At 38.0% G+C, this 72,089-nt stretch overlaps 4 protein-coding genes and 1 long non-coding RNA gene across 5 annotated transcripts in view; 3 read left to right on the forward strand and 2 right to left on the reverse strand.

Moving 5' to 3' along the window:
• LOC113320813 (proline iminopeptidase-like) overlaps positions 1–826 on the reverse strand; it is a 3,537-nt gene extending 2,711 nt beyond the window's left edge. The window contains exons 1-2 of the mRNA XM_026568705.1: positions 511–826; positions 7–143 (exon numbers count right to left, since the gene is read on the reverse strand). Coding sequence (XP_026424490.1) covers positions 7–143; positions 511–826 — 453 coding nt within the window. The remainder of the gene's footprint in view (positions 1–6; positions 144–510) is intronic.
• A 22,200-nt stretch (positions 827–23,026) lies between these two features.
• LOC113325354 (F-box protein CPR1-like) lies at positions 23,027–24,127 on the reverse strand. The gene has a single exon (XM_026573550.1). It carries the CDS (start codon positions 24,125–24,127, stop codon positions 23,027–23,029), a length of 1,101 nt encoding a protein of 366 aa, XP_026429335.1.
• Positions 24,128–38,439: 14,312 nt separating this feature from the next.
• Positions 38,440–40,678, forward strand: LOC113323372 (pentatricopeptide repeat-containing protein At3g61520, mitochondrial-like). The gene has a single exon (XM_026571661.1). The coding sequence runs from the start codon at positions 38,613–38,615 to the stop codon at positions 40,593–40,595; it is 1,983 nt and encodes a 660-aa protein (XP_026427446.1). The 5' UTR covers positions 38,440–38,612; the 3' UTR covers positions 40,596–40,678.
• An 8,753-nt stretch (positions 40,679–49,431) lies between these two features.
• On the forward strand, positions 49,432–53,088 carry LOC113323826. Its single transcript, XR_003347862.1, has 3 exons — positions 49,432–49,817; positions 52,140–52,201; positions 52,403–53,088. It is a non-coding gene; the product is annotated as an uncharacterized LOC113323826 (long non-coding RNA).
• Positions 53,089–56,039: 2,951 nt separating this feature from the next.
• On the forward strand, positions 56,040–57,464 carry LOC113325355 (aspartic proteinase CDR1-like). Its single transcript, XM_026573551.1, has one exon. The coding sequence runs from the start codon at positions 56,040–56,042 to the stop codon at positions 57,462–57,464; it is 1,425 nt and encodes a 474-aa protein (XP_026429336.1).
• The last annotated feature ends 14,625 nt before the right edge of the window (positions 57,465–72,089 follow it).

Consider the following 72,089-nt stretch of genomic DNA (forward strand, 5'->3'; position numbering starts at 1 on the left):
ACACACCTGATCTAACAAAATAACTCGATATTCCTCGCACGCTTTCTTAATCCACCCACTAGCCTCATTCGGCCGTGGACTCTCAAAACCAGGACCACCTTGTAGGTATAATAAGTATGGCAATTGTTGTTCTTCCTTACCAGCTACATTATCAAAAAAAATTCATTTACCAACTTATTATACTCAATAACACCTCATACCAAGAATAATCAGATAGAACTCCGACAGAGTTGCCCGACATATGACTCGGGGTTGACCCTCCCGAGTCAGCTGACAGACTGTTTTTAGACTCTGAAAATTACAACTTACAAGTTACAACACACATGACTAGGTTTTAACTCTCCCGATTCAGTGAAGCTGCTTGGTTTTTCATTGAGTTGGGTACGAAATCACTAATTAAACTAAGCTAAATTCACTGAATCAGAAACCGAATCGGTGAAATTAGCCGATTTAAACATACCAAATTTTCAAAATCAGATCTCAAAAACACACAATCAGTTCAGAAATTACCAGACACAACTTCACGAGCAAAAACTGAAATCACTGAAGAAGATTGCTGATGCTGGTGATGATTGGACGTATAATCAAGAGGAACAATAAAACGATGGTCACGCAATCGAAGTTCAGGTACCGAAAACCAGTTCCCGGCAATGTGAGATTTATCGTCTGGTTTATTCGAGTTGCCGCCGGAGTTCATAGTGACAACAGAAGAAGAGTAGCAATAGAAGGTGAGTCGATTTGTAGGGTTGTTGAATCGGGGAGGAGGATGATGACGCGGGAAACGAAAAGATGAAGATGATGAGATTATTATCTGAATTCCTCTCATTGGGAGTGACGATGGTGATTATAATGATGATACAATGATAAACGGCGTAGAAAAGAAGGAGGACTGGACAGGTGGATTAATTATGACGGTTGGATTATGGGAACATTGAGATTTGGTGGGTGGATTTTGTTAAAATAATATTTTGTGATTACGTAATGTCTTTGTGCGCTAAGATTGTTTATTGAGTTTTAAGTATGGGTAAGCTTAAAGGTTGTCTCAAAGCATGATACGATAAAGTGAACCAGAAGTGATCATATGAATATTTATTTAATTCCTTTTCGAAAAAGAGTCGAGCCTCGATGATTGCATTGACATGAAGATTTTCAACAATTATAAAGTTCAACTATCGATTTATTTTGGCCCAAAAAGAAAACAACCCCTTAGCGTTTTCTCACGAAAAATCAGTTCTTTTTCGAGTTTTTCTCTGAAATTTTCTCGTCATATTGAGCGGCTAATCAGCCAACTCTTGGGCTCTGATTGTAATCATCATAGAGTTCTGCATACTTTTGAGATCATGAATTTTCAATAGATAGACAATTAGCGGGTGATACAAACGAAGATGAAGAAAAAAAAATAAAAATCAGATTAAAAGATTCAGAAAACGAGGAATTTCTTTTTAGAGATTTCATGGATCCAAGCCACTTTATCAAGGTTGCTTCTCATTTCGTTTCCATATAGTCGGACAATGATTTGATTTTGTTTCAAGGTGTTTCGATTGAAAAGTTAGAACCTCAACTTGTTTAGAGATCTGCTAATTTAAAAGTGTAAAATTAACAATATCAGTGGGTGATGTTAACAAAGTTGAAGAACAAAATATGAAAAGAAGAGAAATCAGATTAAAAGTAATAGAAAGGATAATGTTTGAATAGATTTTTTTCTCTGATCCAACCTAATTTCACACGACTCCTTCTGATTTTCGTCGTATGCGGTCAGGTAATGGTTTGGTTTTGTTTTTCTCAAGTTGCATAGATTGGAAACTACAAGTTTTTAATACCGGGTCTCTGAAGAACTGAATTTACTTGGTAATGGAGTGATTTGATTATTAACTATAATGACATATGTAAGAAACCCATCCATAATTTATACATCTAGTGAAATTCTTCCCATTCTTTCTAATTATGCTCTGATTATCCTTCTGCAACACGCTGGTAGTGGATCTTAAAACAATTTTTTATTGAATCTTAAAATTATTTATTCTCATGATTGATCATTCTGGTGATATATATACTCTTGAAGATGAAGATGAATCACCTAGCAACACAATGCCTCACATATATGTTAAGAAATCTTCTCAACCTTCTTATTTCACTTTCTAGCCAATTTCTAATTGAACACCCTGTAGCTTTTGCTGTGTTTCTTTGTATCACCATGTTTGTAGTCTGGCATGGTGATGTATCTCAATTTACCAACCAACTTCAACAGTCCCTGAATCTGAGTAATGGGAGGCAATTTAACCTTAATAAGATCATTCCATCCAGATACCACAAAACACATCTATTATGGACTAATTGCCTAATAGGTACCTTTGCTGAACCAGTAGAAAGAAATTGCTGGGATGTAAAAAATGCACTGTTATTTGAATGGGAGATTCATGGAGGACTTTCATTCAGAAAAGATAGTGAGTCGATTTGTATCATAAGATTTCAACATGACTATGAGATGCAGAGGGTCTTAAATTGTGCAACAAGAACAATATTTGGTGACTCGTTGTGTATCAAAAAATGGGAAGCATCTGATGATTTAGAAGATTGGTATCCAACAGTGGAGATGTTCTTCATAACTATAAGCAATTTATCACCAGCTCAGGTCAGAAGTGATAATCCAAGGAGATACTTAGCCTACATGGGAGAGATTTTATCTTTTTATTATCCAGTAAGAAAAAGCAATTGGAGCTTCTCAATCACTGTCAGAGCAAACATTAGGTTTAGGCAGAGATTAAGGTTTACAGTACATACAGAAAATGAATTAGGTTTTGTGAATCTAGTGTATTTTGAGTTTCATAACTTCCCATGCAACTTCTGTGAATATTCTGATTTAATTGGTCATAAGATGAGAAACTGCATACAAGTTGATCTTGCTCAACATCAAGCTGAAGTTAATCAAGCATATGTAGATGCAGCTTTGATTGCAATGCAACAAGAAGTGGTTCTTCAACAGGAACCAATGCAACCAATGATGGTACAAGACAATATGAAATTATCTGAGGACTCTCTTTCCAGCTCTTTTGTGGAGCAAGATGCAACTGAGGTAACTTGTCATGACTATCTTTCTCAATTAGATGATGATAAGGAAAACCAAAGTGGATCAACGAATACACAGGTTAACAGTGCTGATGAAGTGGATATTTACCCATCTTCTCAAAATGTTGCTCCTACTAGAAACAATATGGAGTCTTATATGTGGAAAGTTATTCAGAAGAGAGACATGCATGGAAATCCATTCAAGTTTGCAACTGGCATTTGGAATGAAGGCTCTTCTTCTCAGCAGCAGAAAAATACTGATAGCACTGCTTATCTCGGAAATTGGACTCTAATGCATAGTTATTTCCATTGGGACAATCCTCTCCCTGTCCCAAAAAGGCCAAGACTAGATGGCCTAGAACTGACTTTGGCTCCTCCAAATCCAAGTCAAGTAGAAATCAGGGTAATGGAGGAACCTGAAGCTGAGAGTCCTTTGAATTATCCTCATCAATGGTTTCAAGGGGATCTTCAAATGGTAACACCAAGGCAAAGCTCAATGAAGAATAGTCTATCTATAAAATGATCTCAATACACCATCAGGGACCAAAAATTACTTTTTTTGCTATTATTTTTATTTTGCTTGCTTTCACTTTCAGTTTTTGTACTTGCTTTCTCTCTTAGTAGCTAGTCTGTCGTGTTTTTATCTACTTTATTTTTGTTGATGTCTTAGTTATATGTTTCCTTCTTGTGATGATCTGTTAGCATGTACTCTGTAGCCTGTTACTTTTGTATTGCTCTCCCTTTAAATTTTTGTTTCACCTTGAGTCAGTGTTCTACTGGCAGTTTCATTTTCACTTCTCTGAGTTGTTTAGGAAATTGAAGCCTCTCTGCATTCTTCCATATTCATTATTGACAGAATTACTCAAACTCTATTACTCTGTCCTATACAAGCAACTGAAATTTATAGTCTTATTACCTGAAATCTTGATCTGCAGCCTGAAAATTTGATTTTTCTGGTTGAAAGGGACTAAGGTTTGTGCTTTCTGCATTTGTAATATTTAGTGGCTTGATTTTTTCCTCCCTGATTTTTTTTCATAATCATTTAGTACCCAGTTTTTTCCTGTGCTGGTATCATTTTTTAGAGTGTGCTTCCCCTTGTGCTTGTAGTTTAATTTTTTTGGTAACCCACTGGTTTCTCCCTCTAAGGCATTCTGATTACTTAGTTCTTATTGGATGATTATTAGTGTACCTTGCCTCTTAATCCTATTTTCTTTCCCTTTAGTTTTCTACTCTCCTTTTTCTTTCAAAGTTTCTGTAATTCTCTGTTTTTATTATGCCATGAGGATGCTCTCATGGAATGTTCACGGTATTGGAACCTCAATAACTAGAGACCATCTTGATCATTTGTACAATAATTTTAAACTAGACATAGTTTTTTCTCTCGGAAACAAAATCTCCTTTCGATAAAATGGATCTAATCTTAAAAAAAAAAAATCAAAAAGCTTTGATTGGTTCATTGTTCCATCTGTGGGAATAGCTAAGGGGTTAGAAATTTCCTGGTATAACAATGTAGAACTAAAATTAGTTTCGACACATCTTAATGTATGTCATTTTGAGGGTTCTTACGATGATTTTTTTTCTTCGAATTGACCTGTATTTATGGTGCAGTTGAGGCTGAGGAAGAGATAATTCGATGGACTCATATTCAGAATCTAGCGAGTCAAATCCAAAAACCATGGACCCTAATTGGCGATTTGAACATAATACTGGATCCAGCAGAAAAGAAGGGTGGAAATAATACAAGCTCAAGCAGTAAATCTTTTGTTAGACAGATAGTGGACTCCCTGGGTCTCCAAGACGCGGGTTACGAAGGCGCCCCTTTCACATGGTCAAACAACAAAAGCGGAGACGCTAATATCTGCGAAAGTATATATAGAGCTCTAACATCCTATCAATGGATTCAAATTTTCCCAAATACTAAGGTAAGTCACCTAACTAAAGTGGGATCAGACCACACTCCTATCCTTTTAGATACCAATCCGGAAACAAAAAGATTTCACAAACATTTTAGATGCCCTAGGTCTTGGCTCTCTCACCCAACTCTTAAGTCGGTGGTTGAAGCATCTTGGAATACTCACTCATTCAACTCTTTCCCCAAAAAATTTGCCTCAAGCTTGAAATCTCTCTCTTCTGATCTGGCCCAGTGGAATTCTGATGTTTTCGGTAATATCCATAAAAATATTTAAACCCTTGAAAATATATAACATTCATAATTCCGGAAACATTTCCTCCAAGATAGATATCCCCAAAGACCTTCAAGCTGAGCTACGAAAGGGGTATAAAGTAAAAAATGATTATTATCACCAACTTTTTAGGGATATATTTTTTAAGGAATACGATCAAAATAATGAATATTTCCATGCATCCGCTTCAAATAGGAAAAAAATAAATGTTATTCATTCTCTCAGAGAACCTTCGGGTCTCTGGATTTCAGACCGAGATCAAATCTATTCGCTCCTCATCAATCATTTCTCCCAAATTGGCGCTTCTCAAATTAATAACTACACTGTAGATCTAGAAGGAATTATACAACCTTGCGTATCGGATTCGTAAAACTCAATTTTAACCCAAATCCCCACCAAAGAAGAAATCTGGTCAACCCTCGCCAACATGAACACTTGGAGAGCTCCAGGTCCAGATGGATTCCAACCGGGCTTCTTCAAAGAAAACTGGGACATACTGGGCCTGGACATAATTAACTCTACGCAAGATTTTTTCCGGACTGGGCTTATGGAAAAAATCACTACCCCTCAAACCCCATCAGATTTTCGTCTAATCATCCTCAACAACACTATTTATAAACTCATATAAAAAATTCTAGCAAACAGATTAAAACCCATCTTGTATAGGCTAATCTCTCCAAATCAATCTGCTTTTCTCCCAGGAAGACAAATAGCAGACAATATCATCATAGCTCATGAGCTGATTCACTCAAGGAAAACGTCTAAGAAGAAAAAGGGATATCTAGCGCTCAAGATTGACCTATCAAAAGCTAACGTTTGATAGAGTGGAGTGATCTTTTATCAAAAAAGCCTTATCTTCCTTTGGTTTTAATGACTGCTGGGTTAACCTCATTTCCCAATGCATCTCTACAACATCCTACTATATCCTGCTAAACGGTTCTCCGGGCCTAATTTTTTCCACCTCTAGAGTCCTAAGACAAGAAGACCCTCTATCTCCTTACCTATTTTTAATCTGCATGGAAGTTCTGTCAAGGATCCTTGAAAAAGCCACAGATGAAAATAAAATTTTCGGAATTAAAATAAACAAACATTCCCCTACTATTCCCATCTTTTTTTCGCAGACGACTTCTTTCTTTTCACCAGAGCATATTTAGGGGAAGCCAAAAATCTGTTAGACATTTTATCTCCATTTGGGGAAATTTCGGGTCAAATGGTGAATCTTCAGAAATCGGGAATTTATTTCAGCCCAAAAATTCACCCAAAACATGCAAAGATAATACCAAAAATCCTTAAGGTCCCGTTGCTGAAAAAATAACAGGTACCTTGGTACTCCTCTATTCTTCGACAAAAATGGAAAAGAGAACTCTGAACCTGTTCTAAAACGGTACTACAATACGCTACAAGGGTGGAAATAAAAATTTCTTTCGCAAGCGGGTAGGAATGTTTTAATTCAATCAATCCTCCAGTCTTACCTAACATATCAAACGTAGATGCTTGATTTTCCAAAAGATACTCTAGATAAACTTGACAAAATCCAAAGAGATTTTTGGTGGAATAAAGATAAGTGAAAAGTGAAAGGTGGATATATAAAAGCGTGGAAAGGCATGTGCAAAACAAAATCGCAAAGCGGGTTAGGAATTAACAATCCCCATAATTTCAATATTGCCCTCTTAACGAAGTTAGCAAGTAGAGTGATGACAGAAAAGGATCAATTATGGGTTAAATTGCTATAAGGTAAGATTGGCTTAAGTCCCATTCAACCGATAATAAATTATGAACTCTCGTAGATATGGACAAGCATTCAAAAGGGTCTCAATATCCTAAAAGGAAAATACATATGGAAAGTGAAAGATTGGGAAAATACAAGGATCCAGGAAGACAAATGGATACCTATTACAAATTCTTTAACCCAACCAAGTGATAGGGCGGACCCGATTCCTCAAAAGGTCCATGAGCTTCTAAATTATGATGGTGACTGGGGTATTGAAAAATTAGATGAATACTTTTTACCAGAAATAAAAGAATTTTTTTTTAGCAATTACTCCGAACAAAGAAAACAAGGACAACATCAGATGGGCACATCATAGCTCGGGAGCGTTTTCGGCAAAAAATATTTACTACTATCTTATCAGTCAAAATAATAATGAGGAAGAAGATATCATATTTCCTTGGAAAAATCTTTGGAACTTGAAGTCAATACATCGGATTCGACTCTTTATCTGGAAACTGCTCCAAAAGGCACTCCCAGCAAATAGCAGATTGACAGCCCACAAAAATCTCCTCGGAGTGTCCCCTATGTAAAAATCAAGAGGCGGAAACAGAATACCATCTTCTCAGAAAATTCCCTTTCGCTAGAGCAATCTGGTCTGGTTGCAATTTGAATATAGTCAACTCGCAAATCAATACAGACTCAATTGTTACGTGGGTTGATATCTGGGTTTCCGACAATAAATTCTCAAAAATTTGTGAACAAATTACAACAGTCACTTGGTTCCCGTGGAAGTATAGATGTGAGGTAATTTTTAGGAAAACTAACCCAGACCCATACACTCTGATCCAACAAATTTAGAGTTTCATACAAGCCCAACCGATCAATAAGGAGAAGTTACAAAAAGTTAGTCTAAATAAGAAAGTTCCTACATATAGGTGGAACAACTTCACCTCAGATTGGATAATTTTTACAGATGCCTCCTTTAACAAGGAGAACTTATCTATGGGTTATGCTTTCATTCTTTACTCGGTAGAACAAGAAGATTTTATGCATATTGCTGCAGGCTCAGACTAGGCGTCCTCGGCGTTGCACGCAGAAGAAAAATCAGTTTTGAAGGATTTAAAATGGCTAGAAGATAATATTCTTTCTACCGTCGTTATTGCTGCAGATTGTAAAGTTCTATCAGATTGAATTAACAAAAAAGATGCAGCATTTTCCTGGACGACAGAGAATACTATAGAAGAAACTATATCCTTTCTTGACAAACTTCAACAAGCCAGGATAAAATTTATCAACATAGATCACAATGAAGCAGCGGATTCAATAGCAAAGGAAGCAAGAATAAGAAGACTACACCACATTTCGAATCATATGCAACAACAAATTCAGAATGAAAATATCCTTTCTAATGTATTCAGAAAAAATGAAATTGTATATCTTATGTATTTTTATATTTCTTAATTAATATATTCGACCTTCTTATAAAAAAAAAAGAGTTTAACTAGATAACATGAATATTCAAATAGATAACGTGAGTTTTCAAGACCAATTTGTGACAAGATTTCCTACCATTCCTAGGTAAACAACTATTTTGAGTGGCCTTGGATGGATCAAAAGTAACACATCCAACTCCAATAATGAATCAATAATCAATGGAATAATTAGGATTCGTAAATCCAACCACTTCTCAAGGGTTTTATCAAAATCATAGTGATGGCATGGGTACAGTAGGATCCATAAATCCATCCCATTGTCAATGATTTTATAGTAACAATAACAAAGGTAACCGGTATAACTTAACTCGGTTTTCATGTGACGGAATTGTCATGGACCGGTTTGGATATTCATTTGACTCGGTCATTTAGAACTGCTTGTTGCTGGTGTCTTCTATATCTTTCTATTAACCTCTGTATGTGTCTCTGAATATCCTGTTACTTCTGTCTTTGTTGTTGCTGTTGTGGAGGAAATCATAATCGGATTCATAGAGCGTGAAGGTGCTTTTGGGGAAGCTTTAATGTTGTTTCTAGATGAGAGTTTGTTGAATAATCCTTTAAACACAAGATCCTGAACTATTAGATTGAAAAATTATCAGCAAGAACATGTAAAGAACTTGATGAAACTTTCAAAACCCAGGTCTAAATCACCCTTTTGATTAGAAAACTCTTATGAAAAATCAAACATAAAAATTCCCACAAAAAACCAAGATTAAAAATATAGAAAAGAAGCTAAACTAAAGACCTAGAAAAATTACAGGAAACAAAGGAAAAATAATGAAAAAAATTACCCCAACTGAAGACTACTAAACCGAGATCAAATGAATGATAGGAAAAACTAGGTAAAATTGGACCTACCGATGAAAATAATCCAAAAAAAAAGAAAACATAAAAGAAGATCTTCCTTGAGTTGTCGGAGATGATAACATTTTCTATGACTTTGATGGAAATGTTAATGAAGAACACAACCAATAGTTCCAGTACCTTGAAATACAGTATCACAAACCGGAAAAAAAAAATGAAGATTATAAATAAAACCGAAGTCAGATAACTAAAATATTATAGAAACAAGGTATGGGAGGAGATTTTCCTGCTCAGATCGACTCCTTTGGCGCTGGTCTGAGCAGGAAATTCTTCCTTTGGCGCTGATCTGAACGGTGTCTAAAAAGTTAAGGTTTTTATCCGAAAAGAGTTGCAGAAAGAGAATTTTCGGAGACAGGAAAAGACTTTTCGTCTTCATCACTTCCGACAGATAATCCTAACACGACCAAGAATTTATTAGATTTTTTCAACTTGAAAGGAGAAGAAGGTTAAAATACCATTAATAAACATTTCTTATTGAATTCACAGAACCTGATAGTATCCCTTTTGGGAACATCCGGCTCTGAAATATCTAAATAGGTAAGTTGCCAATCCTCAGACGGACTATGGTTAACCATTTTGAAATGTATGGTATAGATAGGTTCCAGGTGAGGAAAAAATAAAAGGATATTATAGCATACCAAGGGAAAAAATAAAAAGGGATTTGGAAACGTATGGTATAACAGTCTAAAGGTATCTTTTTTTTTCTCTCTCTAAAGTCTGTCCCAAAACACACACACTCTGGAAAACCTTGAATGAAGGGTTTACAAGCATCACCATCACCGCCACAAAAACTTGAGAATCATCAGGACATAGATGATAAACACATGATTAATATATGTTTGTTTAACTTGCTATCATGGAAGAGATCTCTACATGGAGAGTGTTTCTTCAAATTGGATTCAAAAGGGACCCCAACATGCTGTAAGATTTTGATTTCAATTCCAATTTAGAGTTTAGGCTATGTTTTTTTCGTTTTTTTTTTTCTTCTTCTTATTACAACTAATCATTTGACTTAGGTGAAAATTCGTAATGTTGATGGTAGAGAGAGGATTTCTACCAGGATGATGGTTAAAGTTCGAAATATGTAAGTATTGAACAATTTGTGTGGATGTATCTAAGATTTCATCCGGATTTTTGGATTCATTAGCTATTAGGATATTGGGTATGTTTATCAGAGGTAGTTGAGAATAATTTAGGTTAGAGTTTTTAGCAATGTGACTTAAGGAACAAATTGTGATTAGTAAGAGTCGTAATTTGGAACAATTTTATTTTATTTTATTTTTTTTGAAGAAAGCAAATTAGGTATAGAACTATAGTAAGATATGATGAAAGTTTTGCAGAGTGTAATGGTTTTTTTTTAACAGGGTAAACATTGATGTAACGGACGAAGACATGAGGCCTTATGCTCCCAGATTGACCTATCGCACAATTCGTTGCAGGGATATTGTAGGGTGTGGGATTGGTTCACCAACTGAGGTTGTCCAAATGTATCTTGATCGCTCCACCGTTCACAAATGAAGGTATAAATTGTCGAAGCTAAGTGGGAGTCCGTAATTTACTACGTCTGTTTACTGAAGTTTAGGGTTTGAAGTTTTAAACCAGGACTGACGTGACTTAGGAAACTATACATTTCGGTTCTTTGGATCTCTCGGGGCAAATTATTACTAAAATTAAAGTGCATAATCACTAAATCAGGTAAAAATCTGCTACTACATCAGTGTCTTAATATGTAAATATTAAAAACATCCCACCGCGTACAACATCAACACGATAAATCACATCCTGCATTTTCTAGGTCAACGTATCCGATAAATCTCACTATTGTACGGTATTAACAGACTTTGCTCTGACACAGGAAACACGCCTTTAGGGGTCATCTACCGATGTCCATCGTATAAGTTTTGGTGCCTTACCAAAGACTAATACACGTGTAATGATGGCTTGAGTTTTGGATTGATAATAACAGTTTCTATGGATGATGTAATTCATCCCTCATTGGTTCCCGTATGTAACCCCAATAACACATTTCATTTATTAGGTTTTATGTATTTTTTTGTTCTTTTTAAAAAATTTAAGGAATAGTTAATAATATATTTTTTTTGAAAACTCTAAGAAATAATTAATATTAAGTCTTTTAAACATATCGAGAAGAGCGCGGACTGCACCAAAATCGACTATTATAAATTTGGTTGGTGTATCGCGCTGTCACTTTGACTAGCTGGGTCATTTTGTTTTGTCTCTCGGTTTTGAGTGAGTTCTACTTTTCGGTCCATGAAATATTTTTTATGATAACTTCTATCTATCTATGATGAGGGAGGGTTCTTCTCAGTTGAAATATTTTCTTTATAACTAATACACATTCCAGTTAACCGAGTCTAAGTCAAACTTTTTTTCTTTTCTGAAATTAAAATATTCACGGGACTGGTTCGCCCTATTTATATATATATTAACACGACCAAGAATTTACTGAATTTTTTCAACTTGAAAGGAGAAGAAGGTTAAAATACCAATATAAGCATTTGTTATCGAAATCACCGAACCTGGTAGTATATATTTTGGGAACGTCTGGTGCCGAAATATCTAAATAGGTAAGACGCCAATCCTCAAACGGACTATGGTTAACCATTTGGAAATGTATCATATAAATAGGTTCCAGGTGAGGAAAAAATAAAAGGGGATTATAGCATACCCAGAAGGTTCGCACGTACAGTGCTAGAGCAGTTAAGCCATAAGCTACTAATTACGTGGTTTGTCACACTGAAAACCTACTTGGTAACATTTCAGACCCAAACAGTCGATAAAACTAGAGTAAAGTAACCTCTCGAAAACAGTCAATAGGTGTCTTTTTTTCTCTTTCTATCTAAAGTCTCGCCCAAAACACACACACTCTGAAAAACCTTGAATGGAGGGTTTATAAGCACCACCATCACCGCCACAAAAACATGAGAATCATCAGGACATAGATGATAAAACAAGATAAGTGTGTTTGTTCAATTTAATATCATGGAAGAGATCTCTACACACAGAGAGGGCTTCTTCAAATTGGATTTAGAAGGGATCCCAACTTGCTGTAAGATTTTGATTTCAATTCCAATTTGGAGTTTAGGTTATGTTATTTTTCGTGTTTGTTAATTTTTCTTCTTCTTACAACTAATTACCCTAACATTTGGCTTTGATGAAAGTTCGTGATGTTGATGGTAGAGAGAGGATTTCTACCAGAATGATGGTTGAAGTTCGAAATATGTATGTATTGAACAGTTTGTGTGGATGTATCTAAGATTCCATCAGGGTTTTTGGATTCATTAGTTATCGGGATATTGGGGAGTTTTATTAGAGGTAGTTGAGAATAATTTAGGTTTGAGTTTCTAGGAATGTGACTTAAGGAACAAATTTTGATTAGAAAGAGTCGTAATCTTGAACTTTTTTTTTTTTTGAAGAAAGCAAATTAGGTGTAGAACTTTAATAAGATATGAAGAAAGTTTTGTTAGAGTATATGGTTTTTTGTTGACAGGGTAAACATTGATGTAATCCGGAGGAAATCTTGTTGATTTGCAACAATGTCTCCAGTATGGGACTTTTCATAGTCCTTGGTTGGATCTAACTAGTTGAGGATGATCCCGCCATGAGGAGGCTTGTCACGTAAGCTTGAAAGCAACAAGTTCTACTTGCCGATCTTTTGGTATTCACATACATGTCAAGAACCTATTAATTGAGAACAACCAATTAAGAAAACCTTTAAATTGTAACAAACCTTCAAACTGGGTGATATTAGCCTCCGAATGGCAAGTTTGTGTATTTCCCGTATTTATTCGATGGCGTGGTGGTGGAGGATAATAGTATGACTCATAATCGTATACATCAATTCCTTATTGTTTTTGAGAAGTCTTGTGCAAATTCTGGGGAGTAGAGTAAATGTTAAAATCTTCGGAAAACTCAAATTGTGGGGTTATGTAAGATGGACACGAAGAGTATGTTGGAATAGTGTATAATGGATGGTAATATAACTTACGTTGGGGAGTACCATGGCTGTAAAAAGGTTGGGAAGTGGATATGTGGTGGTGGTGTACGGTTCCAGGTTAGGTCTCATATAATTTTCCATGATCTTATTTCCTTCTTGTCCCATGACGTTAGTTGAATTCGAATCTTTGAAATCTTCGAACGTTTATCTATCACTGTGGTTAACTCCGTCTTTAGACTTATTCACATTACTTGCATATCAGTTTCTACGTTTTTTTCAAAACGTTCTTCAACTCTTCAATTTTCTTGTCACCCATGTTATAGTAGGCTCTGATACCACTTAACATAGAACAAGCGTCTAACTTGTATCAAAGATCCAAAAGATAATAAAAACTAGCGTGAGATCAATAGATTCAAAAAAGTAAAATTTTACTGTACAACTAGAGAACACTATCAACTAGATAAAATAACTTTGATAAATCAAATAAAATAATAATATTGGATGTTTAGAAATTTTGCAATACTAGACCCTCTTATATAGGCTTCACTACTTCCTAAAAATATTATAATTAACTTAGAAGGAAATTACTAGAAAAGGGAAATCAAACCTAACTAGGAAATCAATAAGAACTAGAATAGGACAATCTTAAACTAAGAAACAATACTAAAGATAGAAAAAGGTTTGACCCTCATATCAAACGGAGGAGACTTGGTCTAGATGTCCTACATCGGATTTAAACTACATAGCATCAGATATGCCACATAAAATAAACAATGCTTGATACCCTCCATATGAATAGAAATATATAATTGCCTCAGATGGTATGTATTTTTTGGACTAATTTAATCGGATAATTTTCCGAGATAAAAATTTGGTCTCTCAGATGGTATGTATATCAGAACATAATATGTATATCTAATTTTGGTGGCAATGACCGTAACCAAAGCCAAAATACAACAATGTGTCCTACTCACTATGTTTCTAAAAGATAGGTTGGGTTTTCTTTAATGGAAACTATAATATTGTGACTTTACGACTTTTTCCATATTAGGGACATATCTTTAAAATATCAATTGCCCACTTAATTTATTTAAGGATAAATTTGGCAAAATCAGAAAAAATTAGTATGCATCATCAGATTGAGATAGGTGATTGCTAATCATCATCTTAATCATGATGAAGTTATGATCTTTGTCTTCATCAAAATTTATGAAGGAGAAGTGGAGGAGAAAATTAATAGCACTCCATCTGTCCAAGTTATATAGGCGGAGTTCTAGGTTTTGGTTGTCCACAGTTGAAGTACCTATATAGCCTTTTCCATACATTATTCTCATATACGATAATAATTATACCAAAACCTAAAAATTAGGGATAATTTAGAAAAAAGGATGAACATTTATAAAATCCATGCTTTAATTCTTAATCTAAAATATTTGATTTTTTTTGTTTTGTCTATACAACAAGTTTTTCTTCTTCTTGATTTGGGCACCTACGGGGTAAGGATGTGGTTGATTTTTAAAATAGATTAGGTTCTTCTATCCATAGTTAAGATAGTTGAATCCTTTGTATCATCTAGTGATCTCTCGATGGCTCTATTTGAAGCCTTAATAATAGGATTCCTAATAAAGGATATTACTTTACTAAAAGGGTAGCAAAACTCATAAAAGACAATTATCTCTCTGTTACTAGTATTGAAATCAGACTCGAACCAAGTGGCAAGAAAAAAATCTGTAGGACACGTATCAAAACATAAAATACCATGTAGGATCCCAACCGTTAGGGGTGTGTAACGGACGGACGGTTGCGGATTAGGGGTCACCCGTAACCGAACCATCAAAGTTGCGGATTTGCAAAATTGAACCGTGACCGGCCCAATCACCCGCGGATTTAACCTTTGCGGATCCGCGGATTGTACGGGCCGGTTGCGGATTAACCGCGGATTTGACCTAGTTTTGATTGTACTTGTTGGGCCTAAATTCAGTTAGTGTCTTAACTTAGTTTTGATTGTATTCAGTTAGTTAACTTAGTTTTGATTCTATTTGTTGGGCCTAAATTCAGTTAGTGTTTTAAGGACTTTACTTCTTTCTCTTTGGGCCTAAATTCATTTAGTTAACTAAGTGATCAAAGAACTTCACTTCTTTCTCTTTGGGCCTAGGTTCATACTCAGGTAAGAAAACTTTGCTTCTTTCTACGGTTGCGGTAATCCGCGGTTTTCAAATGACAACCGCAACCGCATCCGCACCGCATGCGGATTTGAGAATTCCATCCGTGTCCGGCCCATATGTCTTGCGGTTTGGGTGAAATTCGCAATTTTGCGGACGGATACGGGTTAAATCCGCGGTTCCGCTTTTTATGCTCACCCCTACCAACCGTAGAACAAAGGTGTGCACTTGTGATACCTTCCCATTGGGCTTCTAAGTCTAAATTTGTAAAACAACTTCGTCTTTGAAGCCTAATCTTGCTGTCGTGCTACCCAGTACCCATAACAAAACTTTACTTCCCCTTGGTCTAGTTTATGGCTTCGCAGCTATCGCCGACATGCTACAAGACGTGCACTTGCCACCCTGCCCATTGGGCTTCAAATCTTAGATTTGCAAGCCCAAATTTTTCTCCAAGCCTAATTTTGATTTCTTGCTATTCCTAGTAGTACAATTTAACTTCACCTTAGTTTAGTTTCTCGCGCGGCTGAGTTCGAAAAAACCATTGCTTCCCCTTAGTCTAGTGAAGAGAAGAAACTTCAAAGTTCAATCAGAATGAAAGATTTAAACAAGCCAAAGTACTGCTGTGAAGGAGATTGATTCCAATGCGACTCTGAAATCAAATAAAACAGTGGTTCCACATGATTTTAGGTTAGATATTTGGAGGACAAAATAGACTAAGATATTCATTGAGAAATTGGTTCCATACGATTGTACTGTACGTCTGTACCTGCCCCATATTTTTAAAATGCATTTACAAGATGAATGTTTTATAAACACACTTGATGGATAGGTGCTGTAAAAGAGAGCCCAATTACGAAGTGCTATATTTGAACCATACATTGTGGACCAAAATTTATCCCTAATAGTTTTGAATCTCTGTTTTTTCATCTTATTTTTGCTCCTATTTTTAGATTTATCTTTTCCCCTGTCGGATTTTTGGGTTTCTCTCTCTTTTCTTCTCGTACAACTGTCTAACTGTTTTGAATGTTTGATTGAGATATTTCTTCACCGATTCGTTTATTTCTCCTAAATACAGGATTTATCCCTTTTCTTCCTTTCAAGCCTGATTGGGGGAGCTAGGGTTTTTGACAAAACACAAGAACGAAGGCTACGGATTTTGACTGTGATTCCTGGTTGGTGATCTTATTAAATCGAAGGCCAAACGTCAATTTGAGTTGGGTGTTTCATATCAAATCGAAAGGAAATCCCAACTTTAGAGGTTAGATTGCAAATCTCAAATTTTAAATCATTAAAAAAATAGTCTTATTAAATACAAGAAGAATCCCGGATTGGAGGCTTAGGCTAAATCGATGATCAAATTTTGAATTAACCAGTTTATATATCCGTGAAGCAAGTGGTCATTTCAATTCTAATAAGAAGAATAGTCCGTTTCTGTTTAAAATCTCAAGTGGAAGTGCATCACATTAGTATTCTCGATTAAATTTTGGATCTTTTGACTCAGAATTTTGAAAATTTTACATCATAAAGGGATAAGAAATTACTTAAAGTCAGTTTAGTTTGTTGATTGTTAGAGGTTTTTACAATTGAAGTAAACTTTGGCCTAGCGCGTGACCTGATTATTCAAGCTCGGAGATTGGTCTCTTGTTTCTTCTCAGACTCCTACATTGCCAATGTTCTTGTTGTTCTTGCTGGAGCCTTGGTGAATTTACCAATCAGGTAAGCTTCCTATACTTGCAATATCAATCCTGATATTTGATTCGATGTTACTGTTATTTTCCACTCATAATCAATTTAGTTTAACTTACTGTTATTTTTCTTTTGCTTGCTTGATTGTTGTTAGTTGTTGTAGCTCTGTTTTAAACTTCATCTCCTATCATTTTCATTTTTTCCGCTATCTACTTCTACTATTTTCTGATATCTTTATATCTCCATTATCTAAACTTTATTCCATCTTATACTCCTCCTTTTTGTGCATATGCGTAATTATTCTTGCTCTCTTGTACTGCTTTTGTTGGCAAGACACTGTCGTTATTCGATCTATTTTCAGTCTGACATTTGTCATTCTTTATAAACTTTTCCTTAGTATTTGCAGAGATTCTATCTATAAGTTTTTCAGGATGAAATTACTCTCTTGGAATGTGCAGGGGATGGGAAAATCCATAACGAAAAATCATCTTAAATACTTATTAAAGAAGCATAACCATGATTTTATTTTTTTAGCTGAAACAAAAGCAGCAGTAGACAGTATGAATATCCTTTCTAGGAATTTAAACTTTTATGACCGGTGTGTTGTCCCTAGAATTGGCCTTTCTGGTGGTTTCTTAATAGCTTGGAATAACAATATCAAGGTCACATGTATTGCTGAATTTTTTGACATCTGTTTTTTTTTTAATTTATGACTTCTTTAATAATCATTGGAATGTTATTTGCATGCATGGGTCTCTTAATGATCTAGGAAAGAAGTTCCAATGCGATAAAAAATTTCATTTTTATGAAACTAATCCTACTCTACCCTGGATTATCATAGGTGACTTAAATCTTATTTTGCATGTTAATGATAAGCATGGTGGAAAAAATAATTCTCATGTTAATAAATTTATTCATGATAATATCCAGTCCCTAGGTTTGATGGACCTTAGATTTCAGGGCATTCCTTTTACCTGGTCTAACAATAGGGAAGGCCAGGAAAACATTAAAGAACGTATTGACAGAGTGTTCTCCTCTTCTTGTTGGTCCAATATGTTTCCTGATGTTATTGTTATTCATTTTCCTAGCGTAAGGTCAGATCACACGCCGACTCTGTTGACTTGTAATCCTGTTAAACAATATGCTCATAAACCTTTTAGGATTTTAAGAACCTGGCTTAGTCATGAAACTTTTTCTGACATTGTAGCTAAGAATTGGAATTGTAATATTAATGGCTCTTTTGCTTTTAAAATTCATAAAAATCTTAAGAATCTTTCTTACACGCTGTTTAAATGGAATAAAAATGTTTTTGGAAATATCTTCCAAAATATAGATAATCTTAATAAGAAAATTGAAGATCTTCATTCCATTAATTAATCCTTTACCTTTGCTTGAAATGAAAGATACCCAGAACAATCTGGATATCTGGTATAACAGAGAGTATGATTATTGGAATCATCTCTCTAAGGATAAATTCATTAAGGATTTTGACAGAAACACTAAAGTTTTCCATCAAACAGCTAACAACAGGAGGAGAGTTAATCATATCCATACTCTTAGGGATGAATGTGGTATTTGGATAGAGTATATCACTCAAATTCATAACATGCTAATAAAACACTTTAAGAATATAAGTACTTCTTGTAATCCTAAAAATCTTGATCTTATAAGTAGCCTTATTGAAACCCGCATTCAGAATGAGGAAAATTTAATGCTTACTAAAATACCTGATGAATGTGAAGTTAGGAATACTCTTTTCAATATGAATGAGTGGGGTGCACCAGGACCAGATGGTTTTCCACCTGGTTTCTTTAAAGCTCACTGGGACATTGTAAAAACAAACATTATCAATATGGTTCAAGATTTTTTTAGGAAAAAATACATCCTTAAAGATCTGAATTACACTTATATAACTTTAATTTCCAAAGTTCATGATCCTTCCACTCCTAGTGATATTCGACCCATTAGTTTAAGCAATACTACTTATAAAATTATCTCTAAAATCTTAACTAATAGGCTGAAACCTTTGCTTCCTAAACTTATTTCTCAAAATTAGTCCGCCTTTATCCCTGGTCGTCAAATAACAGACAATGTTATTGTTGCGCATGAAATCTTGCATTCTATGAATACTTCCAAAAATAAAAATAGAAATATGGCTTTAAAAATCGATCTATCTAAGGCTTTCGACAGAATCGAATGGGATTTTCTAAATCAGACTCTTCTATCCTTTGGTTTCTGTCATGATTGGTGCCAACTTATAATGCAGTGCATTACTACAACTTCTTTTTCTGTTTTGTTAAATGGTGTGCCATGTGAAAAATTTCTAGTTTCTAGAGGTCTTAAGCAAGGAGATCCTTTATCTCCTTACCTGTTTATTATTTGCATGGAGGTTCTTTCTAAACTTCTTTTAAAAGCCGAAAAAGATAAGCTAATTTCTGGAATTAAAGTTACAAAAACTGCTCCCTCTGTGTCTCATCTTTTCTTTGCCGACGATTGTTTTCTTTTCTCTAAAGCTAACCTAAATGAAGCTAAAAACTTGGTTAATATCCTTAATGCCTTTGGTGAGATGACTGTGCAAATCATCAATTTTCAAAAATATGGCATTTATTTTACGCCTGAAATGCATAATAAACACTGTAAAATCATCTCTAAAATTCTTAAGGTTAGGATAATCTCTAAAAATGACAAGTATCTTGGGACTCATCTCTTCTTTGGTAGAAATAAGGTTAACAATTTTGAAGCCTTACTTAACAAGTATTGTGGTGCTCTCCAAGGTTGGATTAGAAAAATGTTTAACCATGCAGGTCGTACTTTTCTTATCAAAAATGTGTTTAGTGCTTATCTTAACCACCAAATGCAGTGTTTGTACTTCCCTAAAAAAAAACCTTGATAACTTACACAAAGTTCAGCGGGATTTCTGGTGGAAAAAAAAGAATAAAAATAAATGCTACTATCCTAAAGCTTGGCCTAGTATAACCAAAGACATTCGGCAAGGTGGGCTAGGAATTAGAATACCTCATAAACATAACCTAGCACTTATTACTAAATTAGCTTGGAGGATAATTCATAATCGGAGCAACTGTGGGCTAGAATCTTAAAACATGAATACTTTAGGAATCATAATCCTTTAAGAAAAAACAGAAAACATATAATTTCCTGGATTTGGTCCAGTATTAGAAAAGGACTTGAGGTCATTAAATCAAATTATACTTGGCAAGTTAATAATGGAATAGACATAAATATTTGGTCCGATATTTGGCTGCCTAATCAAACCACTCCTCTCAATCCTACTTTTATAGATGTTGACATACCTAAAACTGTTCATGATTTGATTTGTAATGATGACACATGGGATATGAACATTATCTCAAAATATGTTGGCAATATTGTTCATAATGCTATAAAGTCTGTAGCTATTAATCTTAATATGCATGATAGGATCAGATGGAATTCAACTAAGATTGGGGAACTCACTACAAAGTCTGCTTACAATTTCCTCACTGATATGAAGTTTGATAACAGAGAAGCTAATTTTGGAAGCAAATCTGGAAGTTAAATGTAATGCCTAAGGTTAATATGTTTTGCTGGAAACTTGTGTCTGGTGCCTTAGCATTAGGATATAAACTGTCTAAATATGTCAAAAATTCGAAACCTTTGTGTTTGTTGTGTGATACAAATGTGGCTGGGGATGAACGTCATCTTTTTATAAACTGTCCTTTTGCTAGAAAAATTTGGGATGCTTTTGATCTGTGTGATATCTATAATCTTCAAGGTCATTATGATATTATGATGTGGTTTAATTATTGGATGAATAACAAAGTTCTTAAAGATAACCATGATAAAATTTCTTATATTACTTGGTCTATATGGAAATATAGAAACAGTGTGAACTTTGACAATGTTATGCCATTGCCTCAAAAACTTGTCGACTCCATAAAAGTTTCTTATCAGAATAGAGTTTATTCCAAGGACAACAATTCTAGGCATAATGTTTTATCTGTCAGAAAGCCTGGCATTGATATTCATACTGATTACAGACACAACTTTGATTGGTTCATCCATTTTGATGCTTCTTTCTTTGAGGCTGATTTCACCATGGGTTATGCTGTCTCAATTTTGGATAAAACAGGAAGCAGAAAACAATGTTGTGCAGGCAGAAACTAAGCTGCTTGACCCTTAGATGCTGAAGCAAAAGCTGAACTTGAAGCTCTTCGATGGGTGAAGGATTTAAATCTCAACAACTGTTGTTTTATCAATGATTGTCAGACTTTAATGAAGATCATGAATGGAGAATCTAATCCGTAAGACCAGCTTTGGAGAGATCAAACAAGCATCAACAGATGCAAATTTTCTCTTAATATTTGTAATTCGACTGTGTTTTTGTATAAACCTAGGAAGTTTTTAGATTTCGAAGATAGACTTGCTAAGGAAGTGAGAACTAGAAATATAACTTATTTCTCTACTGAAAATATGAACCTTCATGATAGAACTAAATTCCTACAAAGGACTAATCTGAGATTAGATCCTATTATATGTAATGTTCACTCTCCGCTTTAAATAAAAGTCTCTTTATCAAAAAAATAAAATAATTGTGGACCAAAATTCAACCGGATTTGCCTTTGTGGTCTATATTAAGCATTACTCAAGGGTGATGAAACTAAGAATTCACCAATTTTCAATACCAGTGGTATCCACCATCATGTGACGACTCCCACGAGTTTGCCCGACGTAGAAGATAAAAATTCCCACCTCTCATCAATACACCTATGATGCCGCTGCCAATGGGTTGAATAGATAAAGGAGTTATTTTCCTAAATTTCACAAAACAACCAGTTAAAGTTTACAACTAAAAGCAATTGCAAAACAGAAATACGAAAAATGAGAGGTTAATAACTGAAAATTAAAGCAACTTGCTTGGACTGGTTCACATACTGGCCTTGGAACTTCAACATGCATGACACCAACAATTTCACCTCCTCCTCTATGGATTGCTCTTCTCACCCCTAGCAGAAGCTGCTTCAACATTACATCACTTAAAACATCTTCACCGAACAATAAGTAACTACTTCGACTTCCCCTTCCTCTACCACCTGTATTACTAGTTGTAATATTGTCAACACTAGCACTAGCACTTAGTTGTTGAGTTGGTGTTGTAGTTGCTATTGTATTAATGTCAAACTATTCACTGTGAATGCTATATACTAATATGAATAAACTAATGATTTTCTCGTTCAGAAGTGATAAGTAGTGCCAGTCATTGTACTTGCAAACAAACGAAAATATACATAAACCAGAACCTTTTGAACCAGGGTGCATCTCGTTCACCACTCCAGTTTGCAAGAAGGGGTAAAAAGATTGCAAACAAAGTTATAACTCCAAGATTTATAAGGAACCGTATCTTGCAAACTGCTGGTCAGTCGGAGTAATTGTTTTGTAATTCTTTGCTGAGTGAGTAAATGCTCAAGTTTTGAGAGAAAATACTATAACTTATCAATTAATCAGAACAATATCTTTCATTTGCCGTTGTTAAAGGAGGCAACAAAAATCATTGGATATATTGAGGACGAATAGCACAGTTCACTTAAACAAATATCCTTACCAAGAAAACTAAATCAATTACCATCACATGTTATGTTTAAGCACATTCACCTTTTTTTCCTGGCAAAACACCCAAGGAGGATTTATTAATCAAAGAAAGAGAAAACAGAAATGGAGGGGGGGAGAACCAAAACCTCATAGAGAAGAGAAAGATGAAAGAAAAGAATTACATGCAAATTAACGGAATCAATAGGTAGGAAGGATAGATCTAACACTACCCATTGCTACCCTAATAAAAACTGGTGGCTCAACCCACAACTGAGTTGAGTTTACCTGTTTCTCTTCTTAATTAGTAATACTCTTCATTAAATTTCCAGTGATTCTTCTCTTTTTCTCTTTCCTAAAGTAGAAGGCTTTAGCGAAACCAGGCTTTCAAAATAACTGAATGCTTCTCCATCGTTTAAACCAGTAATATTTAGTTGTCTAGCAGTTCTACACTGCGGGTCATATAAAAATACGCTATTCTTGACATCTGGAATTGGCTCGTTCTTAAACAGAATCTTACCATTCTTAAGCGACGCTAATAACTCCACCATACTGGAATGATACTCTCTTCTCGGAAATTTAATCGCATAAAGTTTAGTCCAAGATTCTGGAACTCCATATTCCTGCATTACCCATACTTCAAAAGTTTCATCCACATGATCAGAAAGTACACAAAGGCACCCTTCTAACACTCCTATACTCATAAAGTCATAACCATGAGTTATTGGCAATTCCAATACTTCAAATCCCTCTTGGCTGATATTCATTGAGACTAATGTGCCGGGTTCCCCGGGCCAATGAAGAGCTCCATTTAACAACACCCCAGAGTAGGTTACATAATGAGTTCCCAGCCTATATCGTTGGATGGTTTTAAAGCTTTTCCATGAGTTTGATTTTAAAGAATAGACTTCAACCAGAAAACACTTGTAACTATCCCTAACAGTTACCAACTTGTAATCCTCGCTCTTACAATCATAACCCAAACCATGGAAAGTACCGTAATAATAATAAGCATCTGATTTGGGTAATCTCTTGTATTCCCTTGTGGCTGGGTTCCACAGAAAAAATAATTCCAACTGATTATTCAAGCCATATACCAAGCCATTACATGAACCTAACAATTCATTACTACATTTTGAAGACATGGAGGAAAAATCCATTTCAACAACAACAGCATCATCATATATGTTCGAGGATGATAACGAATCATAACTTATGGAATTCACGCTATTCATCTCATCACATTCAAACATAAGGCGATACTTGTTTCGTTGGTTAGCAAGATTAAGATGAGACTTAATAAAACTAGGATTAGAAATTAGTTTATACCAAGACTTGCAAACATACTTACATGAAACCAAAGATTTCCCCGGTAACCTTAAAAGGATATCATGGTAGATCTCTTCAGGAGTACTTGACATTGTAGAGTAAAGGAGAAAAAAAAATTAGGGTTTTATTAGGGTTTTCTCGTACTAAGATAGAGCATGATCAAACCGTGCAAGTCAAGACATCGGTATATATATAGATAGCCAAGACAGCTAGGGCGAAATCGTTATAAGATAGCCAAGATAGCTAGGGAGAAATGGTTATAATACCCTGGACCGCCGTGTCTATTACCTTTCGTTGGATTTCGCACAATCGCACTTTGACTCACTCTACGATGTGCGTCTGATGGTGATCTAGACAGCCGGAAAGGACTGCTATTTGATTTGAGTCTAGGTTTGGGAGTCTGTTCTTCTGCTTCTACCAAGACTAATACAACAAAGTCGTTAATTTTAGAAGGAGAAAAACCCTAGCTAGTAATTAATATTTCTTGCTCTCGGTGAGAAATTCGAAGCTGGAGGAGGAGGATAAACAATGTCAAATCTTCCAGAAGAGATTAACCCTGACATCCTTTCAAGGTTACCATTGAAATCTTTGTTTGCATGCAAGTGTGTTTGCAAGTCTTGGTTTTCATTGGTTATCTATCATGATTCGATTAAAATTGATGAACCAGGGAGTAAATATTGTTGCGCTAGATACTACAACGCATATAGACGCGTAACATCGCCTTGAAAGACAACGTCTGTGAAGCAGTACTTCCCGTTTTATATTTCGGTCCACTACCCGAAAAAGAGTACAGAAACTTGGGTGCTGAGTGAGTTACCACAAAATCTTTCCAAGATGTCACACCTAGGTTTTTTTGATCACTTGTAGATGAGTTACGTTTTCATATACGTTTTCATGGTAATTAATAAGCTGTTTGTACTTTTTGGAGCCGATCACCTCGAGATTCATCTCAATTACAGAATTCGTGCAGAAAAATAACTAGCAGAGTTTTTGTCCCCAACTTTACAATCGATTAGATTAGCACTTTCACAACATGTAACAGATTGTGCTCATAGATATAACAGAATCACGTTTAGTGTAACTCATATATTTCGACATTTTTGCAGCGTTAATGTTAATTTTAGAGTAGTTGCAAAAAGAACTCATCCAGCAGGCCAGAAGGTGTTACACACTTTCTGCAACCATTGTGGTGACAACGTGGGCTGGGTGCGGGTAAGGATATACATCTCTCTCTACAGCACTCTCTATTATTAGTTAACTAATTTTCTTCCGTTTTAAGTTTCCTGATGATTATAAATATACCTAGGTTAATTAATTTTCTTCCGTTTTAAGTTTCCTGATGATTATAAACATACCTAGGTTAATTACCAAAAATCCAAGTGAATTAATCCGGGTGAATGTTTGCACTACCCAACCATCTGTTGATTAGTATCTTCCGAAGATCATTAAATTAAGCACATGAATACTCCTAGCTGTTTGGCAAACATTGTTAGAATATGGGCATCCAACTCAAAATCAATTGACTATGAGTGGAGAGGCCCTAAGGAATTATAAGCCGCAGAATCTTAGATTGCCCAACAATGAGGGACTAATAATTTCAACGCGCCCCCTCACGTGTAGCCTCGTTGGGTCTAACACGTGAACAATTAAATCGTGTGCCGTGGAGTAAAGGCGCGGTCAAATGACTCATCGCAAATAACCTGGCTCTAATACCATGTTAGAATACGGACATCCAACTCAAAACCAATTGGCTATTAGTGGAGAGACCCTAAAGAATTATAAGCCGCAAGGATCTTAGATTGCCCAACAATGAGGGACTAATAATCTCAACAAACATGTCTTTTAATTCCTGGAGAACTGCTTGGCCTTGTCACGTTGTTTGCAGAGGGCTCTCATAGTATGCCAGCATTCTGGAAAGCCTTTGTGAACTCCCCCTCTCTTGCATTCTTAGATGCCCCGGCTTTCGACTTGTTTGATCCAACTTTGCGCGCATATCTAAGATCTGGAATACAACTGAGTTTATCTACACAAATTGAGCCAATTCCATATTTACCTGTATTCAGTATTCACATTAGAAGCATCAAAGAAAATGGAGTCGCAATCCAATTTGACCATTTTGATGCTAAACGTGGTGTTCTTTATTCTTCTATTTTTTGTGTTTTTGATTTTTTCACTTGTGACAACGTTATAGTGGCTACGGTAAGTTTCAACGTTGGTAATTAGTGTCATAGGATCCGGAGACACTCTCAGTCCAAATTGGCTATTTCCACAACCCACTCATTCATACAAGTCTTGTTGTGCTTATTTACCTCTGGGTCTAGATGAGCGTAATTCGGCGTGCATATATCATATAACGGAGAAGTATCCCCATTCTTAGCTTTGGTGGAGCAAAACTATCCCTAGCATTATTAGTTGTTAACATATAGAATCTTCCAGATAAGGATTTGCTTTTACAGTCAAAAAGTTTTATCCAAAGGTGTTTAATAGAGCTTGGTTTATTATTGCGTAATAGAGCTTGTTTAATTGTGGAAGAAATTGACAGGTCTGCTATATGATTTTAGGCAGTGGTCCTTAGTGCAGTTTGTAAGTTGCTCTTTTACAAGTTGTGTCGTCTTTTGTTGACGCTCTTTGCTCTCTTGGAATTTTCTTTGTATTCTTAGTTTTTGTGGGCTTTTCGTTCTTAATTTTTGTATTTGCCCGTACACGATTTGTGTGCATTTTAATCTATATTTTTTGATCGATCAAAAAAAAAAAATTATATGCATATTCAGCATAAGTTCTGTTTTTCTTTTTTACATTAAGTTAAGATAAGTTTGTGCTGTTTTTGGTCAAGAAATTGAGAAACATCATGGGGTGCCCATGTACTTTTCATATTGGTTTTCCAATCACTTTTCTACTTTTCAGACCACCCAAGATAATGCACGTCCAACTTTATTTTACTGGTCCGACGCGCAAATGGACAGGTTTTTCCTTTACTCTCTCATTGACTCCGAATTTTATTTAGTCACTTTTGGTGCTTGCTGCTGATACATGAAAAAATATCCCCCTTAACGGATTAAGGGTGCCCTTAAGAGTGGTAACAAACTTGGATCAAGGCGTGGAGACTCGGGGACTAAGCCCAAGTCTAGCTGGAAAAGACCCAAACGGATTGAAGGATTAAGAAGGATTTAACAAAGAAGAAAGGGGTTAGCTTAAGGAGTGGCGTTAAAAGTAATTAAGAAGGATTAGGGCACATGGCGTAATGTCATAAAATGAGGGGTTTTTGGGAAAGCCTATAAAAGAAAGGACAAGGTACAATGGAAGGGGGACTCTCTCTCTTACCACAATTGGTACAATAAAGTCATGTGAGGCAACTAGGACGGGTAGGACCTAAACTGAAATTTGGGTATTAACATTTGGCGACCACACCCGGAGGCTCGTGCCTAGCTCACAAATGACGAACGTGGGAAACGTCGATCCAAGCGCTATAGCAGAGCAAATGGTCAACCGACCCATTAACCTTGATCAAGTAACTTTAGAGGACGACGACAGCGAGGAGGAAACATCGATCCTAAGCGTTGTCAAGCAACCGGTGAAGCGCGCAGCTCAATCAAAGGAGTCAACATCACCTGAATTCCAGAACATGCAAGCAGAACTGAAGCAGCGCGCCAGGAGGAGACAAGAATTGGAAAATTGGATAGCCCAGACGGTTAAAGCAGGACAAAGCGCCCCAGAAGAGGCGAGAAGAGAGGAACACCAGGCCAACAGAACATAGGATTGCCGAGTATTTGGAGCAGAACTACCACATGGTAAAGCAAGATGACCTGTGTCGCGTGAGTAGCCCATACCCTGCACACATACAGGCTTACTCGTATCTAGAAAACTATATTTCCCCAAAATTCAAAACATATGAAGGGCAAGGAAATGCGCGGGAACATCTCAGCCGATTCTTGTCAGCTATGAACGATAGGGCCAATGATGAAAAATTGTGTTTAAAATAATTCCCAAAGTCACTTACAGGCACGACATTCTCTTGGTATGATAACCTGAAGGAAGAAAGCGTTGACTCCTGGAAGACCATGTCTACACTCTTCCTCGGAAAATTTTATTCGGCTAAAAGGAAAATCACTGCAATAGATATAAGTAAGAGCGGGCAGCAAATCGGAGAAGACATAGGAAAATAGATCTCGCGATTTAAACGCTTAGCCATGGATTTCCATGAAGACATCAATGAGGGGACGCTTGTAGAAATTTGCGCACGAGGGATGAAGCCGGCTATCAAGGGAAATTTGATCAACTTCAAGTTCCATACCTTTGTAGAACTAGAAAAAGCAGCTGATAGGATTGCCGACTGCATAGAAGATGTTCCCGTAGAATCCAACTGGCGTACTACGATAAGTGCCGTGTCAAGAACTTCATCCTACGGGAAATCTAGTGCTAAGGAGGAAAGTTGGAATCGGCCACAAGGATATGGCAGAAATCAAGGAAGAGGAGGAAGAGGAAGGAGAGATGATGAGCTACCTCCCCTCCCATGCAGTAAAGACCAAATAATCAATCTCTTAAACCAATGGATCACTGAGGATGAAATTCAGTTACCCCCAGCCACGGTAGACATCAACAAAATGGACAAGGGTTCAACTAACTACTGCCATTATCACCGAAGATTGGGACACCCAACCGAGGAGTGCTTCGTCATCCGAAGTATATTTGAGCGAAAACGGGCAGCAGGAGAGCTCGATAGGCCAAGACAAACAATCGCGCACGACCCATTCTCACACCATTAGCCTAGAAGAGAAAATCCGACAACGAGCGTACAAGCTGTAGTCAGTTTTATTCTGGAAAGAGGAAGCAGATTAATAATAGATGTTTCTGAATCAGTGAGTAAACACTTCAAAAGGTCTCAGCTTAGCCAAGGGTGCCTGATCGACTGAAAAACTTTACGAAAGGTCTCAGGTCAGCCAAAGGCGCTTGATTGACTGACAAAAGGTCTCAGGTTAGCCAAAGGAGCCTGATCGACTGACAAACTTTAAGAAAGGTATCAGGTTAGCCAAAGGGGCCTGATCGACTGACAAACTTTACGAAAGGTCTCAGGTTAGCCAAAGGCGCCTGATCGACTGACAAACTTTACGAAAGGTCTCAGGTCAGCCAAAGGCGCCTGATCGACTTACAAACTTTATGAAAGGTCTCGGGTCAGCCAAAGGCGCCTGATTGACTGACAAAAGGTCCCAAGTTAGCCAAATGCGCTTGATCAAACGACAAACTTTACGAAAGGTCTCAGGTCAGCCAAAGGCGCCTGATCGACTGACAAAAGCTCTCAGGTTAGCCAAAGGCGTCTGATCGACTGACAAACTTTACAAAGGTCTCGGGTAAGCCAAAGGCGCCTGATCGACCGACAAAAGGCCCCAGAATTGCAGAGACTCCTAAGTGATTGGAAAATAAGGAACGAACACGAGTTATGGGGGGTATAGGCGCGTTCAACCAACGCCCGCCCCACCCGCCAACCCTTTGAAAACAAGAAAAAAAAGGGAATAGGCGCGTTTAACAAACGCCCGCCCCACCCACCAACCCTTTGAAGTAAGAAGAAAGGGGGAATATGCGCGTTTAGCAAACGCCCGCCTCACCCACCAACCCTTGGAAATAAGAATAAAAGAAGGGGAGTAGGCGCGTTCAACCAACGTCGCCCTACCCGCCGACCCTTTGAAATAAGGAGGAGGGAGTAGGCGCGTTCAACCAACTCTCACCACACCAATCATTTGTTTCCTTACAATTCTACTTGCTCACTCACATGAATGGCTCCAAATTCACAAGTTCACAAAATACCAAAGCAGTGTAGAAATTAAACATAAAAACCAGAATATCCCACAAATAAAAACAAACCAGTAAAGTTAATACATACATAAACATCCCATGACAAACATCAACTAAAAAAAAGGGGGAGAAGGGAGGATAAGAGAGCGAAGAAATGCAACAAATTAAAGCCTTTCCAACGCCAGCCGTTTTGCCTCAAGCTCAGCGCGAGATTTTGCTTAGGCAGTCTCAGCCCGTAACACCTCGTCATTAGCAGGACCAACATCAGCAAACAGTAAGTCCAATAGGTCCTCTTGCTGGCAGTTGTCTCAGCACATTTCTGCAGCTGCTGCTCCAATAGAGAAATTTGGCTGACAAGACGACCACGAGGTTCATCAAGGTTTTTCACCTTCATCAACATCTCCTTAAGCTACGCCGTGGGGAATTGAACATTGAGCGCATACTGCACAAACGACTCCCAACCACACAATTTAGTCTCATCAACGGGACCACCCCCCACGCGCGTGAGCTGTTCCGCGATATCCAGAAGACTCTAAGTCATATAACACATAACAGGGACGCTTAACAAGCCAGGCTTCGCCATATGATCGCCCCCGCGCTCAACAATGTCCCTATGATTGTCAGCAAAGACGGTTGGGACCCAGAAGCCGTGAACAAGGGTGTGAGTGGCAGGATCCACCTTAGCCTCTGCAGCGCTCACTACCAAAGGAAAGCGAAATTGAGCATCCCCAGAACTCTCCGCCACTATGGAAGCACCTGATGCGCCAGCACCAGGAGGGTCCACTCGTTTTTCCAAGGGAATTGTTGAATTCCCATCCCCATCCAGTTTGGTGCGCTTGACAGATCCCTCGCCACCAAGAAAAGCGCGCTTGACCCCGTCCATATCGGTCTTCAAGGTCTCTTTCCGCTTCTTACCCATATCCTGGCGTCAGTATCAAGGTATTAACAAAAAGGAATGGGGGAGAAAGGGAAAAAGAGAAGCCAAAGAAAGGGGAAAGAAATAACCTCAAGAACCTTGGGCCGAGACTTAGAAGAGTTAGAAGAGGACTCAGAATCGCTAGCAAAACCTGACAAATAAGAAATGAGCACCATTGCAAAACCAACTTCTTTTTATAAAAAAAAAAGAGAGAGAGAAAGAGAGGGAAGGAACAAGGAAATAAGAACAACAGGAACAAAGACACGTATTAAATAAAGAAGTTACCTGTAGATCATCAACTTCCAAAGCCACGTGGGATGTGGACCCACCAAAAACTGACTGACCAGACCCAGAAGGACTCATCGATTGCAGAACGATACTAGGGGATACTGGAGGTTCACTCATGCCCCGATAAGTTTCAGCCATGAGAGGATGAATGGATGACACGTGAAGACGCGACGACACCCAAGCGCTCCCCGAAGGAAGGTTGATGCCTAAATCCCTTAACTGATCCACAAATGTGGTCGAGCTACTACTTGTGGCTTTGGGAGGCTGTGATGCGCTCCGTTGACGACCTTTATGAGTCTGCAAGGGTACAACATTAGCCGAAGAACAAGGAGGTGGGATAGATGACTGGTTCGCTTCCCGCCGAGCCTTTTTCTTCAAACTACTCTCTGTCCAATCACAGTCAGGCATATGCAAATATTCCTCCATCACATAAGAAGGAGCCTTCCATCCAAGACGATCATAAGGGAGAACTCCCTGAGAAAGCTATTCTAGCCACCCACCCCAGTCAAAAAAATAATAAAAATAATAATAAAAAAATAAATAATACTTGAGGTGCTAAAGGACTAGCTGAGGCTCTCACGTTCAGGCGTGGGGGCTTGCGATCGGAAAGCGATTCTTTCATGGATTTACAGGCTCATGATCTCCTGGAGGGGCCCAAGAGGTTACCACAAGGTCTGAACGACCTTGGTTAGCAGGAACAAGACGATGCTTTGCAGCCACATCATCATTGAGCTTAATCCTCCCGGACGCATGAAGCTCTCGAAGCTCCTGAACGGTTAATTCACTAGGAGGAGATGATTCACGTAAAAGTAAGTTCAGTACACGCTTCCTTAAAACATCATGATACTCGTGGGCCCTCTCCGTGACTGCCGATGGGCGCGCGGGCATGGGCTACCTAAATGAAAAATTAATCCCACGGTCTGACAAGCGAATCGCTTCTTTAAAGACATAGAGGTTGAAGATGGCGGTGATGACACTCGCGCTGGAGTTATTCGGAGGAGGGAACCTGTGAGGCACCCCTGGGTCAAACCCCACCTGCCTAGCCGCACGATCAGGGTTGTATGACACAGCGATGAACTTACGCGCATGAAAACCCGGGAGATAACCAGGTATCACAACCATGACTGAGTCGAAATCTGCCTCCGACAAAAGCGTTGAAGAATTCAATTCTATTTCAATGGGGGCGAGGAAATCATAATGCGCCGGACCAGCGCGGTCGTCTTGATAGGGGCATGGTTCAAAATCCTTAGTCATGTACATATGCCTGCCCAAGTCGTCCTTCGAGACTTTACCTTTTAAATGCCAAAGGGCCATCCGCGGGTAACTATAGGAGACAGGAAGCCTCTCTACCAAGCCATCAGCCTGCTCGATATCCTTTTCACGAAAAACGACGAGCTCGTTTGGTTCCGACGCGCATGGAGGAACATGCTCCCAATACCACGCCTACCCAAAAGAAGCGGGAATGTAGGTCTCGATCTTATGAGACGAACCTACCGTCTGAAGGTCACGGCAGAACAAATCAAGGTGGTGGTATAGGCCTCCTAAAAACATTGGCACAAGCGGAAAGGAAACCCCACGGGATAGCAACACCGCCATTGGCACAAGATCGCCCTTAATAGTATCTTGGGTACCTTACTCGAACACGTCGTGACATAACCAAAACAGGATGAAAGCAGCATGCTCCGCTCGGGGATTCGTCTCTTGGCGCTTGTTGGGAAATGCCTTCTTATCGATTACTTGAGGAGCCCAATACTTCAGCCAAAGAGAAAAAGACGCGCGACGATTAACCTTAACTTCCCATTCAGGGTCTGTCTCTGGCGGCTCTGACGAACCGTGAATCGCTTCAAAAGAACGAATGGAGATGGAAAATAATCGATCACCGGATGGGATCTTAGGCGGGGATTTCTTTTTCTTCTCTACCATCGGGGCCCTCTCTTGGCAGACAACCGAATAGCTTCCTCACCTTGGGCTTCTGCATCTTCTGCTCATGTCTTGGGGACTTGGAATTTCCGAACTAATTCACGACGAGAATCATCCTTGCACTTCGACAAATAAGCGCATAACTCCTTGTCCTCATTATTTAACGCTGCAAAAACGACTGCCTCTTCATATGAATGACTGCCATGGATGGGTAACCCGTTAAGGGAGACTACGTCTTCCAGCACGATGGTAGCTTCCCCCCATGCCGTGAAAAAAGTATGCACGGGAGCCCAACGACAAAAGAGTCGTGATATATCACGAAGACACCTATGGAACTCTCTCTTAAGGGATGAGCGTATAGCTTCCTCAATACTCACCATCCGAAGCGCCGCAATATGCTCAGGGTTAGAGCGAATGCGGGCTTCCCAATGCGGCCATACTAGGTGAGTCTTCACCTTGGATCTGATATCGATAGAGGGAAGGTTATAATCGCCACGATGGATAGCCATGCGTGGGATAGCTTTGAATATGAAGGTGTTCATTCTTTCTGATTCGGGCCGCATAAGCCACCCAGGAGCGGCGGGATAAGGTAATACAAGAGGAATTATGAGGCGAGAGGTCAGTATATCCTCCAAAGGAAAGGCGCGCTTGCCTCTGCGATATTCCCGCGCCCTCAATGTGCGCTTTAAGAGAGGACCGCTCGTAAACTCGGCGAGTGTATATAGCCTACCATCGGTTGGAGGAGGAAGGATGAGCTCCGTCTGGTTGGGTACCTCCGCTTCTTTAGGGTCTACATTGTCTGGCTGCTCAGAATCGCTGCTTTCGTCAGAAGACGAGCTACTAGAAGAACTACTAGACATGGCGAGTGTGTGGGCGTGTAAAAAAGGGGAGTTGAAAGTGAAAGCTTAGAAAAGAAAAATTAACAGAGCTCTATATATAGGGGTAATTTCAGGAGTTAGACGTGGCAGTTATGAGTAAGTGAAAAGTAGTAACCGTCAGGAAGTGGGAAAGGAAGTTTTGCACGATGAGGAGTTGGAACGCCACCCACGATCGGAAATTTGAAAGAGGGACACGAACCGCTCCGAAAAAGGGAAAAGCACTGGAAAGAATCTTTTGACTATTGAGTTATTTGATAAATAATCCAATAATCAGGGGACTAATGTTGATACATGAAAAAAATATCCCCTTAATAGGTTAAGGATGCCCTTAAGAGTGGTAACAAACTTGGGTCAAGGCGTGGAGACTTGGGAACTAAGCCCAAGTCTTGGTGGAAAAGGCCCAAAATGATTGAAGGATTAAGAAGGAATTAACAAAGAAGAAAGGGGTTAGCTTAAGGAGTGGCGTTAAAAGTAATTAAGAAGTAGCATATAAAAGAAATGACAAGGTACAATAAAAGGGGACTCTCTCTCTTATCACAATTGGTACAATGAAGTCATGTGAGGCAACTAGAACGGATAGGACCTAAACTGAAATTTGGGTATTAAGTATTAACACTTGCTACGCGGAAATTATATTAATTTTTTTTTTGGAGGACAAAGCTCGTTCTATTAGAGGAAAAAGAAATGAATCTAAGAAGCTGGGAAAGCCGAAAACAAGAGATATATATGGGGACTTCTGCTTGATGTATCCTGAAAAGTTCTGGGAACACCACCTTACTCGAAAAAGTTGACCAGTTGAAAAAGAATGGTTTGCTTTATTTGAAACCTAAACCAAACCTGTCAACATGTAAATTAGAAATTGATCAAAAAAAAAAAAGACATGCAAATTAGAAAAGATAGATTCTTATAATGTCCATCTATTATATATAAATTAGAGTTCCAGCACGGTGCAAAACAACTCAAAATAGTTGATAATATTTTCATGAATGCTTCTTCACTGAATTCTATCCACATGACGGTGAAAAAAATAGATTGGAATACACATTTTTAATCAATTGGGTACCTCAATCAATAAAAATAAATTAAATGAAAATTTGTAACTTCTGAATGAGATGATAAATTCAGGGAATCGACTTGATGAGATTACATATATTGTATGTTGGTTATTTCTACCCAACTAACTTTGGATTCGGATTGTCAGAGAACCATTTCCTCTATCCGGTGGGCGGCCTCTTTTGAAAACCCATTTGAACACTTTATATTAGAGTACAGTTTGATAAGTTGAAACAATCTTTTTAGGGTTTCTCGTTCTGCCAGCACTTACGAGCGATGTCAAACCATTCCTGAGGAGATCTACCTTGAGATCCTTTTAAGGGTACCGGTAAAATTTACATCTGTCTGTAAGTGTGTTTGCAAGACTTGGTTTGAACTAATTTCTGATCATGATTCTGTTAAAATACATCTAGGCCTTAATACCCAAACAAACAAATATAGGTTAATGTTTGGAATTGATAACTTGAATGTTTTTAGGTTCATAAGTTATGATTTATTAGATTTGTGCCCGTGCTGCGCACCGAGCATTTTTTTCTTTTAACTTAGTAAGTCGTGGGGCTTCGCCCCGCCTCGTGGCGATGCGTTTTCAATTTGGTAAGTCGCGGGGCTTCGCCCCGCCCCGTGGTGATGTATTTTCGATTTGATGAGTCGCGAGGCTTCGTCCCGCCCCGTGGCGATGCATTTTCGATTTGGTGAGTCGCGGGGCTTCGTCCCGTCCCGTGGCAATGTATTTTCGATTTGCTGAGTCGCGGGGCTTCGTCCCGTCCCGTGGCAATGTATTTTCGATTTGGTGAGTCGCGGGGCTTCGTCCCGTCCCATGGCGATGTATTTTCGATTTGGTGAATCGCGAGGCTTCGGCCCGCTCTGTGGCTATGTATTTTCGATTTGGTGCGGCTGGGCGAATACATTTAATAAATGGAAAAAGATAGAGAATATGTGCGGATTTTATTAAATTTCCCCTTTTTATTTTCACATATATTTATTTTTTCTTTTTATTTTTGCATAAAATATGTGGGTTTTTTTCTTCTCGACGTGGGAGCGAGGGTTTTCTCACCGTCCAACGTGGGAGCTAATTTTGTCTAGGCACCTGGCATTTTTTTTCATTTAACTTGGTGTGTCGCGGGGCATCCCCGTCCCGTGACAATGCCTTTTCAGTGTGCGCTGGGCTTTGTCTCGTTATGTGGCTATGTATTTTTGAGAAAAGATAGGAATATGTGAATATGTTGAGAAAATTAAGTCCCCCCAAAACATAGAATTAACGATATTAGTAAGACACATGCAGTTCAACGTGGTTGTGAATTCTAGCTGGTTGAAGGCGTAACCCAGTGTTTCAAAAAACAATAATTCCACACATTAGTTTTCTTGCTGTACTTTATGGAGTTGACCTTCGGTTCAGTTTGGTGGCTTACACCGGGGTTCCTCTAAACCTCGAAACTTTAATTGTGACGTTCTGCCCATCGATATAGACAGCTCTTAAAGCAAGATATCCTTGCTTACGTATAGACGCTGGATCTGTGATGACCGGATGGTGTTTACCTTAATTCTCTAGGAGCGACCTCTCTTCTGGATTAAATATTTTTTTCCCCCTTGTATGTATTAATCCGGAAAAAAGAGTTCGATTAGGGTAAGAATTCGACTTCCAAATCGAATTGAACTTCCATAAAATTCCAAACATGTTAAGAAAGTTATAAACCAATTATATGTTGCCAAATGTCCTCACCAAATCGGTCGTTTCACAGAATTCAAAAAAAATGTATTTGGACCAATAAAAACCAAGAATTTCCTCACCGTTTAACGTGGGAGCTTTTTATTATCATCCTCTAGTGAATCCGATGATCTTGTTGCCGTTGAATTGGATTTCCGCTACAAATCTTCAGAACGGACTGTGCTGTTGGGTTCATGCAATGGCCTGGTATACGGCTGGAATTATTGTTTGCACTTCTATTTTATATGGAACCCAGCTACAACGGAATATAAGAGATTATGGAAATCAGATAAATATATTTGGCGAGGTATATTCCATGGTTTTGGTTATGATTACAGAACCAACAATTATATGGTCGTAAGTATTCACGAATACCCGATGAGTATAGAAATCTATTCTCTAACATCAAATACTTGGAGAAACTATCAATCCCAATATGAGTTTTGTCGTTCTTAAGCATCGGGGGTGTTATTTAGTGGAGCTCTTCATTGGTTTGGGTGGGTGATAGGTGATACATTCTCCGTGATGATAGTCTCAATGGATATCAGTGGAGAGGGACTCAAAGAACATCAACTACCAGCGACACTACCAACCACTTACATGAAACATATGAATATGGGGGTGTTGGAAGGGTGTCTTTTTGTACTTGTTCCCCTTGGAATGATGACTTTTGAAGCATGGGTAATGCAGGAGTACGGAGTTTTGGAATCTTGGTCTAGACTCCATACAATTACGTTGGAGAGCACAATGTGCAGTCCCTCTTTTGATGTGAAGCTTATGGGGTCTTTTAAAAAGGGCGAGATTCTGTTCAGCTATGCATGCAGCAACTTAGTTGTATATGACACTAAGTATGGAACTGCTAGAAAAAGAAACATTCATGATTCAAATATGAGAACATCAGTGAATTATTTTGAAAGCTTGGTTCCACTAAATTCTATTACTGCCGTGGGGAGAAGGAAAAAAAGAGAAACCACTAGAAGCTTAAAGAAGACCCCGACTAAGAAGACGAAAATGTAGACATTCTTTTTATTCCTCTTTCACATGCTTTTTGTTCCTTGATTATATACATCTTGAGTTTGTCCTTTTTGTCAGTAACTTTGAACTTGAATCATCCAATAATTTATTTTTACTTTGTGTGGTAACAATTCAACCTTTGGAAGTAAATCCAATCTAAGAGTCGTGATATATATTTGTAGATGCAATACTAATCTGTCCCTGTTTGTAGATACGATACTAATTTGTCTATTCATGTTTACAGTCATTATGCACGGCCTATATATACAGGAAAACAAGTCCAAATAATATATCCACATCAGGAGATGAATTGCAACTATACCGCCTGGTCATCTTCAATGTTGGGTTTGTAACGGTGCTCTCTAAGGCGAACAAACATAGGACTAATCAAGAAGGTTAAGGAAGCATATTACATTGGTGATGTCAGGAGGTTATTTATAAAACTTACCTAGGGCGTCCAAAATCAAGCCCGCTGCCATGAGTTGTACATACTCTTCTTGAGTGCATAATCCATAATCGCTGCAACATTCCGCAAGTTGGAAGTTACAGTTCCATCAAAAAAAATTAGTAAATGACATTAATGAGAAAAACGCGAAAAAAGCATTTGAGCAAGTTGAGTAAACGATGAAATCCGCCAGATTTCGAACTAGCGTCCACCATATAACTGTACCCGGAAATACTTAGTGTTTGAACTTATATGACAAACTCTTCCAAGAGCGAGCTTTCAAAAATTCATAAATTGGATAGAAAATGGACGCTCGGTAGGAATCTTAACGAGGAGTGCAGCGACTAATGTGCCTAGATCGCCAATTCATCTGATTCACTTGGCTTGAGTTTCACAATTGTTGCACAAATATTTTTACACTTACCAGTATCGAACCCGCGATCTCTTAAGTCCAAGAGCTAATTTTGAAGAATCGCAATAAGACTTTCCCTTATGAAATTTAGGGCTTGTAAAGCCACTCTCTCAGTGACAGAAAATCAAATCAAATACAATTCAATTTTTTTTTTCAAAAATGAGTAAATTAGTATTTTGCAAAACCCAAAGAAAATCCCTTCAAACTCTCAAATTTCCATCAGAAATCTCAAAATTCCGCTATTTCTCTGCAGAATCATCACCAACTGAAACACTTGAACAACAAAATGAACCCGAAAGAAAGAAGAATTCAATTAGTGAGACTCAACTAGTAAACCTGATTCAAAATTTGGGGAAAACCCAAAAGCTAAATGAATCTATTCAGTTGTTTCATAAAATCGAAACCTCAGAAAGAAATACCCATCTCTATAATACCCTTCTTGCCATTTTATTCAAATCCGGTCGTATCAATAATGCAGTGGTGTTGTTCGACGAAATGCTTCAACCAGGTTGTAAGTTTCCTCCTAATGGTAGTACTGGTTCTGTTATTTACGCCGCAATTTTGAATAGCGATCGACAGGGAAATGGAGGGGGGCGGCGGTTGACAGGTGATCAAGTAATTGAATTGGTTTCGAGTTTGGGTAAAAATGGCATCTTTCCTGATACAATGGTGCTAACAAAAATCATTACTATGTTTTGCGAAAGTGGTAAGAGTAATGAAGCTTGGGAGCTTTTACATGTTTCAATGAAGATGAATTGTCCAGTGGAAGCTGCTTCCTGCAATGCACTTCTGACGAGGCTAGGACAAGATCGGAATTTTGAAAGGATGAGTTTGCTTTTAGCTGAGATGAAAGAAATGAATATCAAACCGAGTGTTGTGACGTTTGGGATTCTTGTTAATTATCTATGTAAATCGCAGAAAATCGATGAAGCAGTTCAGTTGCTTGAGAAAATGAGTAAGAAATTGGAAGGGATTGATGTTTTACCTGACGTGGTTATGTTTAATACAGTTATGGATGGGCTGTGCAAAATGGGGAGGCATGGAGAAGGTTTGGAATTGCTGAAACAAATGAAGCTGGGACATGGGTGTTCTCCCAATAATGTGACGTACAATTGCTTGATTGATGGGTTTGCTAAAGCAGGTGAGATTGAGACGTCGCTTCAGTTATTCGATCAAATGAATGAAGAAGGAGTTTCTCCAGATGTGGTAACGCTTAACGTATTAGTAGATGGGATGTGCAAGCATGAAAGAGTCGGTAGTGCACTTGAATTCTTTAGTAAAATGCAAGATAAAGGTTTGAAAGGGAATGCTGTTACTTACTCTGTTTTGATCAGTGCCTTTTGCAATGTGAACAATATTGAAAAGGCAATGGAGATTTTTGATGATATGGTGGGAACTTGTCGCGTTCCAGATGCGATTGTTTATTACTCTTTGATAAATGGATTAAGTCGGGCGGGGAGGTTGGATGATGCATGTTGCATAAAGTTTAAGATGGAAGATATTGGTTTCCGTTTGGATCGCTTGGGTTACAATGTTCTAATCAGTGGGTTACTCAAAAAGAATAAATTGGATAAAGCTCAGGAACTTCTTAAGGAGATGATAGATGCAGGAATTCAACCAGACGAGGTTACGTATAATACTATAATTTCGGGATCATGCCAATCAGGGGATTTTGCAACTGCCCATCAGGTCATGAAAAACATGACTGAGAAAGGTTTTGCTCCCACGGTAGTTACTTATGGTGCACTAATACATGGATACTGCAAAGCCGACAAGTTTGATGATGCCATGAAGATTTTCAATGACATGGGTTCAAATTCAAAAGTCCCACCCAATACTGAGATATACAGTATGCTGATTGGTTCACTTTGCAAGAAAGAGGACATCGAATCGGCGATATCTTTATTTGATGAAATGGAAGGTAAAGGAGTGATCCCAAATGTAATTACGTACAATGCGGTATTGAAAGGCTTATCTGAGAGAAATCCGTTGGATAAAGCGTCCCACGTCATGGATAAGATGGGGAAACAGAATTGTAATCCAAACTATGTTACGATGGAGATCCTCACTCGTTGGCTTCCTCAAGTTGGCGAGACAGAAAGATTGAAAGCTTTTGTAAAAGGGTACACAAGTTCTGTTTAGAAGCATGTAAAGTATATTTTGCAGAAATGTATGCTTTGACTCAATTTCCCTTTGAAGATAAGCAACAGTATATAACCGAGGGATCTACTGGGATCACTTTGAGACCCATTTTATTCGGTCTAACCCGTGCACGACGTCTTTCTAAGCCTATTATTTTGCTGAGTTGCAAATCTCTATGTAGGATTGTGGAAAAAGCCTAGTTACTCATACCCTCGTTCTGCCAGAAATGAGGAGCGATGCCAAGCATCCCAGAAGAGAATTACTTTTAAGGTTACCAATTCAAGACGGGGCCTAGACATCAATCTTACCTAAAATGTGACAATTTAGGCATATAATGCAGAACATAGAGGTCTGTCCCTTAGGGGTATATACATAGGGTAGAAACAGGGCTGTTAGGCATATAAATACTCTAATGTTATGCCTAAAACGAAAAACCCTAATTCGTCTGTTTTTTCTCAACTCTGCAAGAAACTAGAAGTCGTAGAAGAAGGAAAAGCACCAGACATGTCAAGCATTCCGGTTGATATTTACCTTGAAATCCTGCTAAGGTTACCTGTGAAATCCATCTTTGTATGTCAGTGTGTCTGCAAAACTTGGTTTTATATAATTTCTAGCCCTGTTTTTGTGCAAACGCATCTTAGTTTTACTAGACAAACAATCAACTATAGTCTAATGCTTCAAAGTAAAAAAGAGAATAGTTTTAGTTACATAAGGTATGATTCATTATCATCTGAAAGTGCTTTTGTTATTGAGATGGATTTCCCCTACAAAACATCAAAACATAAGATTAAATTGTTCGGCTCGTGTATTGGCTTGGTATACGGCTGGAATTGTCGGTTGCGGTTATATTTTCTTTGGAATCCAGCCATAAAGGAATACAAGAGATTACCCAAATTAGAGACGCACCGTGGATCCCATGGTTTTGGTTATGATTCCAGGAACGACGATTACAAGTTGGTAAATATTTTTGATTCTACACATAGTTTTTCCACAGAAGTTTATTCTTTAAAATCAAACTCGTTGAAAACCCTTGTATCTGTCCGATATGGTTCTCTATTTTCTAAAGTGCCTAGGGTGTTCTTTAATGGATATCACTGAAGAGAGATTCAAGGAACTGAAACTACCAATGGCACTTCAAAAGACTAACATTAAAAATGTGGGAGTGTTGGAAAATTGCCTTTGCAAGATTATGGAGTCTCAGAATGGTGAGATTTTGTTTAGGAACACATGTAGCATAATTCTGTATGATCTAAACTGCAGAACTGCTTTGATAACAAAATTTGATAGTTTAAACGTGGAAACAACAGTGAATTATTTCGATAGCTTAGTTTCACTGAACTCTATTACTATTGTGGGAAGAAGGAAAAAGAGAAAACTCATTGGAAACTTGAAGGAGAGTAAGACTAAGAAGAGAACTTGAAGGTGAAATATTAACCTGTAACCCGTCTACCCTCAAATTCCTTACTCCCAAGAAGATTAAAGTAAAGTTTAAAGATCCCAAACATCTTCACAATCTCTTGAGTCCTGCCTCCTTGGTTCCTCTATCAGACTCACAGATTTACTACTTGGTTTCTTCTATCTCGCTTCGGTTAACAGCCTCAGTCTCAAAGTCTTCCACCTCCTGCCTTCTCTCTATTGAAGTTTTGAATGTTGGCCAAGGAACAGGAATGATCATCTCATCAGCACGACCAACGATATCAATTTCCTCCGCAGGCTCCCATGTTTTATATATAGGAATTGAATACCGGGGATTATCTTTAAATCTAAATCTCTCTTTCCTGTGTTGCTCTGTGTTTTGGTTTCTTTGGTTTCCCTTATTCATCTTAAGCTTTTATAGACTCATACATGACAGATTGCATGCATCTTCTCAAAATCTCTCTTTGGATTTACAACAAAACTTAATGATTTTGAAAACCCATATATTTTTCTCTTTAAATCGTTGTCCTCTGAATCGGTTTGAATTCTTGAATTTTTGCCTGACTGTTGATTTCCTTTTGCTTTCAGGCGTTGAACCACCAACGGCAACCACTTTCCTCCGGGACCCTTGTCCTCAATCTCCCCGAACCACCTTGGATTTGGACCTTGAGATATGGACAAGCTGTTGTCATTTTCACCTCCTCTCTATGCAAAACATCTCTCCCATGTGCTTACCTCTTTGCAGTAAAACAAACCATCAACCAATTTTCTCCACTCACAGTACTTCCTTTTCAGTGTCCATCCCTACCTTGACTCAAATTTTATCATACCAAACAAAGTGCATTAAATGCCACCCTTACTTTTCTGCCTGGAGCCTCAACTCACCTACTCAACAGGAATGTGCAAGACAAATCAACAGCAGAACTTACTTAGCATGCAAGGAGGGCACAAAGCATCTTTGTACTTGGATCATCAGATGTCACGGGCAATTTCTTGGAAGCCACTCTTCTTTATTCAACAAACATCACCCTAGACAAATAATAAAACAACCTCTCTGGAGATCAAACATTCTCCAAAACCAAAGAAGTAGAAACCATAAATCCCCTATCACCATTTACCTTTGGTTTTACACTAAATCTAAAACAAATAATTTCAGCATTTTAATCATGTCTAACTGTGCTGAGTCCTCATCAGTGGAGGAAATCACAGAAGCTCTCCCAACCCAGCCAGATTATCAATGATCCGTTGAGACCTGTTGTTATTCTCAATAAAGCTTCTCTCAAGCAAAAACCACCTCAAGATGACAACTGGTGTGCAGTTGGAAAACTTCACAGTAATAACAATGTCAACTATCAACAAGCTCAAGTCTATGCCAGAAAGTATTGGAACTTAAAGAAAGGTGTTACAATCACTCCATTTCAAAAGAAGAAAAACTTTTATCACTTCCGTTTCAACCATGCTGCTGATATCCTATCAGTGAACTACCCAAAACCTTGGTTGATTTATGATTCAATGCTATCAATAATTCAAATACCATTTGAAGGTGTTCACAAGATTAGAGATGAAGAATTTGAGAAAGTCAGACTAAGCATCACAATGAAGAGAGTTCCAAATGATTACATCACTTTCACTGCTTTTCATGGTATAGCAACTCCTGCTGGAGAACTAATGTTATTCAAGAATCCATATGGCAGAGACTTTTATGAGAAAAATGTGGAAACTATGGTGGAAATTGGAGTTACTAAAATGCTTCCCTTTGGCTCTGACTGTTTGGTGGATGGATTTAAAACTTGGATTGAATTCTCTTATTCTCTTCAACCTTTTAAGTAATGTCAATTCTGCAGATCTTTAGATCATTCTAAGAACAACTGCACCCCAAAAAGGAGAGAAATCTTAGCAGCCAAGTTGGCCTTACCTTCACCTCACCTGGTTAACCCTATCTTCAGCTCACCCAATCTCAATCTAAATAAGAGCATCTCTCAAATCAACCCCTCTGCAAATCCATTTGCAGCTCTAGCTCAGCATGAGGAAAATATGGATCTTAACTCTGAGAAGACTGCAATACAAAGCTAAGATTGTTCAACATCCCCAAATTAAGATAACACAGCCAAATACTCTGAAACCCAGTATGCAACAACCAACAAATGATCCTTCAGAATTGCAGCACTGCGTTACTGCTAATAACAAATCAATTCAGCTCCCTTCTCACAGTATTGAGAACTACTCCTATGTTGGCGCAATGCGGAAATGTGATGGGTTTATGGAAATGATTTTGAAAGAGAGGTTGGTTAATTGGAAAGTGAGGCTTTGATTAATATGAAAATGAAAATGTTACAAGAGGTTTGTGTAGCAACTTTGGCTTCCACTAGTTGTTTACAAAGAGGCACTTTGGCTCTTACTCTAACTCTAGTTCTCACTCTACTACTTGGTTACTCACTTGAGTTTTTGATTGTTGTTGGATGATCCCAAATGAATCCATCCTATGCCTATTTATAGGCTTCATGACCAACTCCTTACTTTTCTAGATAGTTCTATCTAGACTCTTCTTCAAATTAGATATTATAAGAAAATTCTAGAGAAAAGAATTCTCTAGATAATACTTGATGTAAAGAAGGCCTAGAAGATTCTAGTATTTGGGCTTTACTTAGAGTAGATGATTATTTGGGCCTTACTATTGGGTTTTCACAAATTATGTTTTTAACACCCCCTCTTAATTTGTGATGTTAAGTTTTTCTCTAAAATGATTGAATTTGTCCACTGTGACTGCTTTTGTGAAGATGTCGGCATTTTGCTCTTGTGTTGGACAAAATTGGAGCTCAATTTCTTTGTTTTCGACCAGCTCTCTGATAAAGTGATGTCGTAGCTCTATGTGCTTCGTCCGTCCGTGAAAGACTGGATTTTTTGTCATTGCAATTGTAGACATATTGTCACAGTAGATAGTCGTCGGCTGCTTTTGCCTTTGTTGTAGGTCGGTCATTATTCTTCTCAACCATACTGCTTCACATGCTGCACTTGTTGATGCTATGTACTCTGCTTCGGCTGATGATAGTGCCACCGTACTTTGCTTTTTAGAACTCCAAGAGATAACTTTTGTTCCCATACAGAAAACATAGCCTGATGTGCTCTTTCGATCTTCAATAGAACCTGCCCAATCGCTATCTGTGAAGCCAATTAAATCATTGTCTTTTTCTCTTGTATACTTGATGCCAAAATTCTTTGTTCCCTTCATATATCGAAGAATTCTCTTCGCAGCGGCATAGTGTAATTTGCTTGGCTCGCTCATATACCGAGAAACAATGCTGGTTGCATTGACTATGTCTGGCCTTGTATTTGTTAAGTAGATCAGTGAGCCGACTAGACTTCTGAATAAGGTTGGATCAACTTTTGTCGCTCCATCATTTTTTACCAATTTCTCATTGGTACCCATTGGAGTTGCAATTGGTTTGCAATCCATCATGTTGAACCTTTTCAGTAAGTCTTCCGCATATTTTTCTTGGGAAATGAATATTTCTTCCGGAGATGTTTTACTTGAATCCCAAGAAAATATCGCATAAGTCCTAAGTCTGTCATCTCATATTCTTTCATCATCTCCTTCTTAAATTTTTCTGCCATGTCTTGTTTTGTGCTGGCGTAAATTAAATCATCAACATAGAGACAGACAATTAGGAAGTCCGTACCTTGTTTTCTGATGTAGAGTGATGGCTCACTTGGACTTTTCTCAAATCCATTATCTCGGAAATACTTGTCGATTTTGCTGTTCCATGTACGCGGTGCTTGCTTAAGACCGTATAGTGCTTTGCGGAGACGATATACCATTTTTTCTTTTCCTTTTCGGATATATCCTTGAGGTTGTTCAACGTACACCTGTTCTTCAAGTTCTCCGTTTAGGAACGCCGACTTTACGTCCAATTGGTAGACTTTCATTTTGAGTTGAGCTGCCAAAGCTAACACCATCCGGATTGTTTCCATGCGAGCGACTGGGGCGAATGTCTCGTTGTAGTCAATTCCTGGTTGCTGGGAATATCCTTTTGCAACTAGCCTTGCTTTGTGCTTTTGAATTGACCCATCTTCATTATATTTTGTCTTGTAGACCCATTTCAGACCAATTATTTCTTTATCAACTGGCTGATTGACGAGCTCCCATGTCTTATTTTTCTCAATTACTCGCATTTCTTCGTCCATGGCGTTTCTCCATTTTTCTTGTTTTGCCGCTTCCTCATATTTTTGAGGTTCTAGTGCTATAAAAGCACAATTAGATACATTATAAATATCTCTTAGGGAACGCACCTTTCTAGGTGGGGCACTTGAGTCAGATGAGCTTGGACTTTGTTGTGTTGGACTAGGAGATCTCGGGCTTGCTGGTGGAGTGTTTTCTTCTTGGTGTGACAGATATGGCTCTTCTTCGATGAGTAGTGGAGACTCGTGGTTATCTGGTTCATCATTCCAATCCCAAGCTTTGAATTCATCAAAGATAACATCTCTTGATATTACCAGTTCCTTTGTATCTGGATTTAGAAGTCTATAGGCTTTAGACTCCTCGCTATATCCGATGAATATAAGCTTTTCTCCTTTTTCATCGAACTTTTCTCTATGTTGGGATGGAATATGTGAGTATGCTACACAACCAAAAATTCTGAAAGAAGTTACCTCAGGCTTTTTCTTATGCCATCCCTCGTATGGAGTTTTATTGTGAACCGCTTTTGTTGGCGAGCGATTAAGGATGTACACTGCTGTGTTGACTGCTTCCGCCCAGTAGGTGTTGGGTAGCTTCCTTGCTTTTAGCATACTGCGAGCCATTTCCACGATCGTACGATTTTTCCTTTCCGCGACGCCGTTTTGTTGTGGAGTGTATCGGACGGTGAGCTCCTTTTTAATTCCATTTTCTTTGCAGTAGTTGATAAACTCTTTTGAAGTAAATTCTCCACCACGGTCTGTACGGAAAACTTTCAATTGATGGCCACTTTGCTTCTCTGCCAGCGCCTTGAATTCTAGGAATTTAGTGAATGCCTCGGACTTTTGCTCAAGAATGTACACCCACATCATCCTGGTATAATCGTCCACGAATAAGAGAAAATATCTTCTGTTGTTGAGTGAAGTTGTTCTTGTCGGACCGCATATATCAGCGTGCACCAATTCGAGGGGCCTTCTTGCTCTCCACGATGTCTTCGTAAATGGAAGTCTATGAAACTTCCCTAGAATACAACCTTCACATACTTTATCTCCACCGTCGATATTGGGAAGACCAATTACCATGCCTTTTGATTTTAGAACCTTTAAGGATCTGTAGTTGAGATGCCCGTATCTCAAATGCCATAGCTTTCCTTCGTCAATATGGTTGGTACTCATTGCACAATTTTCAATTGATGGCATAGATAGGGGAAAGACAAAATTTCCTGACATTTTTACTTTTGCCACCAATTGATTATTAATTTTATCGTAAATTGTGCATTCTCCGTCTTCGAAATGTAGTGAGTACCCTTTTCTTATAAGTTGTCCAACACTTAATAAATTTTGAGCTAGGCCAGGAACATAAAGAACATCAGATATGTATCGAGTTTTACCTGACCTTGTACGTACGGATATGACTCCTCTTCCTTCAACATTCTGGAACTTTCCATCTCCAAGTTTGACTGGCGGAATCTCTTGTTCCTCCAATTTTACGAAATATTCTTTGTTTCCTGTCATATGGCTGCTGCATCCGCTGTCGACGTACCATATACCTTGCGATTCTTGTTGCGAGGTGAGGCAGGAATAGAATACTTGATTCTGAGAATTGTTTTTCTCGGAATAGTTTGCTTCATTAAGCCAACAATCTTTCTCCATGTGATTTAATTTATCACACTTGGTGCACTTATACTTGCAATCTTCAGTTGCATGTCCAAATTTTTGCAAACATTGCATCGGAGATTTGAGGAGTTATTTTTTCCGTACCTTTGATTGTTGTTTCTATAACCTCCTTTTCCTTTTCCACGTCCGCGGGAGAAATTTCTGGGTCCTTGATTTGACGTCGACCCTTTCTCATACTGCGAGTTGGATGATGATCCCCCTCTAGCTTTCTTTTTGGCTTCTGTATTTTTCTTCTCACTGAAATTTATTTTTGATTGAAATGCCTGCTCCAATGGTTGCTCCGCGAACCTATTTATTCTTTTCTCGTGCGCCTCGAGTGAACCCATTAATTCATGTACCGAGAGAGTCGATAAATTTTTTGATTCTTCAATGGCAGCGACGATATGATCAAATTTGAATGGTAAGCTTCTTAATATCTTTTCTACCACTCTTTTATTTTCAATGGTATCTCCATAACTACTGATTTGATTTACTATGCCAGTAACTCTTGAGAAGAAGTTCTGGATAGTTTCATTTTCTTTCATAAGTAAATTATCAAAATCTCGCCATAAATTTTGTAGTTTAATGGAGATTACCTTTTCTGATCCTTGGAATGCTACTTTGAGAATATTCCAGGCCTCCTGTGAAGTTTTTGCCACCGAAATTCGAGGAAAAATAGCTTTGCTTACGCCCTGTTGTAGAAACAGTAATGCTTTAGCATCTTTCTTCTTATTTTCCTTATACTCTTTTTTTCTCTGCGTCCGTCCATGACGACAGAGTTTCTGCCGACTCTGGTACTTTATAACCTTCTTCTATAAAATCCCATAGGTCTTGTGAAATGAATAGTGTCTTCATTTGTAGACTCCAATAATCGTAACTCTCACCATCAAAAATTGGAATTAGACTTTGGGCATAGTTGAAACCTTGAATATTTTGGTTAATTGCCATGAGTAGAGTTTTAGGATTACTGGGTTAGGTTTGCTCTGATACCAAATTTGTTGGCGCAATGCGGAAATGTGATGGGTTTATGGAAATGATTTTGAAAGAGAGGTTGGTTAATTGGAAAGTGAGGCTTTGATTAATATGAAAATGAAAATGTTACAAGAGGTTTGTGTAGCAACTTTGGCTTCCACTAGTTGTTTACAAAGAGGCACTTTGGCTCTTACTCTAACTCTAGTTCTCACTCTACTACTTGGTTACTCACTTGAGTTTTTGATTGTTGTTGGATGATCCCAAATGAATCCATCCTATGCCTATTTATAGGCTTCATGACCAACTCCTTACTTTTCTAGATAGTTCTATCTAGACTCTTCTTCAAATTAGATATTATAAGAAAATTCTAGAGAAAAGAATTCTCTAGATAATACTTGATGTAAAGAAGGCCTAGAAGATTCTAGTATTTGGGCTTTACTTAGAGTAGATGATTATTTGGGCCTTACTATTGGGTTTTCACAAATTATGTTTTTAACATCCTACAACCCCTTTCAAAGGCTGATGGTACTGATATGGATTTTCCTCCGGGCTTTGGCCCACACCCGAAGTTTCAAAAGTCTATCTCAAATCAAAATACCAACCAACCTTCGAGACTGAGAAAATGGAGCAGAACCAAAATTCAGAAAACACCTTCAACTGACTTCCCCCCTCTCGATTGATAACCCCAATCAATCTGATAAACAGAAAAGAAAAGATGCTCAATATCCATACCCTTCCCAGAAAAAGACGAAACAAGCCTTGATTTCTGTCTCAAACCCTAAAGGAGGAGCTTTCACAAACCCTAATCTCCCAGAAAATACTCCGTTAACCTTTCATTGTGGAGCCTCTGGTAAACCCCCTCTACCAGACTACATCAAAAAACCCATTAAATCTCGAAAGGAGACCAAGGATGCTAAAGGGAGGAGACTTGTAAGTGATTCTGAGATTAAAGTGGATGCAATTGGTGGCTCCTCGTCTGCAAAACAGTTTGAAATCACTAAATGCCAGGTTAGTTTTGAAATCCCTAATAAATCTCCTTCTTATTATTATCATATTCTTCCAATTTATCATATCTCTATATTTGTTTTTACCTTGAGAACAAACAATTTTTTGAGTTTATCATATCCTGCAGTTTCATATTTTTGGCAATTTATTAAGATCATGTCCTGGAATTGCCAAGGTTTAGGTCCTCCCCAAACTAGACAACAATTGAAAAAACTGATCCTTTCTCATGAACCAAACATTTTATTTCTGTCTGAAACAAAACAACACCATGCTTTTGTAGAAAATACTTTACATTCATCCATGTACTATAATCATATTTGTCAAGATCCTATTGGGAAGGCTGGTGGTCTTGTGCTTGCTTGGGATAGAAATGTTAGGATTAAGATTCTCTATAAGGATGATAACCAAATAAACTGTAGTGTTTGGGATGAAAAGACCAAATTTGATTGGGTTCTAACTTGTATGTATGGTAGTCCTTACAAAGACCATAGAAAGGATGAGTCTTGGAGCTTAGTTAAACAGATGGGTACCACCATGAACCTTCCTTGGTTGATTCTAGGAGACTTCAATGTCCTCCTAAACCAAGAAGAAAAACGTGGTGGTAATCCTGCTAACTCTATTGACATTAGAAAATTCTCTACCCAGTTCAATAACATTGGTCTTAAAGATATAGGCTTTATTGGGTTTCCCTTCACTTAGTCTAATCATCAAGATGGAGAAAATCATATAGAAGAAAGATTAGATAGGGGCATGGCTACTGGCCCCTGGTTAGCTCAATTCCCAAATGCCAGTCTTAGGCACCTAAATCATGGTGGCCCCGACCACTGTTCTATTCTTCTAAATACTGACATCCCCTGCCAGGATGGTCAGAAACCATTTAAATTCTTTGGTCTCTTTCAGAAAGAGCAAGTTTGTAGAGACATAATTAACTCCTCCTGGGATACCACCATCAATGCTTCTAAAGCCTTTGTTCTGGTGAACAAACTTGGTACTGTGAAAAAGGAGGTTAGCCAGTGGAATAGAGAATCTTTTGGAAATATAAAAAACAATCTTAATAAAATGAATAAAAAACTCGATCAAATCTTGTCTAACCATTGTATTAGGAAGAATGATCAAACCCTCCTAAATACCAAAATGGAAATCAACAAGCTCCATGATTATGAAGAGGAACTTTGGAAGATAAAAGGTAGAGAAAATACTATTTTTTAGGAGATAAAAACACCCATTAATTTCACCAAAATGCTGTTATTAGACAGAGGAGAAATATGATTATGGGGTTATATGATAACAATAATATCTGGGTAGAAGGTAGAGACGAGACAACTAATTGCTTAAACATCAATTTTGAAAATCTCCTAACTACCTCTAAGCCGGTCATAAACTATGAAATTGTCAACCTAGTTCCTTCTTCTATCACTGCCTCTGAAAATGTTAAACTCATGGAACCCCCTTCTGAAGAAGAAATCAGGGATGCTCTTTTTGGAATGCCCCCTAATTCCAGTACTGGCCCGATGGCTTTCCCGCTTGTATTAAATCATCTATATTCATTGTATATATAATTTGAGGGGAAATTGCTGGCCTCACATTGAAAGTTAGGCCAAGAGCTTGCATTCTAGAGCTCCTAGTCCCGGACCAATAGGAATTGAGAGTTTTGAGATTTTTCGGAATACATGATCAATATTTAGATACCAAACCTACTTGCAAAAGTAAACCGATACCCTAATTCGTGAGCTCTAAAATAAAACCCTAATTTCCATCTCTGCTGCCGATTTCCCTTTGCCTATTTTCCTTTGTTTTATAGCACCAAGAAACGTTTGCTGCCGATTTCCCACTGCCGGTTCTTCTTCATTTTTACAACACAAAGAAACGCACGCCTGCTGCCTTTTTTCTTCTTCTTTGGTTTTTACAACAACATCCAAACTTGTTGACTTGCGTAGAGAACGAAGGGGATTCCGAGTTCTTTCTAATGGCATGAGACCAAAAATCTCTGCTGCCTCTTTTCTTCTCCGTATTCTTCTTCTTCTTTCATTTTTACAACAACATCCAAAGGCGTCAAGGTACCCTCTTTGTCAATTTTGTTTGGTTGTCAATTTATTTCGAGATTATTAAGTTTTGATATATATGGTACCTCTTCTTGAATTTTATTTTAGATTGAATTTACTTTGAGATTATTAAGTTTGTCGTATTCTCATCTCTTGCTTAATCTGGGCGCCTTGCAATTTCTACTTAATGAAGTGAAATAGGTGTAAGTGATTTTTGCTATTTATTTTTATCTTTGTACATAAGAATGAAGGAGATGTTAATGCTGTTGATAATGCACAACAGGTGGCTTTGCATTTGGCAGTGGTTTGAGGGGCTATTCCTGCAATTAATATTTAGAAATTTTGGTACAGAATTTTCAACTTCATGGAAGAACATGCAATGTTGTAATATGATAAATTTCATTTTCTTTTTTTCTGCATTAACCTGTTCACTCTTCCAACCAAAATTCCTTTTCTTAATGATATTATCATTTATTGGTCTAGATAGCGAAGTTATTAGCAGGGGTTAGTAATTATTTGTTATGTTCTGCGAATTTTGATTGTCAGTGTATACCCAGAATCGGTAATGGTGCTTATTAACGTTCAACTCAGCTACTGAGGATGTAGAATCCAATCGCTGGCCTCCAATATGAATCACTTTCGCGGAAATATTCTTTGGGCATATGGTTTTGATGTATGATTTTGGAGTTTCTATGTTTATTGGCATTCCTCGTAGTCTCTTACGTAACTGAAGTTTGATTATCAGGCTCTTAACTTATATTGCAATGGTGATACGTCACACAAATGAAAAAATGACGCTTTCTCGTGCAACAAGTGCAAAATACATACAAGGTACAAACTTATTCCGCCGAATGTTAACACCACATATTGGTTCTTAAAGTTGTTACCAGTTAAGTCATTATTGAAGGTGCAGATGCCTGGACAGTAGCATGCGATGGTTGTTAGGTGACCAAGGTGTGTGTTCTCTATCTATGGAGTAACGCATAAAATAGTAGAGGAGCAAGATGCAAGCGCTGGCATGGTGTATGTGTATATCACAATTAGTATATAAAGTAGAAATCCCTAGAAATTATTACTCAAAGAGGTGACGCGGTACTGTAAATCCCTTTGTGCATGGATATGTACTTGAAACAATGTCTCAAGCGGGAATTTTTGTTTATTCACTTATTTTATAGATGTATGTTGAGTTTTCCCCCCCCCCTTCACTTTGCGATACGTAAACCATCTGGCGTGTAAATAGTAGATTCATATGAGTTTTTTTCCCCTTTACTTTGCTATACTTGATTACTGGCATATGAGTTTTCCTCCCTTTACTTTGCTATATTTTACAATACATTCGTAAGTATTCGTAAGTGTAGATCCAGATGAGCTATTTTTCCCCAATTGCTTTTTTCATACGCTAAATCATCCGGCATGTATTGTTTTTGAAAATGGTGTATCTACATGAGTTGTTTTTCTCCCTTTCCTTTGCTGTATTTGATCGTGTATTATGTATTTATTAATTTTTTGAAATATTTGGTATAATATGCTTAATGTTTATGCTTCTTTATGCTTCACCAATGATATGGTTTCCCTTAAATCCTATATTCAAAAAATATGTCAGCTCCTGTTCTCATTTTAACCTTATCTTATAGGCTGTTCTTAGTAAGATATGTAATAAGAGCTTGAAGCCTAATGGAACTATGTCAGGTAAAGGATGTAGGTGGCGCGAAGGTACGTACTCAGGTGTTTTCATACCAGTTTCTACTTGGGCAATTCAAGTTTGAGGATGAATATTTGAGCTTAATTTTTGGGGAGCTTGATTTCCTCTCTCTGTATAATTGATGTAGCTCACGCAGATTGGAGGGTGGCTGCGTGATCATATAGATCTTTGAAAGCCACCCCTATAAGAACATCATTAAGCTCCAGTTTTTAGAGAGACCTATCTATTCATTTTTCAGCGCCAATTACACTATAATTAACTTAGCCCCGTGCAACGCACGGAGAAGACACTAGTATATATTAGTTATCGGCTAACAATGGATAGGGTATGCATTCTATAATAATATAATCTTGTGTTCTTGTGTACACTGTGTTTTGTGTACCTGCAGATACATGTTGATCAACCTTGTGTTTCCCTACAAATGATAACTAATATCACAGTCCCCAAATTCATATGGAAGTAATGAAAGCCATGATTACTTGTTAACTTGTTATCGTTTTCAGTAGTTTCTTCCATTTGACCTTTATACATTGAATCTTTTTAAGTAGTTTCCAGTATAACTTGTTATCTTTGTTCATCTTCTCTACAAACTTGTAGTTTCTCATTTTGTTGGTTGTTGGTTTTGATTTAACGGTTGACAAACCGCATCAGGAAGGGATCAATCAGTTGATTGTCTTGCTTTTGAGTTGTTGAAAGTTCCTCCGAATCCCCTTCCTTTGAGGTCAGTTTAGGGTTCAACTTCCAGCTTAGAGTCCATCTGAGGATCCAAATATAATGCTACTTATGCGACCCATTAGATACATTTATGGCTTGTGACAAGTGCTTTTGTTCATAGTAGCAAAGGAGCGTGCCCTTAGTGACAATCTTTACGAAAGGAGTGTGCCCTTATCTTATTCCAAGTTCACCGGTAGCAATTAGTATTAAGTTACAGTTAGTAGTATAATTACACATGAAACCAGCCTAGTATTTTGGGTACCGAGGAGTAAACCTATGTATAATATAATACCTCCGGTCGATTCTTCCATTTCTCAGCTAATTTCCAAACTTTGGATCTCCAGAATCAGAGAAGTTAATTCCCAATTGGTCCAATGTTATTGTGGATACACCACAGTTTTATAGGAATTTCGGGCCGTTATGTGTACGTAGTACATCAGATAATTAACGTTTTCTCTTTACTTGTATATAGTACAAAGAAATAGAGTTACGAGATACTAATAAACAATAATATCTCATGCTGTGTCTCCCATTTCTATGTTTTCCTTGTAGCTCGGATGCAACAATTTCTTGTGGTTTACTCGTTTTTTCCATTAAAATTTTATTGAATTTTGATAAATATACATATCCTCATCCGGTATCCTAATTTTAAAAAAATTAATAAATCCCCTATCAGCTAATCAAAGATATAATTTAATGATAAAATCCCAAATATATTCAGTGTTACTGTTACCAATATCTTATTGTCTCATATGTAGTTAAGTTAAAATTTAGTTTTATGAAATTAGATAATAAAAATCCAAAATATTTTAAGAGTTATTAATTTATTATTAACCAAAATCTTTAAATGTCAGAGTTAAAGAGTTATTATTAACCAATATCTTTAAAAATCAGAGTTAATTATTATGACCGAATAAGAAAATCTTAATGCTTCCGTTGGCGGTACGTCGCCGCTGTAATTTTCCAACAAGTTTAGGCTAAAGTTAAGCGAAGTAATAAAACTCAAAATATTTTCAATTTCATAGTTAAACTTTTTTTTTTACTAGAAACCAATATCTTAATGTTGATTTGCTACCAGATCTAGTCTTATTTATATGCAAAACATTAAAGCCTGAAATTTTTTTCAAGATATTGGCATTAATGGATATTTCTGATACTAATAAATATCCTTACCAAATATGAGTAATACATATACTCTCTTTGTTTCTGAAAGACCGTCCTTTATTTCATTTTGGTCTGTTTCAAAATTGTGTCCAGCTTCTGTTTATGGACGTATTTTTTCAATAATCTCTCTAATATACCCTTAAACCTTTTATATTTATAATTTTTTTTTAATTGAACCCAATCTAAAAATCTATATAATTAAGGAAACACATTAATTCTACGTTCTTTTTAAAATACAATATATATGGTTTCAAATTAAATTTCTTATAAAGTTTATCCTCCATAAGTATACAATCTTTTTATCTCTATATTCTTTTCATCTCTTTTCTTTTTTGCAAAAATGGGATATATTTTAATTTTATTTTTTTTATTTCCTATTTACAATTCCATATCAATTTTTGGAAGTTTTTATTATTAACATTTTAATTGAACTAAATTAGGCAAGTATTTGAGGATAGACATGTAAACTATAATGGTCTTCTTAATATCTTGACAAAGCCAAACCGGACTATCTTTGTGAAACGAAAGGAGTATATATATTCGATATAAGAAACATTATTCCTGATACTGTTAGGAAAAAAACATAAAACACCTCAAAAAAAAATGTGTGGAATGACCACTCTTTTCATTCTTCTTCTAACAATTCTTTTTCATATATCCCTACTGCTAAACTCAGTCATTGCTGTTAATCCAAGTGGGTTTAGCATGAAGATCTTTCATAGAGACTCCAAAGAATCACCTCTATATCCAGGCGATCATTTAACACAAGAAGAAAGATTTGAAAGACTCATCCAACAATCAAAAAATAGAGCACGTTACATTGGGCTGAAAATATCAAGTTCAAATAACTCGATAAACCCACGTTTTCCTGTGACTTACGACGGTGTTGGAGCATATGTTGCAGCGGTGGGTATAGGTACTTTTGTTGGTTCACGACCTTACAAGCAACACTATTTAATGGTTGATACTGGTAGCGAACTTACATGGATTCAATGTCAAGGTGCTATTTCTTCTTTTCCTCAAGAACAACCCCTTTATCCTGCAACAAATTCAAGTACGTATCAACCTCTTAGGTGTAAAAAAAGAAGAAAGGGTTCCATCGAAAACCCTGATTGCTACCGAGGATTCTGTGATGATCAAGGCATGTGTACTTACGAAACAAGTTACGAAGACGGTGCAATTACATCAGGTAAATTGGCTAAAGAAAAATTCTCTGTAAATTCAGATAACCATCGCCTTGATTCTTTTATTATTGTCATGGGTTGTGCCCTTAATCAAGTGAACTTCGTTTTTGGTAGCCGTCTTGAAGTTTTTTCTGGATATCTCGGTCTAAATGGAGGATCTAAGTCTTTACTAAAACAGTTAAATTTACGTAAATTTGAATACTGCCTGAGGCCATATACTGATGGTAGAGCCGGAACCGATACGTACTTAAGATTTGGTTCAGACACGAGACTCGGTGGTGAAATTCGACAAGCATACAGAACTGGCATATATGACTTTGGCACAGGTCATTATTATTTGGTTTTAGATGATATTAGTGTAAATGGGAGTAGCGTCGGATTTGAAAGAGAGGATTTCGAGTATAATCAGATTACCCGAAGAGGCGGTTGTTTAATAGATTCAGGGACTGCATTTACCTTTATGCGCGGAAGACACTTTGGTAGGGTTGCGGAGAAGGTGAGGGAGCATTTTCGGAAATACGAGCTTGATCCTGTTATACCATCTCCATTTAATAGTTTGGAACTTTGTTTCCCAAGAAATCGCAAGCGTTTCGAATTTCCAACAATAACATACCACTTTCTCAATGCGAATTTTGAACTCAAAAAAGACGAACCGGATACTGCTTTTGCTATCACTGAAGATTATGTTTGTTTGGGCCTTATTCGAGCACCGGAAGATGATCCTTATGATGTCATGTTTGGAGCAATGCAACAAGCTCGCAAAAGGATCTTATATGATGTTGCAGGAGAGTCGCTTTATTTTGCTGAAGAGGATTGCGGACAAGACAACATGCAATCCATATAAGCTGATTTTACCATCACAAATTACTGAAATTAGTGATCCCTGTTGTTACCATCATTCATTTGGAACTTAATAAATTATATAATGTTCAACTATTTTCTTTACTTCTTACTAAGTAATCCCTTGTTATTTTATTGAAGAACTACAGACAGCTAAAACCAGGAAAACTAAAACCTATTTCTTCCTTGCAAGGTTTCTTTTCCGTCCCACCAAGTGTATATTTGTAACCCCAAAACAAACTGAGTTTAGCTAGTCTTTTACCAGGATTTTACTTTTTCTGCCTCTCTACCAGGTAACATAATGTATTCTTCATGGCATCTTCCTTGAGTAGGGTAGGCTGCTTTTACAAAATGCGTCATCATATGGTTATCGATGAAGAAAACACATGCACCCTCACCACATGCGGATGCTGTGAGAAAGGAGACAACATATACTTCAGATAAAAAGGATCTTGGTGTAGAGTCTGTAGACCATTCTGACTAAGTACTCCCACCAGTACACAATACAGCTTAGCATCCTGCAAATCTCCGCCTCAAAGAGACCATCAACATTAGCACATTAGGATATTAAACTTGAATTCTCATTATTCATACAACATGGAAATCGAGACAGGTATAATTAATCTTTCCCTGTTTGATATGTCAGACCCCTCATATAATTAGAAAGAATAGGGTGGAATCAAATTTGTATAGACCTATCAGTTGGTTGCAACAAGAATAAACATATATACTATCCGCAGTGCAAGGTGTGCAGACAGCTCCAATTGTAATGCTTGACTGAGCATTAGAAGTACTCTAACTTGAATCACGATTCACAAGTCTACCATAAATTTCAGAGGTTAGATATTGAGAGTGCAGAAAACAACCTATTCTCAAGAGAATCAACCAGGTATCGCCTTCAGTATCTCTATCAACTGGAATCCTTCCCAACTATGCTGACACACTATAATCACGCGACAGTGGATCACAACAAGTAAAAAAAAACATGTGGAGGTGGAAAACCAAACCCATACTGACACTGAACTGCCTGATTACACTTTTCTCTAACTTGATGGTTTTATAGGCCTCGTGCGAAAGGATTTGGACAATTCAAGATCAAAGGATAGACCAATCTTCTCACATTAACCTCCAATGATTCACCATAGAAGACGAAACCTTAATGGACCATCCAAAAAAAAAAAATTCACTGTTTTTGAAACTCCACTACAAAACAAGTAGCTTTTAGGGACGGCTGTTTTGAAAAAACCGTCCCTAAAGAAGGATATTTGGGACGGTGATGGCCTGACCGTCCCTAATTATCATGAAATATTTAAATCAAGGCTAAAATATGTCCGTTCCAAAAAAAAAACATGGCCAAATAGTATTAGTGACTGTGGAACAGGGGACGGTACATAACCGTCCCTAATAACTCTTGGGACGGTTTTTTGTCCTCTTGGGACGTTTTTTGGCCGTCCCAAAAGACCTTCTGTTTTGTAGTGCTCCATACTAACTTCAAATATGTGCTATTAGAAACACCATGTTAGGTAATGGAGGAACATTTCGTTCAAGGTTCTCTTACTCCATAATCCAGTGGCCAAACCAGGATCGGAAGTAGGAAAGGGCGAAAACCAAATTTCATACTATGTGGTTGAAAAGGGAATAAACAAGCTAATTCAAATAGTATTTTATATGTATGCTTTGAAAGCTAGTTGGCAATGCTAGAGTATGCTGCCAGAGTTTTGCATCATTTATACATAAAACCGGGACATTAGTACCTAACAAAAACAAATAAAGACACAATCCTAAATCTAATATGTAATTTCATTTAATTATCCTGGCCAGATTGGGGTATACTCAAACTAATTGGGGTATACTCAATTTTAAAGGGACTCTTTTTGAGGGTTTTTGGGGGAGTTCTAATGGGTAAGTTACAAAACTATCCTTACCCTTTAAAAAGCTATTACCTTAAATCAGTTTTAATGTTTTCATTTCATCTTCTTCTTCTCCTCCACAACCATACCGGCTCCTCCACAATCAGTTTTAATGTTTTAATTCGTTAAACTCGTCGATTCGAAAATTCCGATTAATCTTCATCAAGGGATCTACCACCACCTAGGGATAGTAAGATGAAACAAGCTAATCGAAAACCCAATGAATATAACCCTGGAATTACAAGTTTGGTTGCTAAGAAAGTGAAGAAAAAAACGGTTGGGGAAGAAGAAATTAAACCCGCTCAAAACGAAGAAATGGTGCGATTAACAAAGTAAGGGCTTACTTGAACTCACTCTAATACTTCAATTTGATGTTTGCATGTCAAATTAGGTCAGAAAAATCGAATGTTTGAATTTGCAGTAATTTGGCCGACATGGTATAATGATATCGATCTTGCCGACATTTCATGTTTAGGGTTTGGTCGGCAGGCTCTTAGGTTGAAGATCTTGCCGGCTGTTGAATACCAGTAACTGGTACTTGCAATGCCGGCAAGTTATTCAACCTCAAACCCTGCCGACGGAAGTTTTTTAGGCCGAGACGGTTCTTTTTTTTACCGTGCCGGCTGTTTTCAAATTTTTTGTTAGCGTCTCCTGATGCCTTTCCGGAATGGTATTTGGATAAAACCATTCTGGAGGTTTTGTGGCCGGCAACGTATGGGTAATAGACCTTGCCGACAGGTTTGATGAAAAACTCTTGAATCTACTGTTTCATATCAGTTATAAGCCGGCATGTTATTTTAGTAATACCCTGTCGGTGACAGTACAGCCGACAAGAATTTGTTAAAAGACCCTTCCGACTTTTGGGTATCCGGCAATGTTATTTTTGTCGACCTTGCCGGCTTATAATTTTGTGTCTTAATTGTTCTTGTTCATGTTGGAAAAAGCAAAGAAGAAAGCTCTGAAACCTCTTGGACCTCCTTCAAGACCTCCTCGTGTTTGTGAGAAACTCTTGACTTTATCACATCGAGGGGCATATGTTGTGCCGGGAACGACAAAGATCCTTATAAGGAATAATTCATAACCACCATCTGAACCCAGTGATTCAGACGATACTCCAGATGAAGACCAATCAATTCCATCTGGTAGAAGAGGTGATGATGTTGATGAAAGCAATCCGTTCGCTGGAGGAGGTAACAATAATGATGATGATGGTGATCAAGACATGCCTAAAGTTGGAGGAGGTGATGATAATGATGATGGTAATGGAGATAAAGGTAAGGATAGAGAAGATGAAATTGTTGAAGAGGAAGAGGAACAAGAAGAAGAAGGAGATGACGATGGAGATGGAGAACAAAGTCTAGTTATTGTTCAACACACCGAAGCTTCAGCTTCAACTTCAACCGGAATGAGGAAGAGGGTGATCACTAAACCAGCTGATTCTCACATGCCTCCCCTTCACATAATGGTTAGACTGAAACCAGGTGAGACTCCAAAGGGGACCCCGGAAGATGGTGGAAAAGTTCTTTTTGGATACAAAGACTCAAGGGCATGTACGATCCATAATACTATTGTAAGTAATCTTAATACGTCTTTGTTCTTTATTCAAGTGTGTAACTATCTTAAATTTGCGTCAAGTGTTTTTTTTTTCTTTTCATTTTGTTTTTTTGGCATTTAGGATCACAAGCATGCCATCCGTCTCATGAGGCGCCAAGCTTCGTGTTCAGTGACTAATACTTTGGATCTGGAAAATGAATGTGAGGAGGTGAAAGTGATTGTCAAGAATTCCGGGTTGTGGCCTGCGGTGGAGAGTTCGAATATTGATCATGATAAAGTTATCGTATCTGCGTTCTGTGAGAGGTTCTACGAAGAGACTGATACAATGTTATTCTCATTTGGTGGGATGGCGATAACTCCCGATGATGCTCAAAAAATTCTAGGCCTCGAGGTTGATGGAAAAGTAATCACTGAGGGATTCAATAATAATTTTCTTTTCAAGGATATTTACGCTGAGCCAGATATTGTTCGGTTGGAATCAGATTGAGACCGAGTCTATTCTTGCGATGAAGGATGGTCTTCTAACCAAGAAGTTTAATCTGAAGAAGTTGAGGGACACATTATCCGGGACCAAGAACATCTTTGATACAGAAGGAAGGGTGAACCTGGTGCGAATCAATGCTACCACATCAGCTTATTTGCTACACGTCCTAGGAAAATGTATCTTCCCCGAGAGTTCCGGAAGCTTGGTCGAGGCCAGTTACTTGCAACTATTGGATCCCTTAGAGAAGATGCGTGAGTATTCTTGGGGTACTGCGGTGGTCGCCTTCTTGAAAAATGAGTTGACAAAATGTTCTAGGGAACTCACTAAGCAAGTTAACGGAAACACATGTCTCTTCCAGGTAATTTTATTGTCTAAATCATTTATATATGCAAAATTCTCGTAAGATAAGAATCTTATTAAACTTTGTGTTCGCATAGGTTTGGATATATGAGCACTTACCTTCTTTGTTCAAAACCAACTCCTACGTCCAAGTGGATGTGAATGTTGCGGTTAATAAGCCAAGAGCTCAAAGGTACAGTTTTAAGGGTACTCAAGATAAGGAAATGCCGCAAAATCTTATGAAACACCGAGACGCCATCGAAAAATTGACTGCGGATGAGGTGATATTTGATCCGTATCTAGACGCTAGAAGACAAGGTTTAATCCAAAGGAGAGATGAAGTTGTTGCATTATATTATGGACCATTGATGACTACGTTTGATGGATTTTCAATGTACGATCCACATCGGGTAATGCGACAATTGGGTTACGTCCAAGAAGAACCTCATTTTGATGAACCAAAGCCGTTCTTTACTGTGGACATGGATGATTGCAGCACGTGCCAAAAAATTATGAACGTCGTTTACGATCCAGCACCAACTCAAGAACATTGGGACGATAGATGTCGCCGTAAAATCGATGTGACTCTTTTGGACGAGGTGACCACCGATCATGAAGCTACTGAGAAATACATGGCGTGGTACTTGGATTGGGCTCGTCCTACTGTGATTAGGCCAATGACTGCTGAAGAATTGACTCGTAAGAAGAGGATGGAATCGAAAGACCCAACAACAATGCTTAAGTTCTTTGTAAGTATTTTAAAGTTTCTCTTACTATTTTTAAGATTGATTGCATTACCGAATCATTCTATTAATTGTTTGTTGTTTAATTGAAAATAGAAGGATCAGTTTAAGACCTTTGTGAGGGTGTTGTGTTGCGCGAAAGACAGAGGAGAGCCTTTGTCTATTGAAGAGCAAAGAAAGCACATTGACTATGCTTGCAATGTTGACAATGAGGATGCCCATATATTTTTCAAGCAACTTTAGGCTGAAGTAAAGATGGAAGAAAAAGTTAGGAGGGAAGCACAAGCCAATATGAAGGCTGATAAAAAGAGGACTCGTAGTGCTCGTGGTGGTGAAGGTAGCAGCAGTGGTTGTGGTGGTGAAGGTAGTGTTCCAAAATGAGGCCGTGTTCGTGGTGAATGAATGATTTCCTAGTTTATTTCTTTATGTTGTGGTGGACAAATGTTTAAGCTAATGGTGTGGACAAATGTTTTTTTAAGGTTTGTGGGACATGTTTTTGTATTTTGGACAAAATATGTTGGATTTCTAGTTATTAAATGAATGGTTTGTTTAGGTATGTAAAGTGTCAATACTTTTGCCGGCATGCTTTTTTTAAGTTACATTGCCGACAACACCAGGGTCGACAAGGTTATGAATTGTCAGATTGACGGCCCTGACAACGGAAATTGTGTAGTTACCAGTGTCGGCATGGTAACAAAATTCATACCTTGCCGGCCGATTAGCTGCCGGCAAGGTAATATGTTATCGTCCTTGCCGGCTAATGTGTGACAGAAAAACCTTTCTCATGATGCCTAAAATCATGTAAGGTCTTGGCATGGTAACAAAATTCACATACTGCCGGCTGATTTGTTGCTGGCAGGGTAATATGTTATCGTCCTTGCCGGATGTGTGTGACAGAACAACCTTTCTCCTGATGCCTGAAATCATGTAAGGTCGGCATGGTAACTAAATTCACACACTTCCGACCGATTTTTTTCCGGCAGGGTAATATGTTATCGTCCTTGCCGGCTGTGTGTGACAGAAAATCCTTTCTCCTGATGCCTAAAATCATGTAAGGTCGGCATGGTAACAAAATTCAGACCCTGCCGCCGATATTTTAGCCGTCATGCTAATGACCTAATACAGTTCCGGCGGGTTCACAGAAGAAACTGGACTCCTGATGCCTAAAATCATCATCGGTCGGCAGGGTAACAAATTTGAGACCTTTCCGGCGACGACTTAGTCGGCATACTGGGTAAATTAAACGGTGCCAGCGGATTTAAATTTCAAATTTTTTGCAAGTAAAATTGCATTGGTTGACTTGTATTTGGACACTATAACGGCCAAATTTGGGCACCATCCTATAAATACACTACCCCATCTAACTCACCCAATAGCTCTCTACACACAAGAAATGGCTTCATTTGATTCTAATGAAGATTTGACAATCACCAAAGCTTGGTATGCAGAGACTAGACTTCGAAGACAGTCCTCCATTAGGGTGGATTCCACAACCTTTTGGGCTAGGGTTCACAACACATTTAGCTAAGAGTTTGGGAATCCTAACTCAAGAAGTGTTCAACAGGTGCACGATAGGCACCAAGTCATAGAAAAAGCGACACTTAATTTTTTAGCTTTCCAACCTCGGATTTTCAACTCTCGCCTCTTCACCTTGTCCATTGCACAATTTGTAAGTAATTTTGTGGTTTTTTTTGCGCAACCCATATTGTTTTATCTTCCAATGAAACACCACTAACAAATGTAAGTTTGTTTTTGTAGCATGAAGCCGTGAAAACGCGCTACTTGGAGGCAAAGGGGTAACTATTCACGTTCGATGCAAGCTATCACTTCTTGGCCGAAAGAATCCCGGAGGATAATCCGCACTACTTGGATGATGTATCGTCTTCGTCGGAGGAAGATTGATGTCTTTAGAAAATTTTTGTATAGGTTTTGTGGGTATACCTATATGTAAGCCTTCACGAGACTATAACTCGTCCACTAGGGTCGCGTAGGGGTTCAAAGGCTTGATGCACGTGGTAAGTGCGTTCGTTTCTCCGTCGACAAGGATTAGGTTTTATGTTTCAATCAATGTAGTAACCAAAATTGAATGAATAAAGTGAATTGCATCTATTAGAATTCAATCTTTTTTGGGGGATAACCAAAGCCGGCATGGTTGTAATATTACAACCATGCCGGCCTCCCTAAATCCGGCAAGGTAAGAAAGTTAATAAATGCCGAAAACAATGGAGCCGGCAAAGTAATAAATCAATACCATGCCGACTACCTGCGCATTATAACAGTCTCTTGTATGTCAAAAATATTACAGCCGGCATCTTCTTCATTAGTACACCCTGCCGACCATATGAAGCCGGCACCTTCTTCAAACGTATACTTGCCGGCCCAGAATTGTCGGCATGATGTTCATTAGTCGACCTTGCCGACCTTTCATACTTTCAGAACTGAAAGTGTGGATTTCTTCTTTGATTTTGAGTATGATTTCATACCATAGATTTGCAATCACCTTTTAAAAGTGTTTCGGTTGTGTGCTTCATTTTCGTTGCAAGAGATATTCTCAAAAAAAAAATGATACTCTCATCAAAAATTATCCCACAAAAGTTCAATCAAAAACAAAATTTCATAACTTCAGTTCATATGTTTTAATCTATTCAATCAATCTAATCTCAATTAATTAATTAACCTAATCAGAATTTTTAGTGTTAATTAAACAAGGGCATATTAGCCATTTAGAAAATACAAGGTTAAGGGTGGCTTGGTTTTACTTCAAAATAACCAGATTTTATCTTATTGGATATACCCCAATCAAGCCAGGTTAATTATTCATCCTTCATCAAGTACTTTAGTTAAAGCGAAACTGAGCTCATTCTGTAATTCTCTGCTACAATAGGCCTTTCAGTACAATCAGAATCCAACACCAGCTCCCTGTATATTTTATTTTTTTTGGTTCATTCAAAATAAAACCGCGATCGACCTCCCATAAAGTCTTTTGTTATTGAAACTCCATAGTACCATCAAATTGGTGCTACTAGTTAAACTCTTGTGGGTGATGGAGAGACTTTTAGTCCAATATTCTTGCACTCCATAATATTGCATCACCCATACATCAACACTTCATGAACGAAGCATCACCATTGCCTTATATCCGCTGAGGTCCTCGTTGTAAAAATTCTCATGGAAAGGTGGACGTGCAAGCTGTTGGTCTGAACGCGGCGTTACTGCTGACGTGTTTTCACTATGGTATACATACCGCCGACATTGCTATACGGAAGAGACGATGCCACTGCCTGTATTACGGTTGTTGAATGCTGCTACAGCTAAGCTAACATTATGGAGTGCTATTAACTCGATGCCAACAAAGAACAAGCCAAGAAACGTAAAATTTCCAAGTGCTCCAACGAAGACCATTCGTACAGATGGATTCCACGTTGCCAATAGGAAAACAAGCATTGAACGATGAAGGATAAATAACTCAGAATGGGGCATGAAATCCTCAATGGGGAGCAAGGATAAGCAAGAGATGTTTCTGAATTCCGGTAAAGAATAGGGGCAAGTATTAATACTTTGTCGTAATATATCCTTTACCGAAGTTCTTCCACGAAGAGCGGAAAAAATCGAAGACAAACAAGGTTTTATTTCACATTCCAATCAAGGGTGTGATCCAAGAAAGGTGGCGTCTAAAGCTACTATACATATGATAACGATTGCAGGCCAACCATTACTTCCATTAACTCTGGACCAGAAGATGTTGCCAACTGATGCTGTTATAAATTGGAGGAAGATGAGATTGAAGGTTGAAGAGCCTTCGATCTTATCTTCAATCTCCTTCCAAGTTAAACGATCAAATGCAACATCATTGTTACCCAAAGATGAAGATGATTACTATAAATCCCGACGACGAAGACTCGAGTAAATCGATGATACAAGTAACTAACCCAAAAATGCAGTCATTGCGCACCTGATAATCAATATTGCCACTGCGGTAGTATATCCAAAGAAGCATATACTGTGTACCTGCCAACTACTATCTAAAGCCATGAAGCATGAAAATCGAAGTCGTCATAGCATGCCGTAGCTGTGTATGTGTCATCGTTATTGCTACCACCTGATGTTGTTATGAGAATGGGGCATCATCAAACAATCACGTTGAACAACTGCATCGGATATGCCCGCTGCTGCCGTGGTGCACCATTGATGTTGTTCCTGGATGAGGCCCTATTAAGCGTCATGAAGTACATTCGACTTGAGTGATGAAGATCATTCAAGTCAGAGAAGAATAGGGTGAAGAACCTTCATCTACCTTGATACCGATAAAGATCGAACCAAGGTACGGGTTCTATTATATCAAGATGTTCGAGAACTACGGCGAAGAACAGGGGCAAGCATTAATACCTTGCCGCGTTATATACTTCACCAAAGTTCCTCCACAAAGAACACAAAAACCTTTCGACAAGGGGGCATCTAAAGGAAACAAAAACCGATGCAATGACAAACAAGGTGGAAGTGATTTTTCTCAAGGATTGTTCACCAACAACCCTCAAGAAAAGGGGAAAATTGTATACACTATAATCTGTATTGACACGTGGAGGACAATCAGAAGCCGCAGCTGGATATAATTGTACAACAGCACACACCGAATCATTTGCAAGCCTGCTTCATTATTAAGCTAAGGATAAACATGTCATTTGGCGGAAGATATTTTCCCCTTAAAAGCCTGACGATTAGGTCTGAAAAAGGGAGGCGACTTCTTCTCTTCTCTCTCGACCTAAAAACTCTCTGCACTTCCCTCTTTTGTAATGAAGTCCCGTTGGAACTGAGCAAGGATTAATGAAAACCTTAACTCTCTTTTACCCGTGGATGTAGACATTCTGTCGAACCACGTATATTGTTGTGTTCTATTTTACTTTACTGCACTTAATTTTGCAATGATTTATGTTTATATCTCATTCTATCTGTTGATTTATCGTTTCTTTTATTTGGTTGTGATACCAAATTAACGGTATTCACAAGAGATTTGGAAAACTGGGACTACCAACTACTCAGAATTATTTTATGAGTATAGGAATGTTTGAAAGTTACCTCTGTCTACTTGCCGCTAACAAATAGATTTTTGAGGTGACAGGGGAGAAAAGAATAAGAGGATGGTTATATGCGTTTCTTCGCAAGCAGAAGCTCGTGCAAATTGTCAAAGTTGCAGAATATAAGCCGGGGTTTATGAGTTCGAATTCGCTCACACTCAATTTTTTCACATATTTTTGATATACAAAGAGCGAAGATAATGAAAAAAAGATAGTGCGGCTCCATTGCATCACAAACAAAAGCTAGCAGAGTCGGTTAGAAGTGAAAATAATGAGTTTGACTTTGCGGGTTCGATTCCCCTCCCACGCGAATTTTTTCGCATTTTAAACAAAGTGTGTGTCAATTTCGCACAGAGGCAACAAGTGTGCGTTCATTTCCCGCAGATAATGATGCACAGATTGTTCGAGTTGGAGAAATGAAGCAATAGGTCATGCGTTCGAGTACACATAAATACCAATGTTCCTCACACTTTTTGGATTATCAAGGGTGCGGATTAGAATAAGAGAACAGTAAAATTGATTACTGTACAAACAAATGCTTGGACAGTTGGGCACGAGCGAAGATAACTAGTTGCACATCGCACGTTCGAAACCCACATTGCTCATACTTTTACTATGTGGCCAAAAGCGAAGATAAAGGTAAAATTTTAGAGTTGTGCGTTCCTTTCACATACAAGGTGTAGCACAGATGGTTAAGGGTCTATATCGCATGCGGCAGGTTGCGTGTTCAGAGCCGAGTACTTAGATCGAAGGAGAAGAAAATGACATCAAAACTTGGAAAAACTTCAAATGCAAAGTTTGAGGTGGAGAAATTCAATGGGGAAATTAATTTTAGCTGTGGCAAGTACATGTTAAGGATATGTTGATTCAACAAGGTTTACACAAAACTTTGTTGGGATCCTCAGGGAAACCCGAGGATGTAAACGATGAAGATTGGAAGGATCTTGGTCTTCAAGCATGTAGTAGCATCAGACTATGCTTGGAGAAAGAGATCACATATAATGTGGTGCAGGAAACATCAGCTGCAAAAATATGGAAGAAACTCGAGTCGCTTTATATGGCGAGATCTCTCACGAGTAAGCTTCATTTGAAAAAGCAATTATATTCTTTTCGGATGAAGGAAGGTGTTAATATTAATGAACACTTGTGCGAATTTAACAGAATACTCACTGATTTGTTAAGCGTCGGAATTATTATTGATGATGAGGATAAGGATTTACTTTTCATATGTTCTCTTCCTTCTTTTTATGAGCATTTAATTATCACCTTGTTGCACGAAAAAGACATTGTCAAACTTGATGATGTCACGGGATCCTTTCTCTCTGATGAATTTAGAAAGAAGGATCTGGAGCAACCAGCTGATGGGTTGTTTGTCAGCGGAAGAACAAATGAAAGAAAGCCAACAAAATTCAATGGCAAATCTAGATTCAAATCCAAACCTAAAGGGGATTGGTGTCACGATAAAGGTCACATGAAGCGGGATTGTCTTAAATTTAAGGCAAGTAAAGGGAAGAGAGAGGTTAAAGAAGCGGCGGTGGTTACTGAAGTTGCTTCAGATGATTCAGGCGATGTGCTAGCTGTTACTTCACACGACAATACTACGGATAGTTGGATTCTTGATTCAGCATGCTCATATCACATGAGTCTCAGTAGGAACTGGTTTTCTACATATAAAGAATTGAACACGGGTTCAGTTTTGATGGGTAATAATCGTGCCTCCAAAACTGTAGGTATTGGTACGATAAGGATCAAGATGCATGATGGTGTTGTAAGAACTTTAACTGATGTTAGACATATTCCTGAACTTCGTAAAAATCTCATCTCGGTGGGATCGTTGGACTCAAGCGGCTAAAAAATTACTGTCAAAGATGGAGTTCTTCAAGTTCTTCGTGGAGCGGTCGTTTTAATTCGTGGAAACAAACAAGGAAATTTGTACTTCCTTGATGGAAGCACAATAACAGGAGGAGCTGCTATAACACAAGCAGCAGAGTCGGAGTTATCCAACACAAGACTGTGGCACATGCGGTTAGGCCATATGAGTGAAAAGGGTATGACTATATTAGTCAAACAAGGACTTCTTACTGATGTTAAGTCCGTCAAACTGGGGTTTTGCGAGCACTGCATTTTTGGCAAGCAACATCGAACCAAATTTGGAAGTGCAGTTCATAACACTAAGGAACGACTTGATTATGTTCACACTGATGTGTGGGGACCTTCAAGGTTTACTTCATTTGGAGGCTCAAGATATTTTGTCTCTTTCATTGATGATGATACACAGAGAGTATGGGTTTATCCCATAGCGTCTAAAGATCAAGTCTTTGACATTTTGTTGAAGTGGAAAGCGATGACCGAAAAGCAGACTAGCAGGAAACTCAAGTGTCTTCGTTCGGATAATGGCGGGGAATATAAATCAGATCAGTTTATAGAGTATTGTCAGAAGGAAGGTATCGCAAGGCATTATACAGTGAAAGGGACACCGCAACAGAATGGGGTGGAGGAAAGAATGAATTGCACCCTATTGGAGAGAACACGGTGCATGCTATCCAATGCTAAATTGGGTGGAGAGTTTTGGGCAGAGGCATTAAACACGGCGTGTTTTCTCATCAATAGATCACCATCAAAGGCTTTAGACTGCAAGATTCCATATGAGTTATGGTCTGGGAAGCCTGTAGTGTTGAATTCTCTAAAAATCTTTAGGTGTGCTGCATATTTTCATGTGCAGAATAACAAACTTGAGCCAAGAGCCAAGAAAGGTATTTTCTTGGGATACCAAAGAGGCGTTAAGGGATACAGGTTGTGGTGCCCAGAATTGGGTAAATTTGTGGTGAGGAGAGATGTTACATTTGACGAGTCACCGATGTTATCCTCCGGTGTGGTTGACTCTCAGGTGGAGCCAAGTAGAGATGGTGGATCTCAAGTTTTTGAGATTGATACTCAACATGATGCTATAAATGAAGAAATGCAGCAAAATACTTTTATAGATGAGGAGGTTACCAATGAAGATAACCTAGAACAACAAGAAGAACAACCATCAATTGCACGCAATAGACCAAGAAGAGCAATTATGAAGCCATCAAGGTTCCAAGACACTGTGGCTTTTGCATTAACAATGTTTGATGAAGCGCCTTCTAGTTTCAAAGAAGCGTTAAAGAATCCTCATGTGGAGGATTGGAAATTGGCTATGGAAGAGTATTAGGAAATAATATAGGAGTCTATATTTAGGAGATATACATTTTAAGGAGTTTGAGTTATATTAGGAAAGTGTCTATGTTTAGAGTTTGATCTTAGGTAGGAAAGTGCCTTGAGTGGTCGTCAAGTTTGTGAACAATATAAATTGGCTGTTAAGCCATAAGAATTAAACACCGAATTATTTTCAATGTAGTCTTTTATGCTTCCGCGTTTATGCTCTCCTCTCTCTTGCTCGATCCTTAACATGGTATCAGAGCGAGGTGAGAGGGAGAGAGGAGAGGAAGAGAGTTAGAGAAGTTTTTCATCGTTTTCGTTTTAAGGTTTATGAGAGTCGTTAAAAAAAAAAAAAAAAAAGTAAAAGAAAAAAAGAAAAAAAAGATGAAGAGTTGTTGTTTAAAGAAGAAAGAGGACAGTGATGCTATTGTTAGCCGCAAAGAAAGGCAGAACAGTGATGATAAAGAAGAAGATTGTGCTGTTGTTTGTCGTTCTTAAAGGACAAGGAGGTGTTCGTGATGAGTTCAGAGAAGTACTCGATGTGCTTTGATGTTTGAAGATGAAGCTGCGACGGGTTAGGGTTTGTAGATGGTGGTTGCAAACGAGTGCTGTGTTGGTGTTTTATTCTGGCAAGAGTCTGAGAAATAAAAAAAATAAAAAATAAATAAGCAGATCCTGATGCGGTTCGTGACATGTTGGTTCGCTGTTAGACGGTGATGATGTTATCTGTCAAAAGCGGTGATGCAGGTAAAGAACAACACACGAGTGCTGTTAGGGTTTGAGTTAAGAGGTATTTCTAGTCGTTGAGAAGGCTGAGAAAATTGGATGTTGCCATGAACAAGAGAACAACATGAGTACTCGTGTTTGGTTAAGATACAGAGTTTGAAAATAAGCGACTTGTTGTTCCGTTACATGATGCCTGTCATCGTGTTCGTGTGGGTTTGTTTCTATAGATGAATTGATTAGATTACAAACGATATGTAGGCCTGGGTTTGTGTCGAAGGACTTGTGGTTGCCGTAAACCAATGTGTCATGTTTGGAAGACTGATCCTGGTATTATAAGATGCTGGTGATTACGAGATATGTTGAATCCGCAAAACTAAAAAAAGAAAAATTAGGGTTTCGAACGATTTGTGAAGACACCCGAGATATGGAAATCTCGGGAGGCTGTACGTTGGGTTGTTCTCATATTTCAAATCCGAGAAGGGAGAAGGCCGAGAGAGAAAAGTTGGCTGCTGATGGAAGGTACTCGAGCTTGGCAGTGGAGATGATGATCTGCTGCTATTGTTGATAGATGAAGATGGAAGAAGAAGCATGGTCGGAGACAGAGATGGTTGGAAGTAG

The sequence above is a fragment of the Papaver somniferum genome, chromosome 11 (genome assembly GCF_003573695.1).
Source record: "Papaver somniferum cultivar HN1 chromosome 11, ASM357369v1, whole genome shotgun sequence".
NCBI classification, from domain to species: Eukaryota; Viridiplantae; Streptophyta; class Magnoliopsida; order Ranunculales; family Papaveraceae; genus Papaver; species Papaver somniferum.

Bases quoted from the DNA above. Each gene is read 5' to 3' on its own strand.
- LOC113323372 (XM_026571661.1), top strand. From the start codon at position 38,613: ATGAGTAAATTAGTATTTTGCAAAACCCAAAGAAAATCCCTTCAAACT.
- LOC113325354 (XM_026573550.1), bottom strand. From the start codon at position 24,127: ATGTCAAGTACTCCTGAAGAGATCTACCATGATATCCTTTTAAGGTTA.
- LOC113325355 (XM_026573551.1), top strand. From the start codon at position 56,040: ATGTGTGGAATGACCACTCTTTTCATTCTTCTTCTAACAATTCTTTTT.